The sequence below is a fragment of the Coregonus clupeaformis genome, unplaced genomic scaffold (genome assembly GCF_020615455.1).
Source record: "Coregonus clupeaformis isolate EN_2021a unplaced genomic scaffold, ASM2061545v1 scaf0617, whole genome shotgun sequence".
Classification (NCBI taxonomy): Eukaryota; Metazoa; Chordata; class Actinopteri; order Salmoniformes; family Salmonidae; genus Coregonus; species Coregonus clupeaformis.
In genome coordinates this window covers 20,845-92,933 of record NW_025534072.1, presented here as the reverse complement: position 1 = coordinate 92,933, position 72,089 = coordinate 20,845, and the positions used below count along the sequence as shown (strand labels likewise).

The following is a 72,089-nucleotide window of genomic DNA, read 5'->3' as shown; positions in this document are numbered from 1 at the left end:
GGCACCTTGGCATCAGAGACAGATCGAAGCCTCTGCGGTGGGACGCAGTGGTTTTCGGCGCTCGGAAGAAAACCTGGAACGCTGCGCATGTCCATCTGCAAAAGGGCTATCAGGCGGCAAAAGGCGGAGCACCGATCGCCACCGCAGTGAGGCTCCGGTGTATGCTCCGGGAGATCGGGTCTGGCTCTCGACCGAAACCTGCCCCTTCGCCTGCCCTGCCGGAAGCTGGGTTGGCGGTTTGTGGGCCATTTAAAGTCCTGAGGAGATTGAACGAGGTATGTTATAGGTTACAACTGCCCATTAATTACCACATTAACCCCTCGTTCCATGTGTCTCTCCTCAGGCCGGTAGTGCTGGTCCACTCCAGGAGAATGAGGTACGAGAGGTTCCGCTGCCCCCACTGGACATCGAGGGGCTCCGGCGTACTCAGTCCGTTCCATCTTGGATTCGAGGCATCGGATGGGAGGCCTGCAGTATCTCGTGGAGTGGGAGGGTACGGTCCGGAGGAACGGTCTGGGTCCCTAGGAGGGACGTCCTAGATCTCTCCATGTTGAGGGATTTCCACCGAGTCATCCGACTCGCCCTGCTCCGCGTCCTCCTAGCCGTCCCCCAAGGGGGTCGTCAAGGGGGGTACTGTCACGGATTCAGCCGAGGCTGCTCCTCCTCCTTGCTCGGGCAGGCTTCGGGCGTCTAGCTGTCCCCGGAGTACTAGCTGTTACCGATCTATGTTTCGGTGTTTGTCTTGTTTTGTCTTTATTTTTTACACCTGTTTCCTATTATGTTGCATTGTATTCCCCTTTAAATACCCCTGTCTCTCATAGTTTATTGTGTGTGAATGTTTTTCGTGAGGTCGGCAAGCTGTTGTGTGCTAGTATTGTTTCCTCCCTGTTAGGAGGTATTTTGGTTTTGTACTTTCTATACTGTGTTCAGTAAAGTACGTCTGCCAGTAGCTCGGTGTCCTGCGCTTGACTTCGTTAGCGCATACACGTCAGCCTGACACTATGTAAAGTGTCATATATATGTATCACATATAAATATAAAAGGTGCCCCGTTGTCAGACCCTACATCTATACAGTGCAGAAAGGATTGACGTTACAATGATGATCAGACATTGTGCAATCTTTTTTGTTTTATGCCAACTCTGGTAAGAATTTTAATTTAGATCCTTTAAAACAATATACATATTTTTGGCTTTTAGAATCCATTTGAATTACTTAGTAGCAAGTATTTTGATGGTTTTTCAGTCTTTACCTTGATCTTTGATAAATATTGTTTGTTTGCGTTGAGAGTTTCTGCATTACCAGGACATTGTTCAACCAAATCCAGTGATGGTTACTCACCGTGGAGCTAGTGTGAACATCATTTGCTTTTGGCCAACTGATGCTGAATACCAATGTTGCTTGGTTCAAGCAGACTTTTGGACAGAAACCCTTCTCATGACATCGACACTTTCCAGTGGACAAGATTTTCTTCAACAACTTTACCAAGGATTTCACTGAGACTAAACATCTGAGTGTGAAGAGAGGAGTTGACTGCTGTAACCTGACCGTCTCCAAGACAGAGTCAGGGGACTCTAGCACTTACTACTGTGGTGCTATGAAAGTGGGCAAAGTCAAATTTGGAGAAGGAACTGTTTTGATTGTCAAAGGTAACTTAACTTCCTTCCCTAATTTTGGTTTAAATTTTGCACCATCAAATTAGAAATATACTTTAGAATTTGGCGATAAATGAAAATACCAGGCCAATACAATTTACACACCATGATCTTACTCCGTCTCTCTCTTCAGGTTCAGATTCCAACAGCATGTCTGTGCTACAGCAGCCTGTGTCTGAGTCAGTCCAGCCAGGTGACTCTGTTACTCTGAACTGTACAATACACACTGAGACCTGTGCAGGAGAACACAGTGTCTATTGGTTCAGACATGGCTCAGAGTATCCCATCTAGGAATCATTTACACCAATTGAGACAGGAGTGATCAGTGTGAGAGGAGCCATGATGCTGGGTCTCCTACACAGAGCTGTGTCTACAACCTCCCCAAGAGGAACCTCAGCCTCTCTGATGCTGGGACTTACTACTGTGCTGTGGCCTCATGTGGGGAGAGATACTGTTTGGCAACGGGACCAAGCTGAACATTGACCGTTAGTGATATTTCTGACATTTCTGAAAATATCTAACATTCTTTCACATTGCTGTGAATAAATTGTATGCCTGGTTGAACAAAATGTCCTGAATTTCCTCTATCACTGTCTGTATTTCTACAGATGGTTGTAAGGAGGACCATGTTCTCTTGGTGTACTGTCTGGGTGTAGTGTTGGCTCTTTGTGTCATCCTCATCATTGTCCTTGGTTCTGTTTTTGTATAAGATGACCAAGAAAACCTCTCTGCTGTGTAGAGGTAGTGGTTATCATTGCCACAATATATGCTTAAACTGTTGGTGCAGTATACATTACATGTTTTAGTCATGAAACTGGGTTAATTCAATGTATAATGATGATGATGATGATGATGATGATTTCCACCATGTGTTTGTCTAAAAGGAACGCACACTCAGTCAAGTGGTCCGGCAGTCCCCAGTTCTCATAATCAGGTATGCAGACCATAAAGCTCTACTCAAAGAAGCACGGCGAACGCCACGGCATGGTGGTCGTCCCGCACCCCTACACAAAAAAATGTACGCGCGCATCTCTGTAAGTCGCTTTGGATAGCGCCCGCTAATTGGTAACTTATTATTATTATAAAGATCATACACTGTAAACAGGTCCTTCTATCAAAATACCAGGTAATTTCCTGATGTCTTTGGAATTTGTTTTGCTATTCCTCTTAGGATCAAGAAGATGATGACACACTCACGTCGGTCCATTACGCTGCTCTGAATGTCATCCACAAGAAGCCAAAGACCCAGAGACAGAGGAGCAACATGGAGAGAGACACTGTATTCTGGGGTGAGGTGCCAAAACATGGACTGAAACGTCAATTTTTGCTCTCTAATAACTTGCATTGATTTTGTGTTTTCTATACTATATGTACAACTATGGCTTTTTCATTGTGCGGTTACAATTACTTGTATTCTGTCAATCTCCTGTTAAAAAAAAACTGTTGTGCATTTTAGATCCAATAAAACATTCATCTGCTTTCATATAGAGGCATTCATATTTTTCTCTGTTCTTAAATTTCACCCACAGATTCAGTTTGCAACAATCATATTAGGCTTGTGCTCAATGTAACAAAACTATTTTTGTTTGCATAACGCACTGTAAATATACATCTATTGACTAGTGTTTTAGTTTGTCTCAAACTCTTTTTTAGCTGGATCCTGAAAACATCTCTGTGGTGTTCTGAATGTCCTAAATCCCCAGCAATGACCTTCAGTCCTCACAATGCGCTCTCTACGCACACCTCAGTGCATCTAAACCACAAACAACCATGTCACTAAGAGCACAACTCACTCTCTTCATGAGGAAAGCCTTGAAGTAAAAATAAACATCCTAGCGAATATACTTTGAACAGAATTTATATTTTGAGACTGATTTCAGATATGACTACACATTGTGACTGGAGCAGTTTTCACAAACTATTGACAAAATGTGAAGGTATAAGTCCACCTTGCAGGACTACAATTCATTCATCTTTCAATAGGAGCAGCAGTGTATATGGAAGTCCCTCTGACTGCTTTACAATTAGAGTTGCAGCAACTTTAAGAAGTTGTGAAAATGTTCAAATTGTTGAATCATTGAAAACGTACTTTCCTGTGATAGTTTTGTGTGTAGCCGAAATAGTTGTCAAACAAGTGCCCAACAAACACAATGTGTGGCTGTTAAGAATCTATAACAAGGTAATATAGTTATTACATGTTTATTACAAATCAATAAGATGTTATAAACCCATTTCAGCATCATAGATTCACATGCATCTAACAGGCCAGGCATTCTACATCACTAGATCATTACTGCTAACATCCAATAAGCTATTATAAAGTGTAGCTTAGTTACCAGGAGGAGCCACAGCATCACTCAAAATAGAACTGGTAGCAGAGTGATCTCTACATGACGAAGACAATGACTCATCTGTTTAAATGTAGTTTTTTTTTTATTGAGTTCCAGGTCGTAGCTGCATAATTAACGGACACAACCTTTTTATTCACGTCATTTCTCCACTGTAATGTGTTGTATTCTTTTAGTTGTGTTGATAGCAAGACCCACTCCCCCACACAGTGAACAAGTTCACAGATACTCTGCAGTCTTCTGTGCCCGAGATAAGGCCTATCTATGCTTTGATCTTCTGGCCTGCTGGCTTTGTGCACACAGGACCCTCCTACCTGCTCTCTGTGTCTCTGTGTCTCTATGTGGTTTTCAGAAGGATGTCTATGTGGTGTCACTGTTGTTCTCACTATCTTTACTTGTTGTTCATTTGCCCCTGACATCTTACAGCCACAGCAAAACAGTTATTTATTAAACTGACTGCAATGTACTGTATATGTAGTTATCTGAAATCAGTTACAAATCACAAAGAACTACTAATGAACCCTCCTTTCAACCCTCTGAGTTAAGCATCTCATTTGTGATACAGCACCATCTATTCTAACTTGTGGTCCAGGGGAGGGGCCATTTTGTGATGATGTCATGGGAGAACTTTCAGTACATTCTCAAACAGACATGACTTGTGAAGCTCAAAGACTACTGCAGGATGCTCTCTGTGAGAAGGAGACCAAGAGGAGGATCCTCCTTCTGATAGATTGCTTCCTTTTAGAACCACACTAACCACAGAGTAAAACAGACTAGATAAAGTGTGTCACATTAGCTGGTTGGCTGTGTGTCCAATCATGTATGCACTCTCAGGTGTTACACATAGTGAATGTTTCTGTGAATGATATACAAGGAATAAGACTGACATAACATGTACTTGTTTCATTCTGTAGGTGTTTACCCCACCTATGTTCACCCTTGTACATATGTTCTATGGGAAACAGTCCTCCTATGTCATCTGGACCACTGTAGCTAACTGTTAAATGCTGGTCCAAATAGTATTTGTTAATTTAGGTACACATGGTTAAGCATGACTGGTCCATCAATTGCAACTAAAGTAAGTGTGTGAGGAAACAAGAAATAGCTCAATAGAAATAGAAAATACTATTTCACACAGGTCTGTCCAGAGAGAATGAATGTGAGAAAATTACAAACCACAATTTCTTGCAAGACCAATCAATAGCAGCTCCTGTCTGAGTCATGGTACAATACAAGACCAATGGTTGTTTGAATGAGGCATCAACAAAAATGATGCGGTCCAGTTGAACCAATCACCTTTTACCCCATTGTTAAAGTGGTAGTCTACAGTTGCGATTTTAGCATGTCAATCTTGGCGGGGTCAAACTGATGCATGGCTGCAAAGCCACAACACAACACTAAACAATACATGAATTGGACTATAACGGTGACAAACAGTGCCCACTAACTGTTAGGGCCTAAATAAAGCTGTCCAGACAGCAGAGTCCCAACAGCAGTCCCAACATCTTACCAATGTTACACCTGGCTATCAGCTTTAAAAAAACATAGCTGATATGGCTGACTTGCTTAAACAAGTGTGGTTTCTACTGACAATTGAGATGTACAAACTATGGCATGAGGGGGACGACTGAGCGGGATAAGAGGCAATCCGTAATTTCGATGAAGACATTAATGGGCGACCTTGGATGTATAACTATTATTTCAGCACTTTTGAAATGTACAGCGACAGAATTCAGAACATGGGGCCAAGTCAGAACCGAAGGATAATAAAAGGGGGCATATAAGCAGACAATGAAAGCTCATACAATATTAAATTATTACATTTCTCTAAAAAACAGGCTATAGGCTACATGTGCACCACCAAGTCAGAACAGTAGGCTAAGTTATGAGGGGGAAAGGGACCAAATTATTAATGTGAGGCACATGGGCTACTAACAGCTTACTACACAACATACACTTAGTATTACTTACGTTAGCTACAGAACACATATCTCACTGGCATATTACATTTATGCAGCTGCATACAATACATTTTTGGACTCACCTTGCTGTGCTCATTCGAACAGGAAGATTGCGCGGCGGTCCTTGTTGCTGGCAAATGTTGTCATCTAACTTTGTCATCAAAGTCTGGCATTCCCTGGATTTATGGTGCTTTCAATACAACTGGGAACTCAGAAAAACATAAAGGTTTGAATAATGACGCCAGTGATCTTCAGGTCAGAGCTCTAGAAAGAGGCCCAAGTTCCCGACTTGGAATTCCGAGTTGGATGGTCGTTCAAAACGTATTTTCCCAGACGAGCTAGTTTTTTTCCAAGATTTCCCAGTTCCGAGTATCCAGTTGTTTTGAAAGCGGCATAAATCATGCTGGATTAACAGCATGGCCAATGTTGAATGTTTATCCTTTTTAAGGTTGGAGAAGAGACCCTTAAACCCAGACTTGGACCACACATACACAACATTGTTGAATTTGCGATTTCCAACTTGTTGTGTAATGTTTATATCCAATGGCCAATGAGCACTGATACGTTTGATCTATAATTTCTCTTCATAATTTCTCTTCATATGAAAAGGATTTGCCAGTAGATTGTCGACTTGATGATTCATGATGATGACTGCTAGCTTGCTGGCTAATATTTTGAAAGTATGATGTTGACATGATCAGTCCAATCAAAGCTACTGTAGATATAACGTGATTTGATGTAATTTTATCAAAACACACGGCCAAGGCAACAAAGGAGTGGCTCAAGAAGAAGCACATTAAGGTCCTGGAGTGGCCTAGCCAGTCTCCAGACCTTAATCCCATAGAAAATCTGTGGAGGGAGCTGAAGGTTCGAGTTGCCAAACGCCAGCCTTGAAACCTTAATGACTTGGAGAAGATCTGCAAGAGGAGTGGGACAAAATCCCTCCTGAGATGTGTGCAAACCTGGTGGCCAACTACAAGAAACTTCTGACCTCTGTGATTGCCAACAAGGGTTTTGCCACCAAGTACTAAGTCATGTTTTGCAGAGGGTCAAATACTTATTTCCCTCATTAAAATGCAAATCAATTTATAACATCTTTGACATGCGTTTTCTGGATTTTTTGTTGTTATTCTGTCTCTCACTGTTCAAATAAACCTACCATTAAAATTATAGACTGATCATTGTCTCTGAGCTCGGCAGGTAGGGCCGCGGCGCGGGTAAGCAAGTGTCGGATCCGGTCCCCCCACACACCACACAAAAAAATAAAATATGTAATCCCGAACGCATGACGGTAACTTAGGAAAAAAGCGTCCTCAATGGTATATTATTATATTATTATGTCTTTGTCAGTGGGCAAACATACAAAATCAGCAGGGGATCAAATACTTTTTTCCCTCACTGTAAGGGGACATGTACAGTGCAGTGGCACTACTGATGTTAATTAGAGGATATTGGCTGACATAAAAAGGGCAAGAAAATAGCTATGCTGTGTTTAAAAACATTCCATTGCCAAAACTAATATTTCTATTTCATGTTGGAGGCCTAAGATGAAAACCAAGAGCCAATAATGCAGGTTGTGTGCTGTGGGGGAGAAACTTACTACACTATGAACTATTTTAACCTCAGGTCTAGGCTGGGTTGGGTTCAGTATCAGAGGCACTAGAGAGGGGAATATGATCCTTCACTGTTGGTCCAAACATCAAAAGAGAAATGATCTTAATAAGTTTAATTTCCCAAACAAATAAGCAGTTATCAAGCCAATATTTAATAAGCTTGATCTAATAACTCTGACTTGATTGTCTTCTTTTAAAAGTCTGTTCATGCTGCTCAAACTACTGTAAACAGACTTGCTAGACTGTATCTTTTATTCCTGTTCAGACAGCCAATAGAGTCTCTCAGTTCAGTGTGCCCTCCTACGCTGTATAAAGGCTACATGTAAAGTTTCATCATAAAAGAGGTGCCCTGTTTTCAGACCCTCACACTATGACTATACCGTGCAGAAAGGATTGACATTACAATGATGATTAGACATTGGACAATGTTTTTGTTTACGCCAACTTCGGTAAGTAAGAATTTTATATATGGATGCTTTTCAAATCATTTCATGCCATAGTGTTTTGAATCCATTTAAATTAATTGTAGTATGAATATGAAATGTAAATGAGATGTACTGTCTCTATAATGGGTGAAATGATTTTTGATCCGTTTTATGTTGATCTTTTTTTACAGTTTGTGCATTGACTATGGACATTGTTCAACCAGACCCTGGGATTTGTACTGGGATTGGAGGTAGTGTGTCTCTCCCTTGCTTTTGTCCATCTGATATGGTGACCTATGTTGCTTGGTTCAAGCAGATTTTGGATTTCATTTTGCACCATAAACTTTAGAATCTCGATAAAGGAATATAAGCAGGAAAATTCAATTTACACACCATGATCTTACTCTGTAACTCTCTTCAGCAGCCTGTGTCGGAGTCTGTCCAGCCAAGAGACTCTGTGATTGAACTGTACATACAGACTGAGACCGTTTCAGGAGAACATAGCATTCGAAAAGTATTCAGACCCCTTGACTTTTTGTTAAAATTTGTTACGTTGCCTTTTTCAAAGTTGATGAAATTGTTTTTCACACATTAATCTACACACAATACCCCATAATGACAAAGAAAAAACAGGTTTCTAGAAAAAAAAATCTGAAACATCACGTTTAAGTATTCAGACCCTTTACTCAGTACTTTCTTGAAGCACCTTTGGCAGCGATTACAGCCTCGAGTCTTCTTGGGTATGATGTTAGATCAGCTTTACCAGTCCGGGCTATGGCTGGGCCATTCAAGGACCTTAAGAGACTTGTCCCAAGCCACTCCTGCATTGTCTTGGCTGTGTGCTTAGGGTTGTTGTCCTGTTGGAAGGCAAGCCTTCACCCCAGTCTGAGGTGCTGAGCTCTGGAGCAGATTTTCATCAAGGATCTCTGTACTTTGCTCCGTTCATCTCTTCCCCTCGATTCTGACTATTCTTCCAGTCCAAGTCGCTGAAAAACATCCCCACAGCATGATGCTGCCACCACCATGCTTCACCGTAGGGATGGTATTGGCCAGGTGATGAGCGGTGCCTGGTTTCCTCCAGACGTGATGCTTGGCATCAGGCCAAAGAGTTCAATCTTGGTTTTATCAGACCAGAGAATCTTGTTTCTCATGGTCTGAGAGTCCCTTTAGGTGCCTTTTGCAAACTCCAAACGGGCTGTCATGTGCCTTTACTGAGGAGTGGCTTCTGTCTGTCCACTATACCATAAAGGCCTGATTGGTGGAGTGCTGCAGAGATGGCTGTCCTTCTGGAAGGTTCTCCAAACTCCACAGAGGAACTCCGGAGCTCTGTCAGAGTGACCATCGGTTTCTTGGTCACCTCCTGACCAAGGCCCTTCTTCCCGGTTGCTCAGTTTGGCCGAGCGGCCAGCTCAAGGAAGAGTATTGTTGCTTCCAAACTTCTTTCATTTAAGAATGATGGAGGCCACTGTGTTCTTGGGGACCTTCAATGCTGCAGAAATGTTTTGGTAGCCTTCCCCAGATCTGTGCTTTGACACAATCCTGTCTCGGAGGTCTATGGAAATGTCCTTCTACCTCATGGCTTGGTTTTTGCTCTTACATGACAGGTGTGTTCCTTTGCAAATTCAGTCCAATCAATTGAATTTACCACAGGTGGACTCAAATCAAGTTGTAGAAACATCTCAAGGATGATCAATGGAAACAGGATGCTCCAGAGCTCAATTTCTGAGTCTCATAGCAAGTAAGGTATTTCTGCAAAAATTTCTAAAAGCCTGTTTTCGCTTTGTCATTATGGGGTATTGTGTGAAGATCAATGAGGGAAAAAAATAATTGAATCTATTTTAGAATAAGGCTGTAACGTAACAAAATGTGGAAAGGAATGGGTCTGAATACTTTCCTAATGCACTGTAGAGCTGTCACTTTATATAACTTTGAAGCGAACAACTCCAGTCTATGTGTAAAAGTGTTTGAGAATAAAAAATACAAAATCATTTAAAAGTATATTTGTTTTTTAAGTTTCAGACCTGTTGGGTGATCAGATTAAGCTTATTTTTGTCATCATTCTATCTTGCCTGACAACTGCTGTGATTCTGAGTGTGGTTGTCAACGTTATCCTCTTTGTTAGAATGAAGAGGTCACGATGTGAACACTGTGCAGGTACAGTAAAAGTCTTCATACTAATAGTAATAGTAAGAAAGGTTATAGATCATAAAGAAGGGTGAAGGCTAGCTCCCTTTTACCACTTCCCCCTCTCTGGACATTGTTTTCATTTCACAAGCCTACTGTAGTGAATAAACAGTTCATGACTTTGCTGATGTTTGCAAATGGTGTGTTAGGAGGAAGTTGACTCAGCTTGTGGAAGCATCTGAAAGCATTACTATAGGGCCCCCTAAAACAGAGGAAGTCTGTTATGTGGCGTCCTGGGATTGGTTTATGGGGGAAACCACCCATATCATGTTACAGATTATAAATACCATGGTTGAAACAAGGACGGAGAGGAACAACATATTAGAGATTGGGTCAGTTGTTCTCCAGATGTCTGCAGGAGACTGTAAATTGGCGCTGAAATCTTTGGTATAATAAACTATTATAATCAAGGACAGTGTCAGCGGATTTCTTGTCCTCACAGCATAATTAGCATGGTTATTTAGATACCACACTACTTAATTTTGAAACAGAAAATATGACATACATAGTATGTTTCTCAAGTGTTTTGAATGTTTTATATTTTATCTATTAGCGGGGACCCCTTCTCAGCAGAACCAGAATGGGAAGCCTCATGTCAACACGTCAGACCAACAGGTTAGCAGAATTGCTGTATCAAGAGTGAGACTGGAAAAGCGTATTAAAGCAAAAAGATTACAGCATTAGATTTGACCTAGAGTCTGAATTGAGTGAGTCTGTGTTTCATCTTCATAGCTCCACAGTGACGATGATGGCCTGAACTACTCTGCCCTGAAGTTCACTGACAAGAACAGTACCAATCCCAGGAGACAGAGGAGAGAAAGAGAGAACAGAGAGGAAGAAACCATCTACTCTGATGTGTCACAGAAGGGTGAAGGCTAGCTCTCCTTTTACCACTTCCTCTCTGGACATTGTTTTCATTTCACAAGCCTACTGTAGTGAATAAACAGTTTATGACTTTGCTGATGTTTGCAAATGGTGTGTTAGAGGAAGTTGACTCAGCTTGTGGAAGCATCTGAAAGCATTACTATAGGGGCCCCCTAAAACAGAGGAAGTCTGTTATGTGGCGTCCTGGGATTGGTTTATGGGGAAACCACCCATATCATGTTACAGATTATAAATACCATGGTTGGAAACAAAGACTGAGAGGAACAACATATGAGAGATTGGGTCAGTTGTTCTCCAGATGTCTGCAGGAGACTGTAAATTGGCGCTGAAATCTTTGGTATAATAAACTATTATAATCAAGGACAGTGTCAGCGGATTTCTTGTCCTCACAGCATAATTAGCATGGTTATTTAGATACCACACTACTTAATTTTGAAACAGAAAATATGACATACATAGTATGTTTCTCAAGTGTTTTGAATGTTTTATATTTTATCTATTAGCGGGGACCCCTTCTCAGCAGAACCAGAATGGGAAGCCTCATGTCAACACGTCAGACCAACAGGTTAGCAGAATTGCTGTATCAAGAGTGAGACTGGAAAAGCGTATTACAAAGCAAAAAGATTACAGCATTAGATTTGACCTAGAGTCTGAATTGAGTGAGTCTGTGTTTCATCTTCATAGCTCCACAGTGACGATGATGGCCTGAACTACTCTGCCCTGAAGTTCACTGACAAGAACAGTACCAATCCCAGGAGACAGAGGAGAGAACAGAGAGAACAGAGAGAGGAAGAAACCATCTACTCTGATGTGTCACATAGACAAGATGTGGCAGTCCTCCAATCAGTATCACAGGCGGTCCCTTAATTAGGGAGAACGGGCTCATAGCAATGGCTAGAACGGAATAAATTGAATGTTATTGAACACATCAAAACATGGATACCATTCCATTCACTCCTTTCCAGCCATTTTTATGAGCCGTCCCTCCCCTAAGCAGCCTCCTGTGATCAGCATCATTCTAGGTTAAGCCCAACCCCTCCTCTGAACTCCACTTTGAGCTTGACTGTGTCCTTTGACCTGGCTATTTTGTACAATTCTCATTTGCTGTAGGATGCCATTGCGGGGGCCTAGCTTTGCCTAATATACACTACCTGTCGAAAGTTTTAGAACACATACTCTTTCAAGGATTTTTCTTTATTTTTAATATTTTCTACATTGTAGAATAATAGTTAAGACATCAGTACTATGAAATAACACATATGGAATCATGTAGTAACCAAAAAAGTGTTAAGAAAATATTAGGCTTGGTGGGGGACTCAGGTGCAGAGACGGACACACGGACAACAGAGGGTGAATTAGGATGTCGTTTATTCAGCGTGAATTGGCAGAGAGAAACAGTTCAGGTGGAATAGCTTCAGACCGGGGTAGGAGCTGAGTGGGGGGAGAGCCAGTAGTCCGGAGAGCTGGATGACGAGGATATCAGACAACAGATGAGCAGGTGCGGCGTGGGAATGGCAGGTAGGCAGGCAGCAGGAACAGACGGGATCTGGTCGAAGGAGACAGGTTACAAAACGTGGCAGAAACAACTATAATGCTGAGATAGTAACAACTAGACTGAGATTGCTGTCGGGGCCAAGTTACCACAGGTAGTGTAGGAACGAACTGGCGCTGGAGAGGTGTCCAGCCCGGGTAGATAACTGCTGGTTGATTGATGACAATGAGCCGCAGCTGGAAGTAACGGAGCATGAGAGAGAATGGCCACGCCTGACCTAGATCCTCTGACTGGGCTGCACAGCAGGGGGAGACAGACACAGACAACACACACACAGGGGAAAAAGGAAAACAAGCGGGAACCGGACCAACAGTGCCGAACCGTAACAGTACCCCCTCAACGGGCGCCACCCGGCGACCCACCCGGCTTGTCAGGGTGGTCCCTATGGAAGTCAGCCACCAGCTGCGGATCCAGTATAAATCGTCGGGAATCCAGGACCTCTCCTCGGGACCGTATCCCTCCCAGTCCACCAGGTACTGAAGCCCTCTACCACGCCTCCGGACGTCCAGCAGTCTCCGCACCGTGTAGGCTGGATGGTCTCAATAATCGCGGTGGCGGAGGGGGATCCACAGGCGGACACAAAGGGCTGGAGGAGACCAGCTTCAGCTGGGACACGTGAAATGTAGGATGGACTCTCATGGCCTGGGGAAGCTTCAACCGAACAGCCGAAGGGTTGATGATGGAGTCGATCTCGAAAGGACCCAAATACCGGGGCGACAGCTTACACGGGAGTCAGTGCGCAGGGGGATGTTGCTGGAGGAGAGCCAGACTCGCTGACCAGGCTGGAACTGGGGAGCGACTACCCTGTGCCTGTCCGCCACCCTCTTGTTACGCTCTGCTGTCCGTAGAAGGCCTCACGGGTGTCCACCCACACCTTGCGGCAGCGACAGAAGGTTATCCTGAACTGACGGGGACGGCTAACTCCTTTTCTTGGAGACGGGAACAATGGCGGTTGGTACCCCAAAGCCGCCTCAAAAAGGTGAGAGGCCGGTGGCAGATGAGGTGAGGGAATTGTGGGCATATTCGACCCACGGGAGATGTTTGGCCCAGGTGGACGGGTTCTGGGATGTCACACAGCGTAGAGCAGCCTCCAGGTCCTGATTGGTCCTCTCCAGTCTGGCCATTGGACTGGGGATGGAAACCTGATGAGAGAGACTGACAGAGGCACCCAGAGCCAACAAAACTCCTTCCATACCCGAGAAATGAACTGCTGGACCTCTATCGGACACTATGTCCACAGGTATTCCATGGGGACGGAATACATGTAGGACAAAGAGGTCGGCTGTCTCACTGGCAGACGGTAATTTTGGTAATGCAACAAAATGGGCAGATTTAGAGAATCTGTCCACGATGGTGAGTATGGTGTCATTACCCTCAGACATAGGAAGTCCAGTGACGAAGTCCAAGGCCACGTGAGACCAAGGACGACTCGGGACTGGGAGAGGCCGCAGCAGGCCCGAAGGAGCCCTGTGGGAAGCCTTATTTTGGGCACAGATGGAACAGGCCGCCACGTACTCCCGGACGTCGCCTCGGCGGATGGCCACCAAAAGTGCCTCTTAAGTAGCGACAGTGTACGGTTCATACCAGGGTGGCAGGAGAATCGTGAGGTGTGGATCCAGTTGAGCACTTGCGGCCGCACGGCTGCGGGAACATAGAGAAGGTCGGGGGCCATCGGCCGGTCAGGTTCCAACTCTTGTGCCGATCGGACGAGGGACTCGATTTCCCAGTGAACAGCCGCCACCAAACAGGAAGCGGGCAGAACAGGTTCAGGATTGCTGAAGTCTTCATTGTCTGTAAACTGGCGAGAGAGAGCATCAGGCTTGACATTACGTGTGCCAGGACGATATGTTAAAATAAACTTGAACCTGCTGAAGAACAGAGCCCATCTGGCCTGACGGGAGTTCAGCCTCTTGGATGACTGGATGTAAGCCAGGTTCTTGTGGTCTGTCCAGACTATGAAGGGTTGCTCTGCTCCGTCTAGCCAGTGCCTCCACTCCTCCAACGCCAACCTGACAGCAAGCAACTCCCGGTTACCCACGTCGTAGTTCTTCTCAGCAGGGGTCAATCTCCTGGAGAAAAAAGGCCACAGGATGGAGCTTCTGGTCCGTGGGGAACGTTGTGACAGGACTGCCCCCCACCCCCGAATCAGAGGCGTCCACTTCCACAATAAACTGCAAACTAGTGTCTGGATGAATAAGAACAGGTGAGGGTGGTGAACAGTTCCTTCAATGTACTCACAGCTGACTCGGCCTCAGGCGTCCACAGGAATGGCACCTTAGGGGGAGGTGAGCTTGGTCAGGGGGCAACCACTCGGCTGAAACCCCTGATGAAGCGGCGGTAGAAGTTAGCGAAGCCCAGGAAGCGTTAGCTGCTTCCGAGACGTGGGTGTGGGCCACTCCACAACCGCTCTGATCTTGTCAGGGTCTGGTGACACTTGTCCCCGCTCGATAATAAAGCCCAAAAAGGGGACGGACTGCCGGGTGGAACTCACATTTTTCTGCTTTCACATACAGTTTATTTTCCATGAGGCGTTGGAGAACCAGACGGACGTGGGAGACGTGTTCATCCTGTGACTTAGAGAATATTAGAATGTCATCCAAATAGACAAACACAAAACGGTGTAGAAAATCCCTCAACACATCGTTAACCATGGCCTGAAACACTGCTGGGGCGTTAGTGAGACCGAATGGCATGACTAGGTATTCAAAGTGTCCGAGAGGGGTATTGAACCCAGTCTTCCATTCGTCTCCGGCCTGATCCTAACGAGGTGGTAAGCGTTACGTAGGTCGAGTTTGGTAAACACGGTGGCACCATGAAGGGGTTCAAATGCTGAGTTGATGAGAGGCAGGGGTACGTATTTCTGACTGTGATGTTATTAAGTCCTCTGTAGTCAATGCAGGGCGTAATGTTTTGTCCTTCTTCTCTACAAAAAGAACCCAGCACCAACAGCGGAAGATGAGGGGACGAATGATGCCAGAGGCTAGGGAGTCGCCTATGTAGGTTTCCATAGCTTCTCTCTCAGGATCGGGACAGATTGAAAAGCCGACTGGACGGCAAAGGGGCTCCAGGCAGTAACTCAATAGCGCAATCGCATGGCCTATGAGGTGGTAATGAAAGTGCCTTGGACTTACTGAATACCTCGGCCAGGTCCAGGTACTCCTCAGGGACTGAAGAGAGGTCTGGGGTTTTGACAGGGGAAGCAGGGAACCTACCGAGGGCGAAATAGCCGACCCAAGGCAAACAGAATGGCAGTGAGTGCTCCAACTGTGTATTTTGTGGTTTTGCCAGTCAATATGGGGGTTGTGAATGCTAAGCCAAGGGAAACCGAGGATAAGGGGGAGGCCGAGGAGGAGACTACTTTAAACTGGATGGTTTCTTTGTGATTGCCGGACAGCATGAGAGAAACGGGGACAGTTTGATGGGTGATGTTGGCAAACTGATGGCCGTCAATAGCGGTTACTGTTATAGGCTTAGGCAGGGGGCTTAACAGGGATCTCAGCCTGAGTGACCAGGTTAACGTCAAGGAAACTATCCTCAGCACCAGAGTCGATGAGAGCAGCTAGTGGGAGAGATAGATTCCTGAACTGGACTGTAGCTGGGATAACTAGACGGGGTGCTGTGGGCATTGAGTCAGGTGTAGCACTTGCAAGTATGCCCACTTTTACCTGCGAGCTTGGTCTTTGGGCGAACCGGACAGTTAACCAGGAAATGAGTGCGGTCCCCACAGTACATGCACTCACCAGCCCGCATGCGCCGTTTCCTTTCGGCAGGGGACAGACGAGCACGGCCCAGCTGCATGGGCTCGTCTAGTTCCGTGGAGAGGGATCCGCTGCGGTGTGTGGGCGGTGTCCGAGTGGTGGTGTAGCTCGGGCTGCAGAAAGCGAGGGGGCCCCGCCTGCGGTGTGGACCCGACCACCCCTCTCCTGTCTCCTCTCCCGTAGCCTGTTGTCTATTCGTCAGCAAGGGAAACGAGAACATGAAGGTTAGCAGGCTCATCACGAACAGCTAGTTCATTCTTAATCGTGTCACTTAGACCGTTAACAAACGCTCCCTGAAGAGCTTCACATTCCACTTGGAATCGGCTGCCAAGGTCCAAAATCAATGGCGTATTCAGCCACGCTACCCGTGCCCTGTCGTAGCTTCAATAGTCTCTTTGTGGCGGTCCCGGCATGGTCCGGGTGATCAAACACAACTTTCAATTGAGAGGAAAAATCGTCAAACGACAGGCTGGCAATCTGCTGAGTAGAACAAGCCGCTTCTGCCCAAATCAAAGCTTTTGCCCTCATTAACCCCAGTGCGTAATGTACCTTTGAGGATTCCGTGGAGAAAGACAGGGGGCTTCTGTTGGAACACCAAGCGGCACTGAAGCAGGAAACCACGGCATTTGTTCAGGTCCCCGTGAAAGGTTCGGGTGAGGTTGTAGGGGGTTCCCGAAGGGCAGGAGCGGAAGCCGAGCCTGGAGCCACTGTAGGAGGAACAGGCGGAGGAGAAGCAGAGGGAGGAAGGGTAGTGAGTGTTACCAGGTTAGCTACCTGAGAGGTGAGATGAGATACTTGATCCAACAACTGCTGAGTTGTTATCCACAAGAGTCCGGATGAGTTGGTCGTGTTGTCCCAATAACATTCCCTGTGAATGGAGGGCGCGTTGTACGCCATCACCCGTTGTTTCATGTGGCATCTCTGCTGAGTCCATGTTTGGCCAGTTCGTTCTATTAGGCTTGGTGGGGGACTCAGGTGCAGAGACGGACACACGGACAACAGAGGGTGAATTAGGATGTCGTTTATTCAGCGTGAATTGGCAGAGAGAAACAGTTCAGGGTGGAATAGCTTCCAGACCGGGTAGGAGCTGAGTGGGGGAGAGAGCCAGTAGTCCGGAGAGCTGGATGACGAGGATATCAGACAACAGATGAGCAGGTGCGGCGTGGGAATGGCAGGTAGGCAGGCAGCAGGAACAGACGGGATCTGGTCGAAGGAGAGACAGGTTACAAAACGTGGCAGAAACAACTATAATGCTGAGATAGTAACAACTAGACTGAGATTGCTGTACGGGGCCAAGTTACCACAGGTAGTGTAGGAACGAACTGGCGCTGGAGAGGTGTCCAGCCCGGGTAGATAACTGCTGGTTGATTGATGACAATGAGCCGCAGCTGGAAGTAACGGAGCATGAGAGAGAATGGCCACGCCCTGACCTAGATCCTCTGACTGGGCTGCACAGCAGGGGGAGACAGACACAGACAACACACACACACAGGGGAAAAAGGAAAGGGAAACAAGCGGGAACCGGACCAACAGTGCCGAACCGTAACAGAAAATCAAAATATGTTTTATAATTGAGATCATTCAAATAGCCACCCCTTTGCCTTGATGACAGCTTTGCACACTCTTGGCATTCTCTCAACCAGCTTCATGAGGTAGTCACCTGGGAACGCATTTCAATTAACAGGTGTGCCTTCTTAAAAGTTAATTTGTGGAATTTATTTCCTTCTTAATGTGTTTGAGCCCATCAGTTGTGTTGTGACAAGGTAGGGGGGTATACAGAAGATAGCCCTATTTGGTAAAAGACCATGTCCACATTATGTCAAGAACAGCTCAAATAAGCAAAGAGAAACGACAGTCCATAATTACTTTAAGTCATGAAGGTCAGTCAATACGGAACATTTCAAGAACTTTGAAAGTTTCTTCAAGTGCAGTCGCAAAACCATCAAGCGCTATGATGAAACTGGCTCTCACGAGGACCACCACAGGAATGGAAGACCCAGAGTCACCTCTGCTACAGAGGATATGTTCATTAGAGTTACCAGCCTCAGAAATTGCAGCCCAAATAAATGCTTCACAGAGTTCAAGTAACAGACACATCTCAACATCAACTGTTCAGAATAAACTGTGTGAATCAGGCCTTCATGGTCGAATAGCTGCAAAGAAACCACTACTAAAGGACACCAATAATAAGAAGAGACTTGCTTGGGCCAAGAAACATGAGCAATGGACATTAGACCGATGGAAATGTGTCCTTTGGTATGGAGTCCAAATTTGAGATTTTTAGTTCCAACCGCTGTGTCTTTGTGAGACGCGGTGTGGGTGAACGGATGATCTCCTCATGTGTATTTCCCTCCATAAAGCATGGAGGAGGAGGTGTTATGGTGTGGGGGTGCTTTGCTGGTGACATTGTCTGTGATTTATTTAGAATTCAAGGCACACTTAACCAGCATGGCTACCACAGCATTCTGCAGCAATACGCCATCCCATCTGGTTTGGGCTCAGTGGGACTACCATTTGTTTTTCAACTAGGACAATGACCCAACACACCTCCAGGCTGTGTAAGGGGCTATTTGACCAAGAAGGAGATTGATTGAGTGCTGCATCAGATGACCTGGCCTCCACAATCCCCCCGACCTCTACCAAATTGAGATGGTTTGGGATGAGTCGGACCGCAGAGTGAAGGAAAAGCAGCCAACAACTGCTCAGCATTTGTGGGAACTCCTTCAAGACTTTGAAAATCATTCCAGGAGAAGCTGGTTGAGAGAATGCCAAGAGTGTGCAAAGCTGTCACCAAGGCAAAGGGTGGCTATTTGAAGAATCTCAAATATAAAATATATTTTGATTTGTTTAACACTTGTTTGGTTACTACATGATTCCATATGTGTAATTTCATAGTTTTGATGTCTTCACTATTACTCTACAATGTAGAAAATAGTAAAAAAAAAAAAAAACTTGAATGAGTAGGTGTTCTAAAACTTTTCACCGGTAGTCTACATGTACAATAACTCAGGTGCAGAGAATAATTTTCCCCCAAAGTGTGAAAGCTGATACTAGGATGGTTTCAGAAGTCTCAAATCGTCACCAATAGTGGCTGAGGTTCACTGACTGTATATATTTGTTTTTGTAGAAGTGTACAACAAAATGTATATTATGATTTTGCAAATGTCTGAACTCGTCCTATTGATGATAATATTTGTAACATGGAACTCTGTAACCTGCCCTTATGCTTGTGTTATATTTCAATAAACATGTTTTTAATTCCTACATATTAATGGCTTGCCCAATTCTTACCACTTATTTGCACCAGGTATCAAATGATCACATTTTATTTTGTCAAAAAGGTGCGAACCTCACCAGAGTTCACTTCCTCCTGAAAGCTTGAACTGCCCTCTACAGACATGAAGTGAGAAATACAATGTAAAGCCCTGTGTATGTCAAAGAGGACATATGTACCAGTAGTCTCAGCCACCGACCCAAATGATGAAAAAATACAAACCAGTAACTCTGACTTTACATCATTTGAAGGGCTGCTCTAACTATGGTATGCCACAGGACACATGTTAGATTGTATAATAATAATAATAATATGCCATTTAGCAGACGCTTTTATCCAAAGCGACTTACAGTCATGCGTGCATACATTTTTGTGTATGGGTGGTCCCAGGGATCGAACCCACTACCTTGGCTTACAAGCGCCGTGCTCTACCATCTGAGCTACAGAGGTAGTTTTTATCAGTTGCTTCATGCCTGTTCAGACAGCCAATAAAATCACTTTGTTCAGAGTTTCCGCCTACTTCATAATGATTACCCGATGAGTGTCATCATATAAAAGGTGCCCCGATGTCAGACCCACACACTATACAGTGCAGAAAGAACATTAAAATGATGATTATATATTGGACAATCTTTTTGTTTTGCTCCAATTTGGGTAAGTAAGAAATATTCATGTGGATCCTTTTACTTTTTATGTCATAGTCTTTTTAATCCATTTTAATGACTATGTAGTCTGAATAATGATAATAATGTATCATTCTGTACTATACCTTTGTCTTTGATTTAGTTTGTTTGTTTGCTTCCCAGCATGTGCACTTAACAAGGGTGTAATCCAACCAGACCCTGTGATGGTTACACACCTTGGACAAAGTGTATCTCTCACTTGCTTTTGTCGATCTCAATTTATCGGTATCTCTTGGTTCAAGCAAACTGTTGGACAGAAGCCTCTTCTCATGGCATCATCATATTACCGCCATCCAACGGCTTTTATTACAACAATTTTACCAAGGACTTTAATGAGACTAAACATCTGAGTGTGAAGAGAGGAGTTGACAGCTGTAACCTGACCATCTCCAAGACAGAGTCAGGGGACTCAGCTACATACTACTGTGGTGCTATGGAAGTGGGCGAATTCAAATTTGGAGAAGGAACTATTTTAATTGTCAAAGGTAACTTAAGTTACTTTTAACATGTTGGTACTGAAGTGTGTTCATATAATGGTAAATTAATGAATTTGGAGGAAAATAGAATGTACACACCATGATCTTACTCACTCTCTTCAGATTCAGGGTCCAACAGCATGTCTGTTCTCCAGCAGCCTGTGTCTGAGTCAGTCCAGCCAGGAGACTCTGTGACTCTGAACTGTACAATACACACTGAGACCTGTGCAGGAGAACACAGTGTCTATTGGTTCAGACATGGCTCAGGAGAATCCCATCCAGGAATCATTTACAACAATGGAGACAGGAGTGATCAATGTGAGAACAGCCCTGAGGCTGGGTCTCCTACACAGAGCTGTGTCTACAACCTCCCCAAGAGGAACCTCAGCCTCTCTGATGCTGGGACTTACTACTGTGCTGTGGCCTCATGTGGGGAGATACTGTTTGGAAACGGGACCAAGCTGGACATTGAGGGTAAACTGTGCTAAACCAAAATACAGCACTAATGTTCTCTAAAATGTTAAGAAATATCATATGTAAATCTATCACTTTCAATTGATAGTAGATTTCAAATATAACTTTTATAGCTAACTTTAATGCCAAAAGCACTGAGCTACAAAGAATAATATAAAATAATCTAAGTTTCAGACCTGTTGGGTGATCAGAGAAATCATATTTTCCTCATCATTCTATCTTGCCTGACAACTGCTGTGATTCTGAGTGTGGTTGTCAACGTTATCCTCTGTGTGAGAATGAAGAGGTCACGATGTGAACACTGTGCAGGTACAGTAAAAGTCTTCATGCTAATAGTAATAGTAATAATAGATATAGATCATAAAGAAGGGTGAAGGCTAGCTCTCCTTTTACCACTTCCCTCTCTGGACATTGTTTTCATTTCACAAGCCTACTTCATTTTGAAGCAGAAAATATGACATTCACAGCAGTATGCCTTTTTATTAGTAAACAAGAAAAGGTTTCAAGTATATTGAATGTTTTATCATTGATCTTTTAGTGAGGACCCATTCTCAGCAGAGCCAGTATTGGAAGCCTCCATGCCAACACGTCAGAACAACAGGTTAGCAGAATTGCTGTATCAAGAGTGAGACTGGATAAGAGTATTAAAGCTAAATATTACAGCATTATATTTGACCCAGAGTCTGAATTGAGTGAGTATGTGTTTCATCCTCATAGCTCCACGGTGACGATGATGGCCTGAACTACACTGCCGTGAAGTTCACTGACAAGAAGAGTACCAATCCCAGGAGACAGAGGAGAGAACAGAGAGAACAGAGAGAGGAAGATACCATCTACTCTGGTGTGAGTCATCAAGACAGGATGTGACAGTCCTCCAATCAGCATCATTTTAAGTTTAGCCCTACTGACCTCCACTTTGAGCTTGACTGTGTCCGTGTGACTTGGCTATTTTGTACATTCCTCATTTGCTGTAAATGTAATGGTCGGGCCTAGCTGAAGAGACTGTCACTGCATTGGCCTATTCTCTTAATATCAATGTAGAATTATTCAGATGCAGAGCATAATTGTCCAGCAAGTGTGAAAGCTGATACTAAGATGGTTTCAGAAGTCTCAAATCCTCAGCAATAGTGGCTGAGGTTGACTGACTGGATACATTTGCTTTTGTAAATAGAAGTGTAGCACAAAATACTGTATTTACAATGATTTAGCAAATGTCTGCACTCTTCCTTCTCATGATAATAGTTGTAACATGGAACTATGTAACCTGCCTTTATTCTTGTGTGATATTTTAATAAACATGTTTTTATTTCCTACATTTAATGTCTTGCCCAATTCTTTACCACTTATTTGCACCATGTAATACTATATTAGAAATTCTTCCACTTTGATATTAGTTTTTTGAGTAGATTGTTGACAAAAAAGATCACAATTAAATCCATTTGAATCCCACTTTGTAACACAATAAAATGTGAAGAAATCCAGTGTTGGTGTAGACTTTCTATAGGTACTGTATGTGCCACTAGTCACATTAACTGGACGCAAACGATTAATCAATACAAACCATTAACTCTGACTTTACACCCTTTGAAGATAAATAGCACACCTTTTTTGGTAGAATAAGCATTTTATGCATAATTGATTCATAGATGAATACAGACTGAATCTGTATGTAAGGTGGGAATCTATTGGTTCAGACATGGCTCAGGAGAATCCCCGTCCAGGAATCATTTACACCCATGGAGACAGGAGTGATCAGTGTGAGAAGAGCCCTGATGCTGGGTCTCCTACACAGAGCTGTGCCTACAACCTCCCCAAGAGGAACCTCAGCCTCTCTGATGCTGGGACTTACTACTGTGCTGTGGCCTCATGTGGGGAGATATTATTTGGCAACTGGACCAAGCTGGACATTGTCTGTAAGTTATATTTTTGACATTTCTGAAAATGTCTAAAATACTTTCACATTGTTGTGAATAAATTGTATGTCTGGTTGAAAAAAATGTCCTGAATTTCCTCTATCACTGTCTGTATTTCTACAGATGGTTGTAAGGGAGGACCATGTTCTCTTGGTGTACTGTCTGGGTGTAGTGTTGGCTCTTTGTGTCATCCTCATCATTGTCCTTGGTTCTGTTTTGTATAAGATGACCAAGAAAACCCTCTCTGCTGTGTAGAGGTAAGTGGTATCATTGTGAACAATATACACTGCATTCGGAAAATATTCAGACCCCTTTGACTTTTTCCACATATTGTTTTACTTTACAGCCTGTTTTAGTCATGAAACTGGGTTAATTCATTGTATGATGATGATGATGATGATGATGATGATCCCACCATGTGTTTGTCTACAGGAACACACCCTCAGTCAAGTACTTCATCAGTCCCCAGTTCTCATAACCAGGTAGACAGACCTAACACTGGTCCAACTGTTGTTGATTCAATGTATTTTATCTTCATTCAAAATATGAAAATAGGCATTTACTTAAAGGTGTTGTTTCACTATAAATATATTTGTCTAATACAAAATGTTTCGGTTTTATATTTGTTATTCCTCTCGGAATCAAGATGCTGACACACTCCAATACGCTGCTCTGAACGTCATCCACAAGAAAGAAAAAGGCTGGGAGACAGAGGAGTGCCATGAAGAGAGACACTGTGTATTCTGCGGTGAGACTCCAAAACATGGACTGAAACGTCAACTTTTGTTCTTTAATAACTTGCATTGCTTTTGTGTTTTCTACACTGTATGTATAACTATGGCTTTTTCATTGTGTGGTACAATTACTTGTACTCTGTCAACCTCCTTTTAACATTGATACTGTTGTGAATTTTAGATCAAATAAAACATTCAACTGCTTTCATATAGAGGCATTTTTTTATTTGATATTTTCCTCTGTTGTTAAATTTCACCTGAAGATTCAGTATGCAACAACCATATTAAGCTTATGATCAATGTAACAAAGCTTTTTGGGTCGCATAATGCAATGTAAATACAAATCTACTGACTGGTGTTTTAGTTTGTCTCAAACTCTTTTGTAGGTGTATCCTGACAACATCTCTGTAGTGTTATGAATGCCTAAAAATATTAAACTAATCTCTAACCCCCAGCAATGACCTTCAGTCCGCACCACACACTACCTACACACACCTCAGTGCATCAAAACCACAAACAACCATGTCACTAAGAGCACAACTCACTCTCTAAATGAGAAAAACTTGAAGTAAAAATAAACATCCTAGTTTAATATACAGTCGTGGTCAAAAGTTTTGAGAATAACACAAGTATTGGTCTTCACAAAGTTTGCTGCTTCAGTGTTTTAGATATTTTTGTCAGATGTTACTATGGTATACTGAAGTATAATTACAAGCATTCCATAAGTGTCAAAGCTTTTATTGACAATTACATTACGTTTATGCAAAGAGTAAATATTTCCAGTGTTGACCCTTCTTTTCAAGACCTCTGCAATCCACCTGGCATGCTGTCAATTAACTTCTGGGCCACATCCTGACTGATGGCAGCCCATTCTTGCATAATCAATGTTTGGAGTTTGTCAGAATTTGTGGGTTTTTTGTTTGTCCACCCGCCTCTTGAGGATCGACCACAAGATCTCAATGGGATTAAGGTCTGGGGAGTTTCCTGGCCATGGACCCAACATTTAGATCTTTTGTTCCCCGAGCCACTTAGTTATCACTTTTGCCTTATGGCAAGGTGCTCCATCATGCTGGAAAAGGCATTGTTCGTCACCAAACTGTTCTTGGATGGTTGGAAGAAGTTGCTCTCGGAGGATGAGTTAGTATCATTCTTTATTCATGGCTGTGTTCTGAGGCAAAATAGTGAGTGAGCCCAAACCCTTGGCTGAGAAGCAACCCCACACATGAATTGTCTCAGGATGCTTTACTGTTGGCATGACACAGGACTGATGGTAGCGCTCACCTTGTCTTCTCCGAATAAGCTTTTTTCTGGATGCCCCAAACAATCGGAAAGGGATTCATCAGAGAAAATGATTTTGCCCCAGTCCTCAGCAGTCCAATCCCTGTACCTTTGCAGAATATCAGTCTGTCCCTGATCTTTTTCCTTGAGAGAAGTGGCTTCCTCGCTGCCCTTCTTGACACCAGGCCATCCTCCTGCCTGCTGCCATTCCTGAGCAAGCACTGCACTGGTGGTGCCCCGATCCCGCAGCTGAGTCAACTTTAGGAGACGGTCCTGGCGCTTGCTGGACTTACTTGGGTGCCCCTGAAGCCTTCTTCACAACAATTGAACCTCTCTCCTTGAAGTTCTTGATGATCTGATAAATGGTTGATTTAGGTGCAAGCTTACTAGTAGCAATATCCTTGCCTGTGAAGCCCTTTTTGTGCAAAGCAATGATGACGGCACGTGTTTCCTTGCAGGTAACCATGGTTAACAGAGGAAGAACAATGATTTCAAGCGCCACCCTCCTTTTAAAGCTTCCAGTCTGTTATTCTAACTCAATCAGCATGACAGAGTGATCTCCAGACTTGTCCATGTCAACACTCTCACCTGTGTTAACGAGAGAAACAAAGGCCCAACAAAAACACTGTGTGGCTGTTAAGAATTTATAACAAGGTAATATATACATTTATTACATGCATATTAAACATCAGTATCATGTTATATATCCATTTCAGAATCATTGCGTCACATCAATCAAACAGGCAAGGTAGTCATCATCACTGGATCATTACTACTAACATCAACTAAGTTATTATAAGTGTAGCTTAGTTACCAGGATGAGCCACACAATCACTCAAAATAAAACTTGAAGAAGGGTTATCTCTATGACGAAGACAACGACTCGTGTGTTTCAATGTAGTGTTTTAAAATTGAGTTCCAGGGAGTAGTTGAAAAAGTATGGGAGACAACCTATTTATTCATATCATCTCTCCTCTGTAATGTGTTGACCTCTTCTAGTGGTGTTGATAGCATGTCACTACACCCAACCCCACACAGTGAACAAGTTGACAGGTACTCTGCAGTCTTCTGTAAGCCCAAGATGATGTCGTATCTACGCTTTGGTCAGGTGGGCCTGCTGGCTTTGTGCACACAGGACCCTCCTACCTGCTCTCTGTGTCTCTGTGTCTCTATGTGGTTTTCAGCAGGATGTCTATGTGGTGTCATTGTTGTTCTCACTATCTTTACGTGTTGTTCATGTTGCCCCTGACAGCTTACAGCCACAGCAAAACAGTTATTTATTAAACTGACTCAAATATATATTTAGTTATCTGAAATCAGCTACAAACCACAAATGACTGCTAATGAACCCTATTTGAACCCTCTGAGTTAAACATCTCATTTGTGATACAGCACCATCTATTCTAACTTGTGGTCCAGTGGTGAGGGGCCATTTTGTGATGATGTCATGGGAGAACTTTCAGTACATTCTCAAACAGACATGACTTGTGAAGCACAAACACTACTGCAGGATGCTCTGTGAGAAGGAGACCAATAGAGGAGGATCCTCCTTCTGACAGATTGCTTTCATTTAGAAACGCACTAACCAGAGAGTAAAACTGACTAGATAGGTAAAGTGTGTCACTTCAGGCATGTACTCTCAGGTGATACACTTAGTGAATGTTTCTGTAAATTATATACAAGGAATGGAAGACTGACATGTACTTGTTTCATTGTGTGGGTGTTTACCTCACTGATGTTCACCCTTGTACATACACTATATATACAAAGGTATGTGGACACCCCTTCAAATTAGTGGATTCGGCTATTTCAGCAATACCCGTTGCTGACAGGTGTATAATATCGAGCACACAGCCATGCAATCTCCATAGACAAAAATTGGCAGTAGAATGGCCTTTATGTAGAGCTCAGTATCTTTCAACGTGGCACCTTTCTAACAAGTCAGTTCGTCAAATTTCTGCACTGCTAGAGCTGCCCCGGTCAACTGTAAGTGCTGGTATTGTGAAGTGGAAAAATCTAGGAGCAACAACGCTTAGCCGAAGTGGTAGGCCACACAAGCTCACAGAACGGGACCACCGAGTGCTGAAGCGCACAGCGTGTCAAAATCTTCTGTCCTCGGTTGCAAAATCTTCTGTCCTCGGTTGCAGTTTGGAACTCCCTAACGAGTTCCAAACTGCCTCTTAAGCAATGTCAGCACCCGGCGTCAGCACAAGAACTGTTTGGTTTCCATTTCCGAGCAGCCGCATTACAAGCCTAAGATCACCATGCGCAATGCCAAGTGTCGGCTGGAGTGGTGCAAAGCTCACCGCCATTGGACTCTAGAGCAGTGTTCTCTGGAGTGATTAATCACACTTCACTATACAGCAGTCAGACAGATGAATCTGGGTTTGGCGGATGCCAGAAAAACACTACCTGCCCCAATTCATAGTGCCAACTGTAATGTTTGGTGAAGGAGGAATTATGGTCTTGGGCTGTTATTCATGGTTCAGGCTAGGCCCCTTAGTTCTAGTGAAGAGAAATCTTACAAACACATCACACAATGACATTCTAGATGATCCTGTGCTTCCAACTTTGTGGCAACAGTTTGGGAAGGCCCTTTCCTTTTTCAGCATGGCAATGCCCCTGTGCACTACGCAGAGGTCCATACAGAAATGGTTTGTCGAGATTGGAGTGGAAGAACTTGACTGGCCTGTACAGAGCCATGACCTCAACCCCCATCGAACACCTTTGGGATAAATTGGATCGCCGACTCACGAGTCAGGCTTAATTGCCCAAAATCAGTGCCCAACCTCACTAATGCTCTTGTGGCTGAATGGAAGCAAGTCCCCACTGCAACTTTACAACATCTATTGAAAGCCTTCCCAAAAGAGTGGAAGCAGTTATAGCAGCAAAGGGTGACCAACTCCATATTAATACCCATGATTTTGGAATGACATGTACGACGAGCAGTTACTGATTTTCGGTATCGACTACTGGGCATAGCAATATAGTGGAGTGACACGGTATACACTGAGTATACCAAACATTAGGAACAACTTCCTAATATTGAGTTGCAACCCTTTTTGCCTCAAACAGCCTCAATTTGTCTGTGTATGGACTCTACAAGGTGTTGAAAGCTTTCCACAGGGATGCTGTTGACTCCAATGCTTCCACAGTTGTGACAAGTTGGCTGGATGTCCTTTGGGTGGTGGACCATTCTTGATACACACAGGAAACTGTTGAACATGAAAAACCCAGCAGCGTTGCAATTCTTGACACAAACCGGTGGGCCTGGCACCTACTACCATACAACATTCAAAGGCACTTCAATCTATTGTCTTGCCCATTCATCCTCTGAATCACACAATCCATGTCTCAATTGTGTCAAGGCTTAAGAATCCTTCTTTAACGTGTCTCCTCACCTTCATCTACCCTGATTGAAGTGGATTTAACAAGTGACATCAATAACGGATCATAGCTTTCACCTGATCAGTCTACGTCATGGAAAGATACATTTTATTATTTCAGATTGTGACGTTGATCCACAGATGAGAATGCTGGACCTTCTCTCCATCATCAGAACTGGAGTTCTCCTCTGCAGCCTGATCATCTTCATCATCATCTACCTCATCAGGAAATAGATCAAGCTAAGGCCAGTGTCAATAGACTAGAGATGGGTTATTGAGTAAAGTAGGAGATACTGTATCATCGCTATACATTGCAAATGATGATTTATTGAGATTGCTTAGTTGCTCGTATTGCATTAGAAAAATATTAGCCTGCGTCTTCTAATTCAATTGAGCATCATCATCCTTGCTTGTGCTGTATGTGTTAATTGATTGAACTGCTCTCCTGAAATCCCTGTGTACAGAATGTGCCTTCTTTTTGCATTAATAAATATATGCAGTATTTAAACAACTGATAGGGACTAAAATAGACTTATTCCATCTCTAGTGTTCTGTACATATAGTATCCCTGTATGAATGTTTGTCCAGAGGGCTTCTACAGAGACTACCTACTGTTACCATGCTAAACCCACCCACGCATCATGCACTCAGTGAGCTGTTCACAGATACCTGAGCACTTTGGTCTGCTGTGAGCTCAAGACAAGGCCGTCTCTTTGCTTTGGATAGGCCTGGTTGGCCTTTCACTCACTATGTAGTTTCAGCATGATGTCTACGTGGTGTCAGTGTGTTTTTCTCTCATGCTTACATTGTTGATCACGACCATGACAATTAGAAACACAGTCCACTGACATACTGCATGCTATATAGCCTCTATCTTATCATATGGGCCCAGTTTCCAAGCATGTTCATGTTCATTCTTGAACTACGATAATTGATTTACAGAGTTTAAAGTAGAAGTTGTATCAATGTATACTAGGCTACAGCTAAGAGCCCTATCCACCCAGGTACACCCCTGACCCCTACTAAACTATCAGGTGTTACACTTCAGTTAGAGCATGATTCTGTGAATGATAGGTAATGAGACTTACATAAAATAGATTGTTTCATCATGTAGTGTACGTTATTCCCCATATACACTCACATGATGCTCCACCCTGATCCCCCTGGTACATATCGAGTCCTGTTCTATGTATAACAGTCCTCCTATAGGTCATTAGGAGAACTGTAACTGTTGCAGGGGGTGGGACCAAGTCTAAGGCACACAACTAAGTTTGATCCCAAGGGCATGTACTGTATATGTAATGTATGCTTGTTAATGTACATGCTTATCAGACAACAGTCGTGGAAAAAGTACCCAATTGTCATACTTGAGTAAAAGTGAAAGTCACCCAGTAAAATACTACTTGAGTAAGAATGTCTTTATGAATGTTTGTCCAGAGGGCTTCTGCAGAGACTACCTACTGTTACCATGCTAAACCCACCCACACATCATACACTCAGTGAGCTGTTCACAGGTATCTGAACACTTTGGTCTGCTGTAAGCTCAAGATGAAGCCATCTCTACGCTGTGGACAGGCCTGCTGGCCTCCTACACACTCTGTGGTTTTCAGCAGGATGTCTATGTGGTGTCAGTCAGTTACTTTCTTTCTTCCTTGCTCACGCCAATGACAATTAGAAACATAGCTCCATCTAGATTAACACAGTATCCTATCACTTACAAGATCATAGGTTTTATCAGTTCTTGAACTTTAATCATTTATTTACACAGTATAGAGTAGAAGGTGTAAGTCCTACCCCACCCAGGTAAACCCCTGACCCATACTAAACTATCAGGTGTTACACTTCATGTTTCTGTGAATGATAGTGAAAGTAAGACTGACATAAAATTGTCTTGCTTTATCATCAGGAGAACTGTAACTGCTGCATGTGGTGGAACCAAAGATGTCTAAGGCACACAACTGATGTTGATACCAAGAGTATGCAAGTACATGCAGTGGATTCGGAAAGTGTTCAGACAGCTTTTTCCACATTTTGTTAAGTTACAGCCTAATTCAAAAATTGATTAAATTGATTTTATTTCTCCTCGAACAACACACAATACCCCATAATGACAGAGCAAAAACAGGTTCTTAGAATTTTTTGCAAATGTAATAAAAATGTAAACCCAAAATATAAAATGTACATAAGTAATCAGACCGTTTACTCAGTACTTTGTTGAAGCACCTTTTGCAGCGATTACAGCCTTGAGTCTTCTTGGGTATGACACTAAAAACTTTGCACACCTGTATTTGGGGAGTTTCTCCTATTCTTCTCTGCAGATCCTCTCAAGCTCAGTCATGTTGGATGGGAGCATCGCTGCACAGCTATTTTCAGGTCTCTCCAGAGATGTTCAATCGGGTTCAAGTCCGGGCTCTGGCTGGGCCACTCAAGGACATTCATAGACTTGTACAGAAGCAACTCCTGCATTGTCTTGGCTGTGTGCTTAGGGTTGTTGTCCTGTTGGAAGGTGAACCTTCACCCCAGTCTGAGGTCATGAGCGCCCTGGAGTAGGTTTTCATCAAGGATCTCTCTGTACTTTGCTCCGTTCGTCTTGCCCTCGAGCCTGACTAGTCTCCCAGTCCCTGCCGCCGAAAAACATCCCCACAGCATGATGCTGCCACCACAATGCTTCACCAAAGGGATGGTGCCAGGTTTCCTCCAGGCGTGACGCTTGGCATTCAGGCCAAAGAGTTCAATCTTGGTTTCATAAGACCAGAGTATCTTGTTTCTCATGGTCTGAGTCCTTCAAGGTGCCTTTTGTGAAACTCCGGCGGGCTGTTATGTACCTTTTACTGAGGAGTGGCTTTCCTCTGGCCACTCTACAATAAAGGCCTGATTGTTGGAGTGCTGCAGAGATGGTTGTCCTTCTGGACGGTTCTCCCATCTCGGTCACCTCCATGGCCAAGGCCCTTCTCCCCCAATTGTTCAGTTTGGCTGGGTGGCCAGCTCTAGGAAGAGTCTTGGTGGTTCCAAACTTCTTCCATTTAAGAATGATGCAGGCCACTGCGTTCTTGGACAATTCCTTCAACCTCATGGCTTGGTTATTGCTCTGACATGCACTGTCAACTCTGGGACCTTATATAGACAGGTGTGTGCCTTTCCAAATCATGGCCAATCTATTGAATTTACCTCAGGGGGACTCTGATCAATGGATACAGGATGCACCTGAGCTCAATTTTGAGTCTCATAGCAAAGGGTCTAAATACCTAAATAAATTAGGTATTTCTCTTTTTATTTGTAATACATTTCCCAAAAAAAATCTAAAAACCTGTTTTTCGCTTTGTCATTATGTTGTATTTTGTGCAGATTGATTAGATTTTTTATTTATGTAATCAATTTTAGAATAATGCTGTAATGTAACAAAATGTTTAAAAAGTCAAAGGGTCTGAATACTTTCCTAATGCATTGTATAATGTATGCTAATTTTTTGTTGTTGTAAAAACTACAGGAAAAACGTTTTTAAAAATATAAATTAACCTGTGATGGTAAATGGGGTGGTAAAGTATGATTTCCAAGAAGGAAAAAAAAGGTTGTTGGATAATATTTTGATTGGTCTTACACAGACTATCTATCCAGATAAGAGTTTTAACAGAGTATTAGACAGCTTTCATCCAGCCAGTTGTTGCAAATTACTAGCATTGGTCCACTTTTAGCATTGATTATATACAGTAAGTGATTCTCAGTTTATGGTGGGCTGGATAAGGCATCAACAAAATACGTGTCCAGTTTAACCAATCACCAAATAGCCCACTGTTGATTTCTTTTTTTTTAACTTGGGTAGACTTCTTCCACTCAAGACACAGTTACTAACTTCAAAGATGATCATCACACTCTGCCTGATATTTCCACTTCTCCCAGGAAATGGATAGGTCCAACTTATATATTTCTGTGCTTATAGGGGTACACCATACATTTGAAGTCAACCAGGAACTTTGTTGATGTAATTCATATCTGTCTTTGTGTGTATTCTAGCTGGGGTACAATCCTCAGCCATGCACCTTGTTTCAGCCAACATAGGAGACACAGTGACATTGCAATGCTTCCATGAAGGCAACTTGGCACTGCACTTCTTGTGGTTCAAGCAAACATTGGCTGACAATCCTCAGCTCATGACAACTTTCTACAGTTATACTTCTTCCTCTCAAGACACAGTTACTAACTTCAAAGATGATCATCACACTCTGCCTGATATTTCCACTTCTCAGGGAGATGGGTAGGTCCAACTTATGTATTTCTGTGCTTATAGGGGGTACACCATACATTTGAAGTCAACCAGGAACTTTGTTGATGTAATTCATATCTGTCTTTGTGTGTATTCTAGCTGGGGTACAATCCTCAGCCATGCACCTTGTTTCAGCCAACATAGGAGACACAGTGACATTGCAATGCTTCCATGAAGGCAACTTGGCACTGCACTTCTTGTGGTTCAAGCAAACATTGGCTGACAATCCTCAGCTCATGACAACTTTCTACAGTTATGACAATAATGCCACATTCCACAATGAATTTGAAGGCAACCCTCACTACTTAGTGCAAAGTGGCAAAGGAATAAAACACCTAAGGATCTCAGACATGCAGCTCTCAGATTCAGCAATAATTATTGTGGGACTTCTTATTCCAACAAGGTGGATTTGGAGAAGGAGCAATTCTCATTGTTAAAGGTACAACATCTGAATTTAGAGAGAATATAACTAGAAACGAGTGTTCTGTAACTATAATCATGAGCATTGTTGCACTTTACATTTTGGATATACAATGTCTTAAATGTAAGGTAATCCCACAATAATATATTACTGTAGCTTAAGTTTTCAACAAATGTTGAGTTAGGACACAAAATAGGAAACACATTTACTGACATGAAAACCTTTTTGTCAGGTTCAGGATCCAGAAACACCACCGTTGTACAGCAGTCTGTCTGAGTCAGTCCAGACAGGAGACTCTGAACTGTACAATACACACTGAGACCTGTGCAGGAGAACACTGTGTCTATTGGTTCAGACATGGCTCAGGAGATTCCCGTCCAGGAATCATTTACACCCATGAAGACAGGAGTGATCAGTGTGAGAAGAGCCCTGAGGCTGGCTCTCCTACACAGAGCTGTGTCTACAACCTCCCCCAAGTGGAACCTCAGCCTCTCTGATGCTGGGACTTACTACTGTGCTGTGGCCTCATGTGGGGAGATACTGTTTGGAAACGGGACCAAGCTGGAGATCAAGGGTAGGTTATACATCTTACATTTCTGTTTATATCTATTGTATAATCTATTGTGTCCAACTGTACACAGTGCTAGTTATTTAGATCACATAAGAAAACGTCCAATCATTTTCCCAGACAATGTTGCAGACCCTCTTCTCTTGGTGTACTTCCTGAGTGCTGCATTGGGTCTCTCATTTATCCTGATCATTGTCCTTGGTAGCATCACGAACATCACGATCAAGAGAAAGTATCTGCAGTGTAGGGGTAAGTGAAGTCCAAACCAAATAAATGAATGATATACGTACAGTGGGGAGAACAAGTATTTGATACACTGCCGATTTAGCAGGTTTTCCTACTTACAAAGCATGTAGAGGTCTGTAATGTTTATCATAGGTACACTTCAACTGTGAGAGATGGAATGTAAAACAAAAATCCAGAAAATCACATTGTATGATTTTTAAGTAATTAATTTGCATTTTATTGCATGACATAAGTATTTGATACATCAGAAAAGCAGAACTTAATATTTGGTACAGAAACATTTGTTTGCAATTACAGAGATAACACGTTTCCTGTAGGTCTTGACCAGGTTTGCACACTGTCACGAACCGGCTCAAGTTCGTAACAAAAGGGAGACACGTGGAGACAAGGAATACTTAAAGTATATATTTATTAACTAAAGTAAACTAAATCAAATAACGATGGGGTGTGTAATCAGTAATCAGTAGTGTAAGTGAGTGTGTGCTTGCATAAATGTAATATGAAAAAGTGTTGAGAGGTGCCAAAGCAAACAACCAAAAAGGCCACAAAAATATCACAACCAAAGTCAAAATATCTGCCTGGAGAGAGTCTCCCCAATGAATGTGGAAGAGGTCCACATTCACTAATATAATTTTTTTGGCGTTTATCACTAATTTCAACCTTGTAGTGTTCAGCAACCTTCAACAGCTGTTCTTTAGTACATAATTCTAACAGTTCTTCTGATGGAAAGCGAATGAACTCATCTACATTAGACGCCATAATCAGCAAGAAAAATATATATATATAGATCATAATAATCTTGCTCAACCCTCTGCTGAGCACACCAGACACAAGAGAAATGACAATCACACCGAGCACCACAGAAGAGAGCTGGGATATGGAGCTTCCCAAACCTACAATAACTCAACCCTAGTCTTCGTGCAGATTCGCGGTGGGTAATTACGCACTGTAGCCCGCTGGCAAGGAATTAAACCCCCAGCACGCTGGTAGATTTCCCCAAGCCACGGATGCTGCCCCGAGACAACTGCTCAGTCCACTGACACCACACAAAAATAACAAACATTTAACCATGCCCAACGTATCCCAAAACAAAACACGTCACTAAGCCTATCAGGGGAACAAGCTATAGCTCCGGGTAGCAAATGTCACTACCCTACCCAATCTCCCACTGAGGTACACAGCCGATTGTACTCACCTCCTCAGACCGATGTCCCAACAGCGAGTAGAGCAAGAGTTTCCAGGCTGGGCAGGGACTGGAAACTAACCAATGTACTCTCTCCAACGCAGTACAAAACCCAAAGGCAACCAATACTGGGCCTATCAAACTCAAACAAACTAACAAAATTTACAAAGAAAGACCCTACGGAATTGGACATTAACTCCACGTTCTCCCAAACACAACCAGTTCAAGATCCCCGGACGAGCCCCCACTTGTCACGAACCGGCTCAAGTTCGTAACAAAAGGGAGACACGTGGAGACAAGGAATACTTAAAGTATATATTTATTAACTAAAGTAAACTAAATCAAATAACGATGGGGTGTGTAATCAGTAATCAGTAGTGTAAGTGAGTGTGTGCTTGCATAAATGTAATATGAAAAAGTGTTGAGAGGTGCCAAAGCAAACAACCAAAAAGGCCACAAAAATATCACAACCAAAGTCAAAATATCTGCCTGGAGAGAGTCTCCCCAATGAATGTGGAAGAGGTCCATTTATGCTGGGACACACCCGCCCAGGTGTTTCCCATGTAGCTGACGACCCTCCCAACTCCGCCCACCGGCATCCTAATAAGGAAACAAGAGCAAAGAGAGAATACGGCAGACAGAGTGGGAGGGTCGTCACAACACACTGCAGCAGGGATTTTGGCCCACTCCTCCATACAGACCTTCGCCAGATCCTTCCAGGTTTCCGGGGCTGTCGCTGGGCAATACGGACTTTCAGCTCCCTCCAAAGATTTTCTATTGGGTTCAGGTCTGGAGACTGGCTAGGCCACTCCAGGACCTTGAGATGCTTCTTACGGAGCCACTCCTTAGTTGCCCTGGCTGTGTGTTTCGGGTCGTTGTCATGCTGGAAGACCCAGCCCCGACCCATCTTCAATGCTCTTACTGAGGGAAGGAGGTTGTTGGCCAAGATCTCACGATACATGGCCCCATCCATCCTCCCCTCAATATGGTGCAGTCGTCCTGTCCCCTTTGCAGAAAAGCATCCCCAAAGAATGATGTTTCCACCTCCATGCTTCACGGTTGGGATGGTGTTCTTGGGGTTGTACTCATCCTTCTTCTTCCTCCAAACACGGCGAGTGGAGTTTAGACCAAAAAGCTCTATTTTTGTCTCATCAGACCACATGACCTTCTCCCATTCCTCCTCTGGATCATCCAGATGGTCATTGGCAAACTTCAGACGGGCCTGGACATGCGCTGGCTTGAGCAGGGGGACTCTTGTGTGCGCTGCAGGATTTTAATCCATGACGGCGTAGTGTGTTACTAATGGCTTTCTTTGAGACTGTGGTCCCAGCTCTCTTCAGGTCATTGACCAGGTGCTGCCGTGTAGTTCTGGGCTGATCCCTCACCTTCGTCATGATCATTGATGCCCCACGAGGTGAGATCTTGCATGGAGCCCCAGACCGAGGGTGATTGACCGTCATCTTGAACTTCTTCCATTTTCTAATAATTGCGCCAACAGTTGTTGCCTTCTCACCAAGCTGCTTGCCTATTGTCCTGTAGCCCATCCCAGCCTTGTGCAGGTCTACAATTTTATCCCTGATGTCCTTACACAGCTCTCTGGTCTTGGCCATTGTGGAGAGTTTGGAGTCTGTTTGATTGAGTGTGTGGACAGGTGTCTTTTATGCAGGTAACGAGTTCAAACAGGTGCAGTTAATACAGGTAATGAGTGGAGAACAGGAGGGCTTCTTAAAGAAAAAACGAACAGGTCTGTGAGAGCCGGAATTCTTACTGGTTGGTAGGTGATCAAATACTTATGTCATGCAATAAAATGCAAATTAATTACTTAAAAATCATACAATGTGATTTTCTGGATTTTTGTTTTAGATTCCGTCTCTCACAGTTGAAGTGTACCTATGATTAAAATTACAGACCTCTACATGCTTTGTAAGTAGGAAAACCTGCAAAATCGGCAGTGTATCAAATACTTGTTCTCCCCACTGTATGTAGCAGGTACAGTCCTTCAGAAAAGTTTATATTCTTTTATATCACCAGATGTATCTGTAGTGGAAGAAGTAGTTGTATCTTTATCTTTTCTGTCTTTCTTTTCAGGACCCGTCTCTCAGACAAGAGGTCCAGCAGTCTCTTCTTCAGATGCAAGGGTAAACAGAATTCCTGATGTTGTATTACCATAAAAGGGGAAGTTTGAAAGTGGTTACAATAAAACATATAGTATCACGTCCCCCATTTTATAATTGTTCTTCACAGGCCCAAGATGCAGACAGTCTCCATTATGTAGCTCTGAATCTGAGCAACAAGAAGAACAGGTCTAGAAGACAGAGAAGCAACATGGTGGAGGGGAGATGGTGTACTCTGGGATCAGACAGTAGAACTGGATGAATGACACAGCCTTAATTGTTAACTTTATTAGCTGTAACTGTAATGAATTAGGTGCATTGCTTCTCTTCCAAACTCATTGACAATGACTTACTTGTGATATGATGAATAAAGCATTTAACTATAATCAAGACAAAGGAAGTTGAATGTATTTATTTAGGCCATACCCAAGCATCTTTATGTTGCAGTCACAAACAGCTTTTTTCTCTTGTCATGCCAGCAACACCCCCTCTCACTCACAGCAACCTATTTACAGGTACTCTGATTTCATTTCTTAATTCAGAAGAAAATAATACATGGTAGTATGCCTTTTAATAAGTAAACAAGAGGAGATTTCAAGTGTTTTAAATGTTTTGTCATTTTTCTTTTAGCGGGGACCCCCTTCTCAGCAGAGCCAGTATGGGAATCCTCATGCCAACACCTCAGACCAACAGGTTAGCAGAATTGCTGTATCAAGAGTGAGACTGGATAACAGTATTAAAGCTAAATATTACAGCATTAGATTTGACCGTGTAACTCCACGGTGATGATGCTGCCCTAAACTATACCGCCCTGAAGTTCCCTGACAAGAAGAGTACCAATCCCAGGAGACAGAGGAGAGAGAGAGAACAGAGAGAGGAAGAAACCATCTACTCTTGTGTGAGTCATCAATACAGGACTTGACATGTATGGGTCATCCAATAAGAATCAGCCCCACCCTCCTCTGAACTCCACTTTGATGTTGATTGTGCCTGTGTGAACTGGCGATTATATACTCTACATTTCTTATTTGCTGTAGGATGCCTTTGCAGGGGCCTATTGGATGAGGTTGACTGACTGCATACATTTGTTTTTGTATAAACGCAATTTATATAATAATTTTGCAAATGTCTGAACTCTTCCTTTTGATGATAATAGCTGTAACCTGCCTTTATGCTTGTTTGATATTTCAATAAACATGTTTTTATTTCGAAGTTTAATGGCCCAATTCTTACCATTTATTTGCACCAGGTATCAAAGGATCACATCTTTATTTTTGTCAAAAAGGTGCCAACCTCACCAGAATTAATTTCCTCCTGAAAGCTTGAACTGCCTTCTACAGACATGAAGTGAGAAATACAATGTAAAGCCCCTGTGTATGTCAATGAGGACATATGTACCACTAGTCTCAGCCACCGACCCAAATGATGAAAAAATACAAACCAGTAACTCTGACTTTAAGTCATTTGAAGGGCTGCTCTAACTATGGTATGCCACAGGACACGTTAGATTGTAGTTTTTATCAGATGGTTTATGCCTATTCAGAGAGCCAATGAAATCACTTTGTTCAGTGTTTCGCCTACTTTCATAATGACTACCCGATGAGTGTCATCATATAAAGGTGCCCGTTGTCAGACCCACCACTATACAGTGCAGAAAGGACATTAAAATGATGATTATATATTGGACAATCTTTTTGTTTTACACCAATTTTGGTAAGTAAGAAATATTCATGTGGATCCTTGTACTTTTTATGTCAGTCTTTTTGAATCCAATTGAATGACCATGTAGTCTGAATAATGATAATAATGTATCATTCTGTACTATACCTTTGTCTTTGATTTATTTAGTTTGTTTGCCTCACAGGTTGTGTACTTAGCAAAAATGTAATCCAACCAGACCCTGTGATGGTTACACACCTTGGACAAAGTGTATCTCTCACTTGCTTTGTCAATCTGATTTGATCAAAGTCTCTTGGTTCAAGCAAACTGTTGGACAGAAACCTCTTCTCATGACAGTATCAATTTATCCCGAAAAAGAAATACATATTCCAACAACTTTTACAAGGACTTTCACGGAGAATAAACGTTTGAGTGTGAAGAGAGAAGTTGACAGCTATAACCTGACCATCTCCAAGATAGAGTCAGGGGACTCAGCTACATACTACTGTGGTAGTATGATAGCAGTGATGTCAAATTTGGAGAAGGAACAGTTATATTTGTGAAAGGCAACATCAGTTCCTTTTTAAAAATGTTAAATACCGAAGTGTGTTCCTATAATGGTAAATTAATGAATTTGGAGGAAAATAGAATGTACACACCATGATCTTACTCACTCTCTTCAGATTCAGGGTCCAACAGCATGTCTGTGATCCAGCAGCCTGTGTCTGAGTCAGTCCAGCCAGGAGACTCTGTTACTCTGAACTGTACAATACACACTGAGACCTGTGCAGGAGAACATAGTGTCTATTGGTTCAGACATGGCTCAGGAGAATCCCATCCAGGAATCATTTACACCCATGGAGACAGGAGGAATCAGTGTGAGAGGAGCCCTGAGGCTGGGTCTCCTAGACAGAGCTGTGTCTACAACCTCCCCAAGAGGAACCTCAGCCTCTCTGATGCTGGGACTTACTACTGTGCTGTGGCCTCATGTGGGGAGATACTATTTGGGAAAAGGGACCAAGCTGGACATTGAAAGTAAGTGATATTTCGGACATTTCTGAAAATGTCTAACATTCTTTCACATTGCTGTGAATAAATTGTATGCCTGGTTGAACAAAATGTCCTGAATTTCCTCTATCACTGTCTGTATTTCTACAGATGGTTGTAAGGAGGACCATGTTCTCTTGGTGTACTGTCTGGGTGTAGTGTTGGCTCTTTGTGTCATCCTCATCATTGTCCTTGGTTGTGTTTTTGTATAAGATGACCAAGAAAACCTCTCTGCTGTGTAGAGGTAAGTATTATCATTGCCACAATATATGCTTAAACTGTTGGTGCAGTATACATTACATGTTTTAGTCATGAAACTGGGTTAATTCAATGTATGATGATGATGATGATGATGATTCCACCATATGTTTGTCTAAAAAGGAACGCACACTCAGTCAAGTGGTCCGCAGTCCCCAGTTCTCATAATCAGGTATGCAGACCATAAAGATATACACTGTAAACAGGTCCTTCTATCAAAATACTAGGTAATTTCCTGATGTCTTTGGAATTTGTTTGCTATTCCTCTTAGGATCAAGAAGATGATGACACACTCACGTCGGTCCATTACGCTGCTCTGAATGTCATCCACAAGAAGCCAAAGACCCAGAGACAGAGGAGCGCCATGGAGAGAGACACTGTGTATTCTGGGGGTGAGGTGCCAAAACATGGACTGAAACGTCAATTTTGCTCTCTAATAACTTGCATTGATTTTGTGTTTTCTATACTATATATACAACTATGGCTTTTTCATTGTGCGTTACAATTACTTGTATTCTGTCAATCTCCTGTTAAAAAAAAACTGTTGTGCATTTTAGATCCAATAAAACATTCATCTGCTTTCATATAGAGGCATTCATATTTTTCTCTGTTCTTAAATTTCACCCACAGATTCAGTTTGCAACAATCATATTAGGCTTGTGCTCAATGTAACAAAGCTATTTTTGTTTGCATAACACACTGTAAATATACATCTATTGACTAGTGTTCTAGTTTGTCTCAAACTCTTTTTAGCTGGATCCTGAAAACATCTCTGTGGTGTTCTGAATGTCCTAAATCCCCAGCAATGACCTTCAGTCCTCTACAACGCGCTCTCTACACACACCTCAGTGCATCTAAACCACAAACAACCATGTCACTAAGAGCACAACTCACTCTCTTCGATGAGGAAAGCCTTGAAGGAAAAATAAACATCCTAGCGAATATACTTTGAACAGAATTTATATTGTTGAGACTGATTTCAGATATGACTACACATTGTGACTGAGCAGTTTTCACAAACTATTGACAAAATGTGAAGGTATAAGTCCACCTTGCAGGACTACAATTCATTCATCTTTCAATAGGAGCAGCAGTGTATATGGAAGTCCCTCTGACTGCTTTACAATTAGAGTTGCAGCAACTTTAAGAAGTTGTGAAAATGTTCAAATTGTTGAATCGTTGAAAACGCATTAACTTTCCTGTGATAGTTTGTGTGTAGCCGAAATAGCTGTCAAACAAGTGCCCAACAAACACAATGTGTGGCTGTTAAGAATCTATAACAAGGTAATATATTTATTACATGCTTATTACAAATCAATAAGATGTTATAAACCCATTTCAGCATCATAGATTCACATGCATCTAACAGGCCAGGCATTCTACATCACTAGATCATTACTGCTAACATCCAATAAGCTATTATAAAGTGTAGCTTAGTTACCAGGAGGAGCCACAGCATCACTCAAAATAGAACTGGTAGCAGAGTGATCTCTACATGACGAAGACAATGACTCATCTGTTTAAATGTAGTTTTTTTTTTATTGAGTTCCAGGTCGTAGCTGCATAATTAACGGACACAACCTTTTTATTCACGTCATCTCTCCTCTGTAATGTGTTGTATTCTTTTAGTTGTGTTGATAGCAAGACCCACCCCCACACAGTGAACAAGTTCACAGATACTCTGCAGTCTTCTGTAAGCCCGAGATAAGGCCATATCTATGCTTTGGTCTTCTGGCCTGCTGGCTTTGTGCACATAGGACCCTCCTACCTGCTCTCGGTGTCTCTGTGTCTCTATGTGGTTTTCAGAAGGATGTCTATGTGGTGTCACTGTTGTTCTCACTATCTATGTGGTCCTCTGTAGCTCAGCTGGTATAGCACGGCGCTTGTAACGCCAAGGTAGTGGGTTCGATCCCCGGGACCACCCATACACAAAAAAATGTATGCATCGCATACGACTGTAAGTCGCTTTGGATAAAAGCGTCTGCTAAATCGCATATTATTATTATTTATCTTTACTTGTTGTTCATGTTGCCCCTGACATCTTACAGCCACAGCAAAACAGTTATTTATTCAACTGACTGCAATGTACTGTATATGTAGTTATCTGAAATCAGTTACAAACCACAAAGAACTACTAATGAACCCTCTTTCAACCCTCTGAGTTAAGCATCTCATGTGTGATGCAACACCATCTAGTCTAAGTTGTGGTCCAGGGAGGGGCCATTTTGTGATGATGTGATGGGAGAACTTTCAGTACATTCTCAAACACACATGACTTCTGAAGCACAAAGACTACTGCAGGATGCTCTGTGAGAAGGAGACCAATAGAGGAGGATCCTCCTTCTGCTAGATTGCTTCCTTTTAGAACCACACTAACCACAGAGTAAAACAGACTGGATAAAGTGTGTCACATTAGCTGGTTGGCTGTGGTGTCCAATCATGTATGCACTCTCTAGGTGTTACACATAGTGAATGTTTCTGTGAATGATATACAAGGAATAAGACTGACATAACATGTACTTTTTCTTTCTGTAGGTGTTTACCACCTATGTTCACCCTTGTACATATGTTCTATGGAAAACAGTCCTCCTATGTCATCTGGAGTACTGTAGCTAACTGTTAAATGCTGGTCCAAATAGTATTTGTTAATTTAGGTACACATGGTTAAGCATGACTGGTCCATCAATTGCAACTAAAGTAAGTGTGTGAGGAAACAAGAAATAGCTCAATAGAAATAGAAAATACTATTTCACACAGGTCTGTCCAGAGAGAATGAATGTGAGAAAATCACAAACCACAATTTCTTGCAAGACCAATCAATAGCAGCTCCTGTCTGAGTCATGGTACAATACAAGACCAATGGTTGTTTGAATGAGGCATCAACAAAAATGATGCGGTCCAGTTGAACCAATCACCTTTTACCCCATTGTTAAAGTGTAGTCTACAGTTGCGATTTTAGCATGTCAATCTTGGCGGGGTCAAACTGATGCATGGCTGCAAAGCCACAACACAACACTAAACAATACATGAATTGGACTATAATGGTGACAAACAGTGCCCACTAACTGTTAGGGCCTACATAAATATGTCCAGACAGCAGAGTCCCAACAGCAGTCCCAACATCTTACCAATGTTACACCTGGCTATCAGCGGAGACTTGTCTGGCAGCGAAAGCAGTTCATTCAGCCTCATTTACTGCCTTTAAAAAAAAAATAGCTGATATGGCTGACTTGCTTAAACAAGTGTGGTTTCTACTGACAATTGAGATGTACAAACTATGGCATGAGGGGACGACGAGCGGATAAGAGGCAATCCGTAATTTCGATGAAGACATTAATGGGCGACCTTGGATGTATAACTATTATTTCAGCACTTTTGAAATGTACAGCGACAGAATTCAGAACATGGGCCAAGTCAGAACCGAAGGATAAATAAAGGGGGCATATAAGCAGACAATGAAAGCTCATACAATATTAAATTATTACATTTCTCTAAAACAGGCTATAGGCTACATGTGCACCACCAAGTCAGAACAGTAGGCTAAGTTATGAGGGGGAAAGGGACCAAATTATTAATGTGAGGCACATGGGCTACTAACAGCTTACTACACAACATAAACGTAGTATTACTTTCTTAGCTACAGTAAACATATCTCACTGGCATATTACAAAATTTATGCAGCTGCATACAATACATTTTGGATTCACCTTGCTGTGCTCATTCGAACAGGAAGATTGCGCGGCGGTCCTTGTTGCTGGCAAATGTTGTCATCTAACTTTGTCATCAAAGTCTGGCATTCCCTGGATTTATGGTGCTTTAATACAACTGGGAACTCAGAAAACATAAAGGTCGAATAATGACGCCAGTGATCTTCAGGTCAGAGCTCTAGAAAGAGGCCCAAGTTCCCGACTTGGAATTCGAGTTGGATGGTCGTTCAAACGTATTTTCCCAACGGAGCTAGTTTTTTTTCCAAGATTTCCCAGTTCCGAGTATGCAGTTGTTTTGAAAGCGGCATAAATCATGCTGGATTAACAGCATGGCCAATGTTGAATGTTTATCCTTTTAAGGTTGGAAAATAGACCCTTAAACCCAGACTTGGACCACACATACACAACATTGTTGAATTTGCGATTTCCAACTTGTTGTGTAATGTTTATATCCAATGGCCAATGAGCACTGATACGTTTGATCTATAATTTCTCTTCATAATTTCTCTTCATATGAAAAGGATTTGCCAGTAGATTGTCACTTGATGATTCATGATGATGACTGCTAGCTTGCTGGCTAAGATTTTGAAAGTATGATGTTGACACGATCTGTCCAATCAAAGCTACTGTAGATATAATGTGATTTGATGTAATTCTATCAAAACACACGGCCAAGGCAACAAAGGAGTGGCTCAAGAAGAAGCACATTAAGGTCCTGGAGTGGCCTAGCCAGTCTCCAGACCTTAATCCCATAGAAAATCTGTGGGAGGGAGCTGAAGGTTCGAGTTGCCAAACGTCAGCCTTGAAACCTTAATGACTTGGAGAAGATCTGCAAAGAGGAGTGGGACAAAATCCCTCCTGAGATGTGTGCAAACCTGGTGGCCAACTACAAGAAACTTCTGACCTCTGTGATTACCAACAAGGGTTTTGCCACCAAGTACTAAGTCATGTTTTGCAGAGGGGTCAAATACTTATTTCCCTCATTAAAATGCAAATCAATTTATAACATCTTTGACATGCGTTTTTCTGGATTTTTTTGTTGTTATTCTGTCTCTCACTGTTCAAATAAACCTACCATTAAAATTATAGACTGATCATGTCTTTGTCAGTGGGCAAACGTACAAAATCAGCAGGGGATCAAATACTTTTTTCCCTCACTGTAAGGGACATGTACAGTGCAGTGGCACTACTGATGTTAATTAGAGGATATTGGCTGACATAAAAAAGGGCAAGAAAATAGCTATGCTGTGTTTAAAAATGGCATTGGTAACCAAAAAAGGTCTTAAATTATTAGGCCATTCCATTGCCAAAACTAATATTTCTATTTCATGTTGGAGGCCTAAGATGAAAACCAAGAGCCAAGAATGCAGGTTGTGTGCTGTGGGGGAGAAACTTACTACACTATGAACTATTTTAACCTCAGGGCTAGGCTGGGTTGGGTTCAGTATCAGAGGCACTAGAGAGGGGAATATGATCCTTCACTGTTGGTCCAAACATCAAAAGAGAAATGATCTTAATACGTTTAATTTCCCAAACAAATAAGCAGTGTATCAAGCCAATATTTAATAAGCTTGATCTAATAACTCTGACTTGATTGTCTTCTTTAAAAGTCTGTTCATGCTGCTCAAACTACTGTAAACAGACTTGCTAGACTGTAGCTTTTATTCCTGTTCAGACAGCCAATAGAGTCTCTCAGTTCAGTGTGCCCTCCTACGCTGTATAAAGGCTACATGTAAAGTTCCATCATAAAAGAGGTGCCCTGTTGTCAGACCCTCACACTATGACTATACAGTGCAGAAAGGATTGACATTACAATGATGATTAGACATTGGACAATGTTTTTGTTTTACGCCAACTTCGGTAAGTAAGAATTTTAAATATGGATGCTTTTTCAAATCATTTCATGCCATAGTGTTTTGAATCCATTTAAATTAATTGTAGTATGAATATGAAATGTATAATGAGATGTACTGTCTCTATGACGGGTAGAAATGATTTTTGATCCGTTTTATGTTGATCTTTTTACAGTTTGTGCATTGACTATGGACATTGTTCAACCAGACCCTGGGATTTGTACTGGGATTGGAGGTAGTGTGTCTCTCCCTTGCTTTTGTCCATCTGATATGGTGACCTATGTTGCTTGGTTCAAGCAGATTTTGGATTTTCATTTTGCACCATAAACTTTAGAATCTGCCGATAAAAAAATATAGCAGGAAAATACAATTTACACACCATGATCTTACTCTGTAACTCTCTTCAGCAGCCTGTGTCGGAGTCTGTCCACCCAAGAGACTCTGTGATTGAACTGTACATACAGACTGAGACCGTTTCAGGAGAACATAGCATTCGAAAAGTATTCAGACCCCCTTGACTTTTTGTTAAAATTTTGTTACGTTACAGCCTTTTTCTAAAGTCGATTAAATTGTGTTTTTCACACATCAATCTACACACAATACCCCCATAATGACAAAGAAAAAACAGGTTTCTAGAAAGAAAAAAACTGAAACATCACGTTTAAGTATTCAGACCCTTTACTCAGTACTTTCTTGAAGCACCTTTGGCAGCGATTACAGCCTCGAGTCTTCTTGGGTATGATGTTAGATCAGCTTTAAGTCCCGGCTATGGCTGGGCCACTCAAGGACCTTAAGAGACTTGTCCCGAAGCCACTCCTGCATTGTCTTGGCTGTGTGCTTAGGGTCGTTGTCCTGTTGGAAGGCAAGCCTTCACCCCAGTCTGAGGTGCTGAGCGCTCTGGAGCATCTCTCTGTACTTTTGCTCCGTTCATCTTTCCCTCGATTCTGACTATTCTTCCAGTCCAAGTCGCTGGAAAAAACATCCCCACAGCATGATGCCACCACCATGCTTCACCGTAGGGATGGTATTGGCCAGGTGATGAGCGGTGCCTGGTTTCCTCCAGACGTGATGCTTGGCATTCAGGCCAAAGAGTTCAATCTTGGTTTCTATCAGACCAGAGAATCTTGTTTCTCATGGTCTGAGAGTCCTTTAGGTGCCTTTTTGCAAACTCCAAACGGGCTGTCATGTGCCTTTTACTGAGGAGTGGCTTCTGTCTGTCCACTATACCATAAAGGCCTGATTGGTGGAGTGCTGCAGAGATGGCTGTCCTTCTGGAAGGTTCTCCAAACTCCACAGAGGAACTCTGGAGCTCTGTCAGAGTGACCATCGGTTTCTTGGTCACCTCCCTGACCAAGGCCCTTCTTCCCCGGTTGCTCAGTTTGGCCGAGCGGCCTAGCTCAAGGAAGAGTATTGTTGCTTCCAAACTTCTTTCATTTAAGAATGATGGAGGCCACTGTGTTCTTAGGGGACCTTCAATGCTGCAGACATTTTTTTGGTAGCCTTCCCCAGATCTGTGCCTTGACACAATCCTGTCTCGGAGCTCTATGGAAATGTCCTTCTGCCTCATGGCTTGGTTTTTGCTCTTACATGACAGGTGTGTTCCTTTGCAAATTCAGTCCAATCAATTGAATTTACCACAGGTGGACTCAAATCAAGTTGTAGAAACATCTCAAGTTGATGATCAATGGAAACAGGATGCTCCAGAGCTCAATTTCGAGTCTCATAGCAAGTAAGGTATTTCTGCAAAAATTTCTAAAAGCCTGTTTTCGCTTTGTCATTATGGGGGTATTGTGTGAAGATCAATGAGAGAAAAAAATAATTGAATCTATTTTAGAATAAGGCTGTAACGTAACAAAATGTGGAAAAAGGGAAGGGGTCTGAATACTTTCCTAATGCACTGTAGAGCTTCGTCACTTTTTATATAACTTTGAAGCGAACAACTCCAGTCTATGTGTAAAAGTGTTTGAGAATAAAAATACAAAATCATTTAAAAGTTTGTTTTTTAAGTTTCAGACCTGTTGGGTGATCAGATTAAGCTTATTTTTGTCATCATTCTATCTTGCCTGACAACTGCTGTGATTCTGAGTGTGGTTGTCAACGTTATCCTCTTTGTTAGAATGAAGAGGTCACGATGTGAACACTGTGCAGGTACAGTAAAGTCTTCATACTAATAGTAATAGTAAGAAAGGTTATAGATCATAAAGAAGGGTGAAGGCTAGCTCTCCTTTTACCACTTCCCTCTCTGGACATTGTTTTCATTTCACAAGCCTACTGTAGTGAATAAACAGTTCATGACTTTGCTGATGTTTGCAAATGGTGTGTTAGAGGAAGTTGACTCAGCTTGTGGAAGCATCTGGAAAGCATTACTATAGGGGGCCCCTAAAACAGAGGAAGTCTGTTATGTGGCGTCCTGGGATTGGTTTATGGGGAAACCACCCATATCATGTTACAGATTATAAATACCATGGTTGAAACAAAGGACGGAGAGGAACAACATATTAGAGATTGGGTCAGTTGTTCTCCAGATGTCTGCAGGAGACTGTAAATTGCCTGAAATCTTTGGTATAATAAACAATTATAATCAAGGACAGTGTCAGCGGATTTCTTGTCCTCACAGCATAATTAGCATGGTTATTTAGATACCACACTACTTAATTTTGAAACAGAAAATATGACATACATAGTATGTTTCAAGTGTTTTGAATGTTTTATATTTTATCTATTAGCTGGGGACCCCTTCTCAGCAGAGCCAGTATGGGAAGCCTCATGTCAACACGTCAGACCAACAGGTTAGCAGAATTGCTGTATCAAGAGTGAGACTGGAAAAGCGTATTAAAGCAAAAGATTACAGCATTAGATTTGACCTAGAGTCTGAATTGAGTGAGTCTGTGTTTCATCCTCATAGCTCCACAGTGACGATGATGGCCTGAACTACTCTGCCCTGAAGTTCACTGACAAGAACAGTACCAATCCCAGGAGACAGAGGAGAGAACAGAGAGAACAGAGAGAGGAAGAAACAATCTACTCTGATGTGTCACATAGACAGGATGTGGCAGTCCTCCAATCAGTATCACAGGCGGTCAGTGGCACCTTAGTTAGGGAGAACGGGCTCATAGCAATGGCTAGAACGGAATAAATTGAAAGTTATTGAACACATCAAAAACATGGATACCATTCCATTCACTCCATTCCAGCCATTTTTATGAGCCGTCCTCCCCTAAGCAGCCTCCTGTGATCAGCATCATTCTAAGTTAAGCTCAACCCTCCTCTGAACTCCACTTTGAGCTTGACTGTGTCCTTTGACCTGGCTATTTTGTACAATTCTCATTTACTGTAGGATGCCATTGCGGGGGCCTAGCTTTGCCTAATATACACTACCTGTCGACAGTTTTAGAACACCTAATCATTCAAGGGTTTTTCTTTATTTTTAATATTTTCTACATTGTAGAATAATAGTTAAGACATCAGTACTATGAAATAACACATATGGAATCATGTAGTAACCAAAAAAGTGTTAAAAAAATCAAAATATGTTTTATAATTGAGATTATTCAAATAGCCACCCTTTGCCTTGATGACAGCTTTGCACACTCTTGGCATTCTCTCAACCAGCTTCATGAGGTAGTCACCTGGAATGCGTTTCAATTAACAGGTGTGCCTTCTTAAAAGTTAATTTGTGGAATTTCTTTCCTTCTTAATGTGTTTGAGCCCATCAGTTGTGTTGTGACAAGGTAGGGGGGGGGGGTATACAGAAGATAGCCCTATTTGGTAAAAGACCATGTCCACATTATGTCAAGAACAGCTCAAATAAGCAAAGAGAAACGACAGTCCATAATTACTTTAAGTCATGAAGGTCAGTCAATACGGAACATTTCAAGAACTTTGAAAGTTTCTTCAAGTGCAGTCGCAAAAACCATCAAGCGCTATGATGAAACTGGCTCTCACGAGGACCACCACAGGAATGGAAGACCCAGAGTCACCTCTGCTACAGAGGATACGTTCATTAGAGTTACCAGCCTCAGAAATTGCAGCCCAAATAAATGCTTCACAGAGTTCAAGTAACAGACACATCTCAACATCAACTGTTCAGAATAAACTGTGTGAATCAGGCCTTCATGGTCGAATAGCTGCAAAGAAACCACTACTAAAGGACACCAATAATAAGAAGAGACTTGTTTGGGCCAAGAAACATGAGCAATGGACATAAGACCAATGGAAATTTGTCCTTTGGTATGGAGTCCAAATTTGAGATTTTTTGGTTCCAACCGCTGTGTCTTTGTGAGACGCGGTGTGGGTGAACGGATGATCTCCTCATGTGTATTTCCCACCGTAAAGCATGGAGGAGGAGGTGTTATGGTGTGGGGGTGCTTTGCTGGTGACACTGTCTGTGATTTATTTAGAATTCAAGGCACACTTAACCAGCATGGCTACCACAGCATTCTGCAGCAATACGCCATCCCATCTGGTTTGGGCTCAGTGGGACTATCATTTGTTTTTCAACAGGACAATGACCCAACACACCTCCAGGCTGTGTAAGGGCTATTTGACCAAGAAGGAGATTGATTGAGTGCTGCATCAGATGACCTGGCCTCACAATCCCCCGACCTCTACCAAATTGAGATGGTTTGGGATGAGTCGGACCGCAGAGTGAAGGAAAAGCAGCCAACAACTGCTCAGCATTTGTGGGAACTCCTTCAAGACTTTGAAAATCATTCCAGGAGAAGCTGGTTGAGAGAATGCCAAGAGTGTGCAAAGCTGTCACCAAGGCAAAGGGTGGCTATTTGAAGAATCTCAAATATAAAATATATTTTGATTTGTTTAACACTTGTTTGGTTACTACATGATTCCATATGTGTAATTTCATAGTTTTGATGTCTTCACTATTACTCTACAATGTAGAAAATTGTAAAATAAAGAAAAACCCTTGAATGAGTAGGTGTTCTAAAACTTTTCACCGGTAGTCTACATGTACAATAACTCAGGTGCAGAGCATAATTTTCCCCAAAGTGTGAAAGCTGATACTAGGATGGTTTCAGAAGTCTCAAATCGTCACCAATAGTGGCTGAGGTTCACTGACTGTATATATTTGTTTTTGTAGAAGTGTACAACAAAATGTATATTATGATTTTGCAAATGTCTGAACTCGTCCTATTGATGATAATATTTGTAACATGGAAATCTGTAACCTGCCCTTATGCTTGTGTTATATTTCAATAAACATGTTTTTAATTCCTACATATTAATGGCTTGCCCAATTCTTACCACTTATTTGCACCAGGTATCAAATGATCACATCTTTATTTTGTCAAAAAGGTGCGAACTCACCAGAGTTCACTTCCTCCTGAAAGCTTGAACTGCCCTCTCACAGATATGAAGTGAGAAATACAATGTAAACCCCCCTGTGTATGTCAAAGAGGACATATGTACCACTAGTCTCAGCCACCGACCCAAATGATGAAAAAATACAAACCAGTAACTCTGACTTTACATCATTTGAAGGGCTGCTCTAACTATGGTATGCCACAGGACACATGTTAGATTGTATAATAATAATAATAATAATAATATGCCATTTAGCAGACGTTTTATCCAAAGCGACTTACAGTCATGCGTGCATACATTTTTGTGTATGGGTGGTCCCGGGGATCGAACCCACTACCTTGGCGACAAGCGCCGTGCTCTACCATCTGAGCTACAGAGGTAGTTTTTATCAGTTGCTTCATGCCTTTTCAGACAGCCAATAAAATCACTTTGTTCAGAGTTTCCGCCTACTTCATAATGATTACCCGATGTCATCATATAAAAAGGTGCCCCGATGTCAGACCCACACACTATACAGTGCAGAAAGAACATTAAAATGATGATTATATATTGGACAATCTTTTTGTTTTGCTCCAATTTGGGTAAGTAAGAAATATTCATGTGGATCCTTTTTACTTTTTATGTCATAGTCTTTTTAATCCATTTTACTGACTATGTAGTCTGAATAATGATAATAATGTATCATTCTGTACTATACCTTTGTCTTTGATTTAGTTAGTTTGTTTGCTTCCCAGGATGTGCACTTAACAAGGATGTAATCCAACCAGACCCTGTGATGGTTACACACCTTGGACAAAGTGTATCTCTCACTTGCTTTTGTCAATCTCAATTTATCAGTATCTCTTGGTTCAATCAAACTGTTGGACAGAAGCCTCTTCTCATGGCATCATAATATTACCGCCCTCCAACGGCTTTTTATTACAACAACTTTATGAAGGACTTTAATGAGACTAAACGTTTGAGTGTGAAGAGAGGAGTTGACAGCTGTAACCTGACCATCTCCAAGACAGAGTCAGGGGACTCAGCTACATACTATTGTGGTGGTATGTTAGCGAGGGATGTCACATTTGGAGAAGGAACTATTTTAATTGTCAAAGGTAACTTAAGTTACGTTTTAACATGTTGGTACTGAAGTGTGTTCATATAATGGTAAATTAATGAATTTGGAGGAAAATAGAATGTACACACCATGATCTTACTCACTCTCTTCAGATTCAGGGTTCAACAGCATGTCTGTTCTCCAGCAGCCTGTGTCTGAGTCAGTCCAGCCAGGAGACTCTGTGACTCTGAACTGTACAATACACACTGAGACCTGTGCAGCAGAACACAGTGTCTATTGGTTCAGACATGGCTCAGGAGAATCCCATCCAGGAATAATTTACAACAATGGAGACAGGAGTGATCAGTGTGAGAAGAACCCTGAGGCTGGGTCTCCTGCACAGAGCTGTGTCTATAACCTCCCAAGAGGAACCTCAGCCTCTCTGATGCTGGGACTTACTACTGTGCTGTGGCCTCATGTGGGGAGATACTGTTTGGAAACGGGACCAAGCTGGACATCGAAGGTAAACTGTGCTAAACCAAAATACAGCACTAATGTTCTCTCAAATGTTAAGAAATATAATATGTAAATCTATCACTTTCAATTGATAGTAGATTTCAAATATAACTTTTATAGCTAACTTTTATGCCAAAAGCACTGAGCTACAAAGAATAATATAAAATCATCTAAGTTTCAGACCTGTTGGGTGATCAGAGAAATCATATTTTCCTCATCATTCTATCTTGCCTGACAACTGCTGTGATTCTGAGTGTGGTTGTCAACGTTATCCTCTGTGTGAGAATGAAGAGGTCACGATGTGAACACTGTGCAGGTACAGTAAAAGTCTTCATACTAATAGTAATAGTAATAATAGTTATAGATCAAAAAGAAGGGTGAAGGCTAGTTCTCCTTTTACCACTTTCCTCTCTGGACATTGTTTTCATTTCACAAGCCTACTTAATTTTGAAGCAGAAAATATGACATTCACAGCAGTATGCCTTTTTATTAGTAAACAAGAAAAGGTTTCAAGTATATTGAATGTTTTATCATTGATCTTTTAGTGAGGACCCCTTCTCAACAGAGCCAGTATTGGAAGCCTCATGCCAACACGTCAGAACAACAGGTTAGCAGAATTGCTGTATCAAGAGTGAGACTGGATAAGAGTATTAAAGCTAAATATTACAGCATTATATTTGACCCAGAGTCTGAATTGAGTGAGTCTGTGTTTCATCCCCATAGCTCCACGGTGACGATGATGGCCTGAACTATGCTGCCCTGAAGTTCACTGACAAGAAGAGTACCAATCCCAGGAGACAGAGGAGAGAACAGAGAGAACAGAGAGAGGAAGAAACCATCTACTCTGGTGTGAGTCATCAAGACAGGATGTGACAGTCCTCCAATCAGCATCATTTTAAGTTTAGCCCTACTGACCTCCACTTTGAGCTTGACTGTGTCCGTGTGACTTGGCTATTTTGTACATTCCTCATTTGCTGTAAAATTTAATGGTCGGGGCCTAGCTGAAAAGACTGTCACTGCATTGGCCTATTCTCTTAATATCAATGTAGAATTATTCAGATGCAGAGCATAATTGTCCAGCAAGTGTGAAAGCTGATACTAGGATGGTTTCAGAAGTCTCAAATCCTCAGCAATAGTGGCTGAGGTTGACTGACTGGATACATTTGCTTTTGTAAATAGAAGTGTAGCACAAAATACTGTATTTACAATGATTTAGCAAATGTCTGCACTCTTCCTTCTCATGATAATAGTTGTAACATGGAACTATGTAACCTGCCTTTATTCTTGTGTGATATTTCAATAAACTGTTAGGCCTACTGCTGCTAGGTAGCTCTCTCTCGCTCTCCCCTCCCCTCTGTCTGTCCTTGATTGCAGGAGTGAAGTCTGGTGTGCGGGAGTCAGGGTTCCAGCTGCAGCTCATTCACCATAATCACCTCAGCCTTTAAGACCCGGTCAAACTTTCCACTCATCGTCAGATCATAGTCAAGACAACCATGCTAGTCTCGCTGCCGACTCAACCTGTCTGTTTTCGCTCTTGTGTTTTTTGGACTGTTTATTTACTTTTTCTCCTGTGCCACAGATATTTGGAACCTGACTCCTGCCTCCGCTTCACTCCTGCCACCACCATCCTGCTCTCCACTATCGGGCCTCTCCTTTGGACTCACCACGGACACTAGGACATTACGGTACCACACCTGCCCTGACCTGGATCTGTACCCTCCCTGTAACCTGGACTTGCTCTTTCCCCATTTATTGGAAACCTGGACTATTGAACATTATAATAAACCTGTTAAAACTTCTCTGGCTTGTGTACTTGTCTGCATTTGGGTTCTATCCAGTTAAATCCTAACAGTATGATCTGACCAACATGAACCCAGCAGACAGTAGCTCGGATACCACCCCAGAGTGCACTCAAATTTGGACTGCCATAGCCAATCAGGGCATTCTACTTGGCCAACATGATACCCTGTTTAAGACGATTGCTGAGGACAGTCAGGTGCTGCTTAATCAGGTTCAATTACTCACCAATCAAGTGTCTGTCCTTACTACCCCTTCAGCCCAGATCAGAGAGCCTTTTGTTCCTGCTCCAGAGCGCTATGACGGGAACATGGGAACCTGTGGCGATTTTTTGACTCAATGCTCGTTAGTGTTTGAACAACAGCCCTCACCTACGCCGGAAAGAGCCCGTATTGCCTACCTTATCAACTCTACTGCGGTTCCGCCGTGCCTGGGGATCCGGGTCTGGGAGAGTCAGTCGGACATTTGCAACGCTTACGTGGCCTTCACCACGGAGATGAGGAAGGTTTTTGACCACCCCGTACGAGGCAAGGAGGCTGCGAAACGGTTGTTTTCTCTTCGGCAGGGGGCTCGGAGGGTGGGCGGAGATGGCAGTGGAGTTTCGGACTTTAGCAGCAGTGAGTGGTTGGAATGACGAGGCATTACAAGGAGTGTTCATCAATGCTTTGTCTGAGACTTTAAAAGATGAATTGGTGTCATATGATGAATCGCCTACGCTGGATAATCTTATTTCACTCACTATCAGGTTGGATAATCGGATTCGGGAGCGCCGCCGGGAGAGGAGTGTTAGTTCCAAGCAACCTGTCTGTCATCAACAAACTCCTCCCTGCATCGTCCCACGGAGAGAGCCGTGTCTTCCCGAGTCGATACGAGGAGCACTGAACCCGAGCCATGGAGGTGGGTCGCACGGTTGTCCTCAGAGGAGCGTGCACGTCGTATTCAGGCTCGGGTCTGCCTGTATTGTGGAGAAGCTGGTCATTTCGTTCCTTCCTGCCCAGTTCGTCCGGGGAAAAGGGCCGGCTCATCATTTATGGGAGAAGTTTTGGTGAGCCGAGCAGCGGATTCTTCCTCTTCTCCCCGCATTCTGCTCCAGGCATCCCTCCAGTGGCAGTCCCAGAATTTCTCTGTTAGTGCGCTGATTGACTCTGGTGCCGACGAAAGCTTTTTTTTTTTTTTTTGGGCTCAACAAATGGATTTGGAGACTGTTCCTATGGACTGTCCGCTGCAGGCTAAGGGTCTAAATGGACAATTGTTGACCCGCATTACCCATCAGACTGTTCCTGTTTGTCTTAGAGTGTCGGGAAATCATCAGGAGAACATTCAATTCCATATTATCGACTGCCCACAGACTCCCCTGGTCCTTGGTATCCCCTGGCTCATAAAACACAATCCACACATTGATTGGGTGACAGGTAGCATTGTTTCATGGAGCACATTTTGTCATGTGAATTGTTTGTGTTCTGCTCAGACTCCTGCCAGTACTGTGCCTCAACCTCCACTGGAGTCCATGGATCTTTCTGCTGTTCCTGACGTGTATCATGACCTGGCATCCGTTTTCGCAAACACAGAGCTACTTCTCTCTCCTCCTCACCGGCCTTACGACTGCGCCATTGACCTCCAGCCAGGAGCCCCGCCCCCAGCAGTCGCCTGTACAATCTCTCCCGGCCGGAGACGGAGGCTATGGAGAACTACATTCGGGACTCCTTGGCGGCAGGTATTATGCGTCCTTCCTCGTCACCTGTAGGAGCCGGGATTCTTTTTTGTTGCTAAGAAGGATAAGACCCTCAGACCCTGTATTGATTACCGTGGACTTAACAACATCACCATTAAGAACAAGTATTCTCTTGCCTTTGATTAATTCTGCTTTTCCCCTCCTTCATGGTGCTACCATCTTTACTAAACTGGATCTACGAAATGCGTATCACCTGGTGCGCATTCGTAAGGGTGATGAATGGAAGACTGCCTTCAACACACCCTTGGGACATTTTGAGTATCGGGTTATGCCTTTTTGGGTTGTCTAATGCCCCTGCTGTTTTTCAGGCACTAGTCAATGATGTCCTTCGGGACATGTTGAATCGGTTTGTTTTTGTCTATCTGGATGATATCTTGATTTTCTCAGAGTCCTCCCAGGAACATGAACTGCATGTGCGCCAGGTGTTGCAAAGGTTGTTGGAGAACAAACTGTTTGTGAAGATGGAGAAATGTGAATTTCATGTGTCTGAGACCTCTTTTTGGGTTACATCATAGCTCAGGGGGAGCTGCGGATGGACCCAGCTAAGATCTCTGCTGTCACGGACTGGCCAGCTCCCTCTACCCGCAAAACAACTTCAACGATTCCTGGGGTTTCGAACTTCTATAGGAGGTTCATCAAGGACTACAGCCGCATTGGGCGCCACTCACCGCTCTCACTCCATCTCACGACCGTTCGCTTGGAATGAAGGGGCCGAATCAGCGTTCGAAGAACTGAAACATCGCTTCGCCTCGGCTCCCATTCTGATGCAGCCGACCCCGACCGCCAGTTTGTCGTGGAGGTGGATGCATCCGACACTGGGGTAGGTGCAGTGTTGTCACAACGTTCTCCTGAAGATAACAAACTGCATCCCTGTGCTTTTCTCTCAAGGAAACTTTCTCAGGCAGAGAGGAATTATGATGTTGGAATCGTGAACTGCTCGCCGTTAAGCTGGCTCTCGAGGAGTGGCGACATTGGTTGAGGGGGGCGGAACAACCCTTCATCGCTTTGGACGGATCATAAGAATCTGGCTTACCTCCAGTCAGCGAAGCAGCTCAACCCCCGCCAAGCCAGGTGGGCACTATTTTTTGGGAGATTCAATTTTTCTCTGTCTTACCGTCCTGGGTCACGCAACGCCAAGCCTGACGCCCTGTCTCGTGTTCATTCGGCTGTTGATACTGGTAGTAACCCTGAACCCATTTTGCCTCCTACCTGCAGTATTGCAGTCATCACATGTGACATCGAGGGGATTGTTAGACAGGCTCAACATCATCAAGCTGACCCTGGAGGGGTCCTCCTAACCGGATGTTTGTCCCTGAGTCTGCTCGCTCCCAGGTACTTCAGTGGGCTCACTGTCTCCCCTTACCTGTCACCCTGGAGTTTCGTGGACCCTTGACTTTGTGCGACGGAAGTTCTGGTGGGCCACGATGGAGGCGGACACTCGAGCCTTCATTGCTGCTTGTACGGTATGTGCACGAAGTAAAAACTCCACCCAGGCCAGCGCTGGTCATCTACGACCTCTACCATACCCAGCCGGCCCTGGTCGCATATCGCTATGGATTTTGTCACTGGACTTCCCCCTCATCTGGTAAGACTGTCATTCTTACGGTGATTGATCGCTTTTTCTAAGTTCGCTCATTTTTTGGCCCTACCTAAACTGCCCACTGCCAGAGAGACGGCTGATATTTTGGTTGAACATGTGTTCCGCTCTCATGGTCTACCCACGGATATTGTCTCTGACAGGGGTCCCCAGTTTGTCTCCCAGGTGTGGAAAGCTTTCTGTAAAGCTTTGGGCATTACATCCAGCCTGTCCTCTGGATATCACCCCCAGACCAACGGGCAAGCCGAGAGAGCGAACCAGGAGATGGAGACCGCACTTCGCTGTGTCACTGGGTCTAACCCTGGGTCATGGAGCTCCATGCTCCCCTGGGTGGAATATGCTCATAACACCTTGACTAACGCTTCCTCTGGTTTGTCTCCTTTTCTGTGTGCTCTGGGTTATCAACCTCCCTGTTCCCTTCCCAAGAGAGGGAACTTGCGGTACCTCGGTGCAGTCCCACATGCGCCGCTGCTGCAAGGTCTGGAGGAAGGCCAGGGTAGCTCTGTCCCGAGCTTCGGCGTACATGCAGAGGCAAGCCAACCGTCACCGGTCCCAGGCTCCCGGTTACTCTCCTGGTCAAGAGGTATGGCTGAAGTCACGGGACCTTCCATTGAAGGTGGAGTCGAAGAAGATGGCGCCTCGTTTTATAGGACCGTTCAAGATACTGTCTATTGTTAACCCCTGCGCGAGTTAAGCTACAGCTTCCTGCCTCCCTACGGGTTCATTCCACCTTCATGTTTCCCAGATTAAGCCTGTGTCGGTTAGCCCTTTGTGCCCGCCTCCTCGTCTCCTCCTCCGCCCAAGATCGTGGGTGGGGGTCCGGTCTACACTGTCCGGCGAATCCTGGATGTTCGCCGCCGGGGTCGTGGTTTCCAGTACCTGGTGGATTGGGAGGGTTATGGTCCTGAGGAACGTTCCTGGGTGCCCAGGAGCTTCATTGTGGATCCTGCTCTGGTTCGTGAGTTTCATAGGTTACATCCTGATAAACCCTGTCGGCCGCCAGGTGGCGTCCGTAGAGAGGGGGTACTGTTAGGCCTACTGCTGCTAGGTAGCTCTCTCTCTGCTCTCCCCTCCCCTCTGTCTGTCCTTGATTGCAGGAGTGAAGTCTGGTGTGCGGAGTCAGGGTTCCAGCTGCAGCTCATTCACCATAATCACCTCAGCCTTTAAGACCCGGTCAAACTTTCCACTCATCGTCAGATCATAGTCAAGACAACCATGTTAGTCTCGCTGCCGACTCAACCTGTCTGTTTTCGCTCTTGTGTTTTTTGGACTGTTTATTTACTTTTTCTCCTGTGCCACAGATATTTGGAACCTGACTCCTGCCTCCGCTTCACTCCTGCCACCACCATCCTGCTCTCCACTATCGGGTCTCTCCTTTGGACTCACCACGGACACTAGGACATTACGGTACCACACCTGCCCTGACCTGGATCTGTACCCTCCCTGTAACCTGGACTTGCTCTTCCCCATTTATTGGAAACCTGGACTATTGAACATTATAATAAACCTGTTAAAACTTCTCTGGCTTGGTGTACTTGTCTGCATTTGGGTTCTATCCAGTTAAATCATAACATAAACATGTTTTTATTTCCTACATTTAATGACTTGCCCAATTCTTACCACTTATTTGCACCATGTAATACAATATTAGAAATTCTTCCACTTTGATATTAGTTTTTTGAGTAGATTGTTGACAAAAAGATCACAATTAAATCCATTTGAATCCCACTTTGTAACACAATAAAATGTGAAGAAATACAGTGTTGGTGTAGACTTTCTATAGGTACTGTATGTGCCACTAGTCTCATCAACTGACGCAAACGATTAATCAAAACAAACCCGTAACTCTGACTTTACACCCTTTGAAGATAAATAGCACACCTTTTTGGTAGCATAAGCATTTTATGCATAATTGATTCATAGATGAATACAGACTGAATCTGTATGTAAGGTGGGAATCTATTGGTTCAGACATGGCTCAGGAGAATCCCATCCAGGAATTATTTACACTCGTGGAGACAGGAGTGATCAGTGTGAGAAGAACCCTGATGCTGGGTCTCCTACACAGAGCTGTGTCTACAACCTCCCCAAGAGGAACCTCAGCCTCTCTGATGCTGGTACTTACTACTGTGCTGTGGCCTCATGTGGGGAGATACTATTTGGCAACTGGACCAAGCTGGACATTGTCTGTAAGTTATATTTTTGACATTTCTGAAAATGTCTAAAATACTTTCACATTGTTGTGAATAAATTGTATGTCTGGTTGAAAAAAATGTCCTGAATTTCCTCTATCACTGTCTGTATTTCTACAGATGGTTGTAAGGAGGACCATGTTCTCTTGGTGTACTGTCTGGGTGTAGCGTTGGCTCTTTGTGTCATCCTCATCATTGTCCTTGGTTCTGTTTGTATAAGATGACCAAGAAAACTTCTCTGCTGTGTAGAGGTAAGTGGTATCATTGCGAACAATATACACTGCATTCGGAAAATATTCAGACCCCTTTGACTTTTTCCACATATTGTTTTACTTTACAGCCTGTTTTAGTCATGAAACTGGGTTAATTCATTGTATGATGATGATGATGATGATGATGATGATTCCACCATGTGTTTGTCTACAGGAACACACCCTCAGTCAAGTACTTCATCAGTCCCCAGTTCTCATAACCAGGTAGACAGACCTAACACTGGTCCAACTGTTGTTGATTCAATGTATTTTATCTTCATTCAAAATATGAAAATAGGCATTTACTTAAAGGTGTTGTTTCACTATAAATATATTTGTCTAATACAAAATGTTTCGGTTTTATATTTGTTATTCCTCTCGGAATCAAGATGCTGACACACTCCAATACGCTGCTCTGAACGTCATCCACAAGAAAGTAAAGGCTGGGAGACAGAGGAGCGCCATGGAGAGAGACACTGTGTACTCTGGGGTGAGACTCCAAAACATGGACTGAAACGTCAACTTTTGTTCTTTAATAACTTGCATTGCTTTTGTGTTTTCTACACTGTATGTATAACTATGGCTTTTTCATTGTGTGGTACAATTACTTGTACTCTGTCAACCTCCTTTTAACATTGATACTGTTGTGAATTTTAGATCAAATAAAACATTCAACTGCTTTCATATAGAGGCATTTTTTTATTTGATATTTTCCTCTGTTGTTATATTTCACCTGAAGATTCAGTATGCAACAACCATATTAAGCTTATAATCAATGTAACAAAGCTTTTTTGGGTCGCATAATGCAATGTAAATACAAATCTACTGACTGGTGTTTTATTTTGTCTCAAACTCTTTTGTAGGTGTATCCTGACAACATCTCTGTAGTGTTATGAATGCCCTAAAAATATTAAACTAATCTCTAACCCCCAGCAATGACCTTCAGTCCGCACCACACACTACCTACACACACCTCAGTGCATCAAAACCACAAACAACCATGTCACTAAGAGCACAACTCACTCTCTAAATGAGAAAAACTTGAAGTAAAAATAAACATCCTAGTTGAATATACAGTCGTGGTCAAACGTTTTGAGAATAACACAAGTATTGGTCTTCACAAAGTTTGCTGCTTCAGTGTTTTTAGATATTTTTGTCAGATGTTACTATGGTATACTGAAGTATAATTACAAGCATTCCATGAGTGTCGAAAGCTTTTATTGACAATTACATTACGTTTATGCAAAGAGTAAATATTTGCAGTGTTGACCCTTCTTTTTCAAGACCTCTGCAATCCACCCTGGCATGCTGTCAATTAACTTCTGGGCAACATCCTGACTGATGGCAGCCCATTCTTGCATAATCAATGTTTGGAGTTTGTCAGAATTTGTGGGTTTTTGTTTGTCCACCCGCCTCTTGAGGATCGACCACAAGATCTCAATGGGATTAAGGTCTGGGGAGTTTCCTGGCCATGGACCCAACATTTAGATGTTTTGTTCCCCGAGCCACTTAGTTATCACTTTTGCCTTATGGCAAGGTGCTCCATCATGCTGGAAAAGGCATTGTTCGTCACCAAACTGTTCTTGGATGGTTGGAAGAAGTTGCTCTCGGAGGATGAGTTGGTATCATTCTTTATTCATGGCTGTGTTCTTAGGCAAAATAGTGAGTGAGCCCAAACCCTTGGCTGAGAAGCAACCCCACACATGAATTGTCTCAGGATGCTTTACTGTTGGCATGACACAGGACTGATGGTAGCGCTCACCTTGTCTTCTCCGAATAAGCTTTTTTCTGGATGCCCCAAACAATCGGAAAGGGGATTCATCAGAGAAAATGATTTTGCCCCAGTCCTCAGCAGTCCAATCCCTGTACCTTTTGCAGAATATCAGTCTGTCCCTGATCTTTTTTCCTGGAGAGAAGTGGCTTCCTCGCTGCCCTTCTTGACACCAGGCCATCCTCCAAAAGTCTTTGCCTCACTGTGCGTGCAGATGCACTCATTCCTGCCTGCTGCCATTCCTGAGCAAGCTCTGCACTGGTGGTGCCCCGATCCCGCAGCTGAATAAACTTTAGGAGACGGTCCTGGCGCTTGCTGGACTTACTTGGGTGCCCTGAAGCCTTCTTCACAACAATTGAACCTCTCTCCTTGAAGTTCTTGATGATCTGATAAATGGTTGATTTAGGTGCAAGCTTACTAGTAGCAATATCCTTGCCTGTGAAGCCCTTTTTGTGCAAAGCAATGATGACGGCACGTGTTTCCTTGCAGGTAACCATGGTTAACAGAGGAAGAACAATGATTTCAAGCGCCACCCTCCTTTTAAAGCTTCCAGTCTGTTATTCTAACTCAATCAGCATGACAGAGTGATCTCCAGACTTGTCCATGTCAACACACTTACCTGTGTTAACGAGAGAAACAAAGGCCCAACAAAAACACTGTGTGGCTGTTAAGAATTTATAACAAGGTAATATATACATTTATTACATGCATATTAAACATCAGTATAATGTTATAAATCCATTTCAGAATCATTGCGTCATATCAATCAAACAGGCTAGGTAGTCATCATCACTGGATCATTACTACTAACATCAACTAAGTTATTATAAGTGTAGCTTAGTTACCAGGATGAGCCACACAATCACTCAAAATAAAACTTGAAGAAGGGTTATCTCTATGACGAAGACAACGACTCGTGTGTTTCAATGTAGTGTTTTAAAATTGAGTTCCAGGGAGTAGTTGAAAAGTATGGGAGACAACCTATTTATTCATATCATGTCTCCTCTGTAATGTGTTGACCTCTTCTAGTGGTGTTGATAGCATGTCACTCACACCCAACCCCACACAGTGAACAAGTTGACAGGTACTCTGCAATCTTCTGTAAGCCCGAGATAAGGCCTTATCTATGCTTTGGTCTTCTGGCCTGCTGGCTTTGTGCACACAGGACCCTCCTACCTGCTCTCTGTGTCTCTGTGTCTCTATGTGGTTTTCAGCAGGATGTCTATGTGGTGTCACTGTTGTTCTCACTATCTTTACGTGTTGTTCATGTTGCCCCTGACAGCTTACAGCCACAGCAAAACAGTTATTAATTAAACTGACTCAAATATATATTTAGTTATCTGAAATCAGTTACAAACCACAAATGACTGCTAATGAACCCTATTTGAACCCTCTGAGTTAAGCATCTCATTTGTGATACAGCACCATCTATTCTAACTTGTGGTCCAGTGGTGAGGGGCCATTTTGTGATGATGTCATGGGAGAACTTTCAGTACATTCTCAAACAGACATGACTTGTGAAGCACAAACACTACTGCAGAGTGCTCTGTGAGAAGGAGACCAATAGAGGAGGATCCTCCTTCTGACAGATTGCTTTCATTTAGAAACGCACTAACCAGAGAGTAAAACTGACTAGATAGGTAAAGTGTGTCACTTCAGGCATGTACTCTCAGGTGATACACTTATTGAATGTTTCTGTAAATTATATACAAGGAATGGAAGACTGACATGTACTTGTTTCATTGTGTAGGTGTTTACCTCACTGATGTTCACCCTTGTACATACACCATATATACAAAGGTATGTGGACACCCCTTCAAATTAGTGGATTCGGCTATTTCAGCAATACCCGTTGCTGACAGGTGTATAATATCGAGCACACAGCCATGCAATCTCCATAGACAAAAATTGGCAGTAGAATGGCCTTTATGTAGAGCTCAGTATCTTTCAACGTGGCACCTTTCTAACAAGTCAGTTCGTCAAATTTCTGCACTGCTAGAGCTGCCCCGGTCAACTGTAAGTGCTGGTATTGTGAATTGGAAAAATCTAGGAGCAACAACGGCTTAGCCGAGAAGTGGTAGGCCACACAAGCTCGCAGAACGGGACCACCGAGTGCTGAAGCGCACAGCGTGTCAAAATCTTCTGTCCTCGGTTGCAACACTCCCCTAACGAGTTCCAAACTGCCTCTTGAAGCAATGTCAGCACCCGACGTCAGCACAAGAACTGTTTGGTTTCCATTTCCGAGCAGCCGCACACAAGCCTAAGATCACCATGCGCAATGCCAAGTGTCGGCTGAGTGGTGCAAAGCTCACCGCCATTGGACTCTAGAGCAGTGTTCTCTGGAGTGATTAATCACACTTCACTATACAGCAGTCAGACAGATGAATCTGGGTTTGGCGGATGCCAGAAAAACACTACCTGCCCCAATTCATAGTGCCAACTGTAATGTTTGGTGGAGGAGGAATTATGGTCTTGGGCTGTTATTCATGGTTCAGGCTAGGCCCCTTAGTTCCAGTGAAGAGAAATCTTACAAACACATCACACAATGACATTCTAGATGATCCTGTGCTTCCAACTTTGTGGCAACAGTTTGGGAAGGCCCTTTCCTTTTCAGCATGGCAATGCCCCTGTGTACAACTTCCTAATATTGAGTTGCAACCCCCCTTTTGCCCTCAAACAGTCTCAATTCGTCTGTGTATGGACTCTACAAGGTGTTGAAAGCTTTCCACAGGGATGCTGTTGACTCCAATGCTTCCCACAGTTGTGACAAGTTTGCTGGATGTCCTTTGGGTGGTGGACCATTCTTGATACACACAGGAAACTGTTGAACATGAAAAACCCAGCAGCGTTGCAATTCTTGACACAAACCGGTGGGCCTGGCACCTACTACCATACAACATTCAAAGGCACTTCAATCTATTGTCTTGCCCATTCATCCTCTGAATCACACAATCCATGTCTCAATTGTGTCAAGGCTTAAGAATCCTTCTTTAACGTGTCTCCTCACCTTCATCTACCCTGATTGAAGTGGATTTGACAAGTTTTATCAATAACGGATCATAGCTTTCACCTGATCAGTCTACGTCATGGAAAGATACATTTTATTATTTCAGATTGTGACGTTGATCCACAGATGAGAATCCTGGACCTTCTCCCCATCATCAGAACTGGAGTTCTCCTCTGCTGCCTGATCATCTTCATCATCATCTACCTCATCAGGAAATAGATCAAGCTAAGGCCAGTGTCAATAGACTAGAGATGGGTTATTGAGTAAAGTAGGAGATACTGTATCATTGCTATACATTGCAAATGATGATTTATTGAGATTGCTTAGTTGCTCGTATTGCATTAGAAAAATATTAGCCTGCGACTTCTAATTCAATTGAGCATCATCATCCCTGCTTATGCTGTATGTGTTAATTGATTGAACTGCTCTCCTGAAATCCCTGTGTACAGAATGTGCCTTCTTTTTGCATTAATAAATATCTATTTAAACAACTGATAGGGACTAAAATAGACTTATTCCTTCTCGTGTGTTCTGTACATACAGTATCCCTGTATGAATGTTTGTCCAGAGGGCTTCTGCAGAGACTACCTACTGTTACCATGCTAAACCCACCCACGCATCATGCAGTGAGCTGTTCACAGGTACCTTAACACTTTGGTCTGCTGTGAGCTCAAGACAAGGCCATCTCTTTGCTTTGGATAGGCCTGGTTGGCCTTTCACTCACTATGTGGTTTCAGCAGGATGTCTACCTGGTGTCAGTGTGTTTTCTCTCATGCTTACATTGTTGATCACGACCATAACAATTAGAAACACAGTCCACTGACATACTGCATGCTATATAGCCTCTATCTTATCATATGGGCCAGTTTCCCAGACACAGTTTAAGCCGAGTCCTGTACTAAAAAGCATGTTCATGTTCATTCTTGAACTACGATAATTGATTTACAGAGTTTAAAGTAGAAGTTGTATCAATGTATACTAGGCTACAGCTAAGAGCCCTACCCACCCAGGTACACCCCTGACCCCTACTAAACTATCAGGTGTTACACTTCAGTTAGAGCATGATTCTGTGAATGATAGTTAATGAGACTGACATAAAATAGACTTGTTTTATCCTGTAAGTTATTCCCCCATATACACTCATGATGCTCCACCCCTGTTCACCCTGGTACATATCAAGTTCTGTTCTATGTATAACAGTCCTCCTATAGGTCATTAGGAGAGCCGTAACTGTTGCATGGGGTGGGGCCAAGTCTAAGGCACACAACTAAGTTTGATCCCAAGGGCATGTACAGCTACATACTGTATATGTAATGTATGCTTGATAATGTACTGCATGCTTATCAGACAACAGTGGTGGAAAAAGTACCCAATTGTCATACTTGAGTAAAAGTGAAAGTCACCCAGTAAAATACTACTTGAGTAAGAATGTCTTTATGAATGTTTGTCCAGAGGGCTTCTGCAGAGACTACCTACTGTTACCATGCTAAACCCACCCACACATCATGCACTCAGTGAGCTGTTCACAGTTACCTGATCACTTTGGTCTGCTGTGAGCTCAAGATGAAGCCATCTCTACGCTGTGGACAGGCCTGCTGGCCTACTACACACTCTGTGGTTTTCTGCAGGATGTCTATGTGGTGTCAGTCAGTTACTTTCTTTCTTCCTTGCTCACGCCAATGACAATTAGAAACACAGCTCCATCTAGACTAACACAGTATCTTATCACTTACAAGATCATAGGTTTTATCAGTTCTTGAACTTTAATCATTAGTTTACAGAGTGTAGAGTAGAAGGTGTATCCAGGCTACAGACAAGAGCCCTACCCACCCAGGTAAAACCCCTGACCACTACTAAACTATCAGGTGTTACACTTCATGTTTCTGTGAATGATAGTGAAAGTAAGACTGACATAAAATTGTCTTGCTTTATCATCAGGAGAACTGTAACTGCTGCATGTGGTGGAACCAAAGATGTCTAAGGCACACAACTGATGTTGATACCAAGAGTATACAAGTACATGCAGTGGATTCGGAAAGTGTTCAGACAGCTTTTTCCACATTTTGTTAAGTTACAGCCTTATTCAAAAATTGATTAAATTGATTTTATTTATCATCAAACAACATACAATACCCCATAATGACAGAGCAAAAACAGGTTTATAGAAATTTTTGCAAATGTAATAAAAATGTAAACCCAAAATATAAAATGTACATAAGTAATCAGACCGTTTACTCAGTACTTTGTTGAAGCACCTTTGCAGCGATTACAGCCTTGAGTCTTCTTGGGTATGACACTAAAAACTTTGCACACCTGTATTTGGGGAGTTTCTCCCATTCTTCTCAGCAGATCCTCTCAAGCTCAGTCATGTTGGATGGGGAGCTTCGCTGCACAGCTATTTTCCGGTCTCTCCAGAGATGTCCAATCGGGTTCAAGTCCGGGCTCTGGCTGGGCCACTCAAGGACATTCATAGACTTGTACAGAAGCAACTCCTGCATTGTCTTGGCTGTGTGCTTAGGGTTGTTGTCCTGTTGGAAGGTGAACCTTCACCCCAGTCTGAGGTCATGAGCGCCCTGGAGTAGGTTTTCATCAAGGATCTCTCTGTACTTTGCTCCGTTCGCCTTGCCCCTCAAGCCTGACTAGTCTCCCAGTCCCTGCCGCCGAAAAACATCCCCACAGCATGATGCTGCCACCACAATGCTTCACCAAAGGGATGGTGCCAGGTTTCCTCCAGGCGTGACGCTTGGCATTCAGGCCAAAGAGTTCAATCTTGGTTTCATAAGACCAGAGTATCTTGTTTCTCATGGTCTGAGTCCTTCAGGTGCCTTTTGTGAAACTCCAAGCGGGCTGTTATGTACCTTTTACTGAGGAGTGGCTTTCCTCTGGCCACTCTACAATAAAGGCCTGATTGTTGGAGTGCTGCAGAGATGGTTGTCCTTCTGGACGGTTCTCCCATCTCGGTCACCTCCATGGCCAAGGCCCTTCTCCCCCAATTGTTCAGTTTGGCTGGGTGGCCAGCTCTAGGAAGAGTCTTGGTGGTTCCAAACTTCTTCCATTTAAGAATGATGCAGGCCACTGTGTTCTTGGACAATTCCTTCAACCTCATGGCTTGGTTATTGCTCTGACATGCACTGTCAACTCTGGGACCTTATATAGACAGGTGTGTGCCTTTCCAAATCATGGCCAATCAATTGAATTTACCTCAGGGGGACTCTGATCAATGGATACAGGATGCACCTGAGCTCAATTTTGAGTCTCATAGCAAAGGGTCTAAATACCTAAATAAATTAGGTATTTCTCTTTTTTATTTGTAATACATTTGCAAAAAAAATCTAAAAACCTTTTTTTCGCTTTGTCATTATGTTGTATTTTGTGCAGATTGATTAGATTTTTTATTTATGTAATCAATTTTAGAATAATGCTGTAATGTAACAAAATGTTTAAAAAGTCAAAGGGTCTGAATACTTTCCTAATGCACTGTATAATGTATGCTAATTTTTTGTTGTTGTAAAAACTACATGAAAAACGTATTTAAAAATATAAATTAACCTGTGATGGTAAATGGGGTGGTAAAGTATGATTTCCAAGAAGGAAAAAAAGGTTGTTGGATAATATTTTGATTGGTCTTACACAGACTATCTATCCAGATAAGAGTTTTAACAGAGTATTAGACAGCTTTCATCCAGCCAGTTGTTGCAAATTACTAGCATTGGTCCACTTTTAGCATTGATTATATACAGTAAGTGATTCTCAGTTTATGGTGGGCTGGATAAGGCATCAACAAAAATGACGTGTCCAGTTTAACCAATCACCAAATAGCCCACTGTTGATTTCTTTTTTTTTACTTGGGTAGACTTCTTCCACTCAAGACACAGTTACTAACTTCAAAGATGATCATCACACTCTGCCTGATATTTCCACTTCTCAGGGAGATGGGTAGGTCCAACTTATATATTTCTGTGCTTATAGGGGGTACACCATACATTTGAAGTCAACCAGGAACTTTATTGATGTAATTCATATCTGTCTTTGTGTGTATTCTAGCTGGGGTACAATCATCAGCCATGCACCTTGTTTCAGCCAACATAGGAGACACAGTGACATTGCAATGCTTCCATGAAGGCAACTTGGCACTGCACTTCTTGTGGTTCAAGCAAACATTGGCTGACAATCCTCAGCTCATGACAACATTCTACAGTTATGACAATAATGCCACATTCCACAATGAATTTGAAGGCAACCCTCACTACTTAGTGCAAAGTGGCAAAGGAATAAAACACCTAAGGATCTCAGACATGCAGCTCTCAGATTCAGCAATAATTATTGTGGGAGTTCTTATTCCAACAAGGTGGATTTGGAGAAGGAGCAATTCTCATTGTTAAAGGTACAACATCTGAATTTAGAGAGAATATAACTAGAATCGAGTGTTCTGTAACTATAATCATGAGCATTGTTGCATTTTACATTTTGGATATACAATGTCTTAATTAAATGTAAGGTAATCCCACAATAACATATTACTGTAGCTTAAGTTTTCAGCAAATGTTGAGTTAGGACACAAAATAGGAAACACATTTACTGACATGAAAACCTTTTTGTCAGGTTCAGGGTCCAGAAACACCACCGTTGTACAGCAGTCTGTCTGAGTCAGTCCAGACAGGAGACTTTGTGACTCTGAACTGTACAATACACACTGAGACCTGTGCAGGAGAACACTGTGTCTATTGGTTCAGACATGGCTCAGGAGATTCCCGTCCAGGAATCATTTACACCCATGAAGACAGGAGTGATCAGTGTGAGAAGAGCCCTGAGGCTGGGTCTCCTACACAGAGCTGTGTCTACAACCTCCCCAAGAGGAACCTCAGCCTCTCTGATGCTGGGACTTACTACTGTGCTGTGGCCTCATGTGGGGAGATACTGTTTGGAAACGGGACCAAGCTGGAGATCAAGGGTAGGTGATACATCTTACATTTCTGTTTATATCTATTGTATAATCTATTGTGTCCAACTGTACACAGTGCTAGTTATTTAGATCACATAAGAAAACGTCCAATCATTTTCCCAGACAATGTTGCAGACCCTCTTCTCTTGGTGTACTTCCTGAGTGCTGCATTGGGTCTCTCATTTATCCTGATCATTGTCCTTGGTAGCATCACGAACATCACAATCAAGAGAAAGTATCTGCAGTGTAGGGGTAAGTGAAGTCCAAACCAAATAAATGAATGATATACGTACAGTGGGGAGAACAAGTATTTGATACACTGCCGATTTTGCAGGTTTTCCTACTTACAAAGCATGTAGATGTCTGTAATTTTTATCATAGGTACACTTCAACTGTGAGAGATGGAATGTAAAACAAAAATCCAGAAAATCACATTGTTTGATTTTTTAAGTAATTAATTTGCATTTTATTGCATGACATAAGTATTTGATACATCAGAAAAGCAGAACTTAATATTTAATACAGAAACATTTGTTTGCAATTACAGAGATCACACGTTTCCTGTAGGTCTTGACCAGGTTTGCACACACTGCAGCAGGGATTTTGGCCCACTCCTCCATACAGACCTTCGCCAGATCCTTCAGGTTTCGGGGCTGTCGCTGGGCAATACGGACTTTCAGCTCCCTCCAAAGATTTTCTATGGGGTTCAGGTCTGGAGACTGGCTAGGCCACTCCAGGACCTTGAGATGCTTCTTACGGAGCCACTCCTTAGTTGCCCTGGCTGTGTGTTTCGGGTCGTTGTCATGCTGGAAGACCCAGCCACGACCCATCTTCAATGCTCTTACTGAGGGAAGGAGGTTGTTGGCCAAGATCTCGCGATACATGGCCCCATCCATCCTCCCCTCAATATGGTGCAGTCGTCCTGTCCCCTTTGCAGAAAAGCATCCCCAAAGAATGATGTTTCCACCTCCATGCTTCACGGTTGGGATGGTGTTCTTGGGGTTGTACTCATCCTTCTTCTTCCTCCAAACACGGCGAGTGGAGTTTAGACCAAAAAGCTCTATTTTTGTCTCATCAGACCACATGACCTTCTCCCATTCCTCCTCTGGATCATCCAGATGGTCATTGGCAAACTTCAGACGGGCCTGGACATGCGCTGGCTTGAGCAGGGGGGACCTTGCGTGCGCTGCAGGATTTTAATCCATGACGGCGTAATGTGTTACTAATGGCTTTCTTTGAGACTGTGGTCCCAGCTCTCTTCAGGTCATTGACCAGGTGCTGCCGTGTAGTTCTGGGCTGATCCCTCACCTTCCTCATGATCATTGATGCCCCACGAGGTGAGATCTTGCATGGAGCCCCAGACCGAGGGTGATTGACCGTCATCTTGAACTTCTTCCATTTTCTAATAATTGCGCCAACAGTTGTTGCCTTCTCACCAAGCTGCTTGCCTATTGTCCTGTAGCCCATCCCAGCCTTGTGCAGGTCTACAATTTTATCCCTGATGTCCTTACACAGCTCTCTGGTCTTGGCCATTGTGGAGAGGTTGGAGTCTGTTTGATTGAGTGTGTGGACAGGTGTCTTTTATACAGGTAACGAGTTCAAACAGGTGCAGTTAATATAGGTAATGAGTGGAGAACAGGAGGGCTTCTTAAAGAAAAACGAACAGGTCTGTGAGAGCCGGAATTCTTACTGGTTGGTAGGTGATCAAATACTTATGTCATGCAATAAAATGCTAATTAATTACTTAAAAATCATACAATGTGATTTTCTGGATTTTCTGGTCTCTCACAGTTGAAGTGTACCTATGATTAAAATTACAGACCTCTACATGCTTTGTAAGTAGGAAAACCTGCAAAATCGGCAGTGTATCAAATACTTGTTCTCCCCACTGTATGTAGCAGGTACAGTCCTTCAGAAAAGTTTATATTCTTTTATTTCACCAGCTGTATCTGTAGTGGAAGAAGTAGTTGTATCTTTATCTTTTCTGTCTTTCTTTTCAGGACCCGTC

At 42.9% G+C, this 72,089-nt stretch overlaps 1 protein-coding gene, 1 long non-coding RNA gene and 5 pseudogenes across 2 annotated transcripts; all 7 read left to right on the top strand.

Annotated features, from left to right (window-relative positions):
- Positions 1-1,132: 1,132 nt before the first annotated feature.
- On the top strand, positions 1,133-2,967 carry LOC123485222 (annotated as a pseudogene).
- A 17,534-nt stretch (positions 2,968-20,501) lies between these two features.
- LOC123485225 lies at positions 20,502-23,972 on the top strand (annotated as a pseudogene).
- Positions 23,973-26,224: 2,252 nt separating this feature from the next.
- Positions 26,225-37,643, top strand: LOC123481218 (annotated as a pseudogene).
- A 1,418-nt stretch (positions 37,644-39,061) lies between these two features.
- Positions 39,062-42,019, top strand: LOC121566425 (annotated as a pseudogene).
- A 3,810-nt stretch (positions 42,020-45,829) lies between these two features.
- Positions 45,830-48,007, top strand: LOC121566426. Its single transcript, XR_006000887.2, has 3 exons — positions 45,830-45,922; positions 46,091-46,150; positions 47,923-48,007. It is a non-coding gene; the product is annotated as an uncharacterized LOC121566426 (long non-coding RNA).
- A 4,161-nt stretch (positions 48,008-52,168) lies between these two features.
- Positions 52,169-60,875, top strand: LOC123485221. The gene is made up of 6 exons (XM_045216130.1): positions 52,169-52,280; positions 52,450-52,584; positions 59,892-60,107; positions 60,231-60,330; positions 60,520-60,587; positions 60,745-60,875. The coding sequence occupies exons 1-6, from the start codon at positions 52,169-52,171 to the stop codon at positions 60,873-60,875; spliced, it is 762 nt and encodes a 253-aa protein (XP_045072065.1).
- Positions 60,876-65,760: 4,885 nt separating this feature from the next.
- The window catches only part of LOC121562309, a 6,597-nt pseudogene continuing 268 nt past the window's right edge, over positions 65,761-72,089 (top strand).

Bases quoted from the DNA above. Each gene is read 5' to 3' on its own strand.
- LOC123485221 (XM_045216130.1), top strand. From the start codon at position 52,169: ATGAAGGACTTTAATGAGACTAAACGTTTGAGTGTGAAGAGAGGAGTT. The intron at 52,585-59,891 runs ATGGCTCAGGAG...ATTGGTTCAGAC, and splicing joins CAGTGTCTATTGGTTCAGAC to ATGGCTCAGGAGAATCCCAT. The intron at 60,588-60,744 runs TAGACAGACCTA...ATTCCTCTCGGA, and splicing joins CCCCAGTTCTCATAACCAGG to ATCAAGATGCTGACACACTC.